Below are 71,391 nucleotides of genomic sequence, written 5' to 3'. Positions count from 1 at the left end.
CTCACCATACTGGTCATTTGCTAGCTATGATGTGGTGATCTTAATCTTGAACTCTTACACTGTACAGATGTTAGCAGCACCACATGCTTTAACTTAGTGCACAAGATTCCTTCATTAGAGGAGGGCTTTGTGTTTGTGTGTGTGTGAGAGAGAAAGCTATTGTGAAAAGGAGTCAAAAGTCCACCACTCACCAGGAAATTGAAAACATCAGGGCGTTTTCACACAGGAAGGGGAAAGGAGGCTTTGATTTCTTCAAGTGTTGACAGTGCAAGGACACCTTACCCAAAAAAACCTCCCTCCCAATGGCTCCTTGAGCAGCACCCAATGCAGCGAAGACTTCAAAAGAACTGCAGGTCATTCAGTTTAATGGCAGCACGATGGGAAATACTGATATGATGCAATTCCGTCATTGATCATTCGGTCTGTTGTTATTGTAATTGTGATCTGGAAAAGAAGGGCAACGGCTCGAGTGTAGTGAGATCCAAAATCTCAGTTTACTGTTTAAATTATAGACAAAAATGAGATGCAGTTGTCACGCTAAAACTATCAAACGGCTGTTATCTGAACTTTGGGGTTGTGGAAACCCACCCTACTGTAAATCCAAAATAAATCTTTTTGTGGCGTGGTAGGCAGTGGCTGATTTGAGGCAGGCTGCAAACGGGAGGCTGGAAATATCACACGGTGAGAAAAGCTCTCGACTGTGAGAATAGAGATGAAGCTAGGTTTTCATATCAGACTAATAAGAGTCATATGGCGAGAAAAAGCCACCAGCAGTCCACATTAGGGCTTGATGTGGAGAGGAGAGTGAGAGATGATGGCAGCGCAGTGTTTTTCTAGGGCTGTTGCGAAAACAGACACAAGGATTCAGTGCAAGTAGCAGCCACTTCATAATGTGTGGTTTTTATAACCAGTTTTGAGTGTGAATGCAGACACAGTGTATTAGAACTAAATACAACAATCAGCACAACGGGAACGTGTCGAAGTATTTGATGAAGAACTGGAGTTTTAAATCATGTGCTAATTATGATGCTTATAAGGAAGCTATTGTTATGTGTTTTATAAACTAGCAACCTTGTCTTTATAATGGTTTGTCATTACAAAGACCTTAAAGATGATCGGAGTCTCTCTCAGACTACCTTTCACTGGGACAGCTGGAATTGGAAGAGCCTATACCAAAAGGTCTCACAGGTTTCAAGCAAAACCCTTATTTCCTTGCAAATCTCTTCACCAATATTAGCTTTAAACTAGCAAGGCGTTTTTTATTTATCTCGAGACTGATGGTGTCCAAAAGTGTAAAAAAATAGCTACAGAGGGATTTAACTTCTTCTTGTGGCTGTTTCCTTCAACAGATCACCTGCTTCCTATTACGATTATCCAATGGGTATTCTGGGCATGTGCCCAGGAGCCCTTGTACAGTTGGTGGGCTATCCAATAAGAGTGGAAATAATAATTATAATATAAAAACTGAACAACTTTTTTACTTTCAACTTAGTTCCTTTTTTGTTTTGTTTTATTTTGTTGTTGTTGTTTTTCTTTCTTTCTTTTTAATTTTTGGTGCACTTTGAAAAATCACCTCAGCTGTTGATTTGTTGATAGCAGGGTTGAAAGCTTGGCCACCACATGTCAAAGTCTCCCTGAGTAAGACATTCAGCATCTAATTCCTCACTGCATGGCTTACCACAGCTCGTGTGTGAAAGAGTGGCTCTGAGAGACCTTTGGCCTGCTAGAAAACCTATGTCGTGTAGCCCGTGCACATTATCTAAATGTTTTATCTACCACACTTCTTGATTCTTACTAATGAAGTAACCAAACTTCCCCTCGTGGACTAACAAAGTCTCACGTTTAGCTTGTGATTAAGTTTCGCTTGTAGCAAACTCAGCAACACAAAGGGGGGGCAGCCAACTGCATGCAATGCATTATCAGCTTGTATTGCCCCAAGAATAACATTTGTTGCATCACTTCACATTTTTGCATGATGACTTCTGTTTTGAAAGGAATACAAAAGGCTCAGACACAAGCAAAGACTATTTTCTGTGTGGGATGGGAATAAAAGCTTCACTGGCACTGAGGGAAAGTGTATGTCTATCCATAAAACCTGAGCTGCCAGGGGCTTGTTTGACCCTTTAAGCTCCTATGTTGTGTTTAGTGATAGAAGAAGGCACACATGCATCCCCCACTTTCCAAAAATATAATGCAGCAAACCGAAATACACTTGGTCCCCTTGCATGCTAGCCAGACACAAGGTTGCTGGGAATATTTCTTTTGAGCAAATCAGAAGCTTTAGAGGTGCTGGGTTCAGTAGTTGACTTAACTTTGCTGAAGCCAGCTCTTGCTGCTGCTGCTACATATTCACTAGGCTTTGTGGAAGTCTTTGAGTATGATTGATCATAATTCATAATTCACCCAGCTGGCTTTTTGTAGCAGTGATGTAACTTCCCTTTTCACGCTCAATGATCACATTTGCAGTTGACCTTTTCTTGCCAAGGAATTGTTTCCAGAGAAATGACTTATTTTCTTCTTCAAACATATTAAAATTCAAACATGAGGGGTTTACATAATGTGCAGCCAGCAGGGCAATAAGGGAAACAGACAGACAGCTGATCCAGCAAATCAGGGATCTGCATGCTGATTCACACACCTGTTTCGTCCAGTAGTGAGCTGGACAAATGAGAAGCAGACAGAGGATCCGAGGGAGGCAGAGAATGACTGAACAGCAGGATTTTGACACGGAGTAAATCAAAGACTAGAAAGAGTGTGCACCGTGGAGCAGCAGAATAACAGGTTCCTTAAAGACATATGAATAAATCTTCTGTTTTTTTTAGTTGATTTACATACATGTTATCCAAAGGCAGAATAAATTTGGAGCAGATTCTCACATTCTTACTACACTGTGCACAGACACATAGCTTAAAGACACATTTACGTTAGCTTTTAGCTACACGTTGCAGTTTCTCTGAGAATTGCATTTTTTGACCTTTGGGGTGAATTTGTTGTGCTGTGTCCATTCATGTGAAGATCGGCAGCTGTCTTGAATGTTCTTTCTCATTAAGGTCATTGCTGGTGTCTTTCCTGCTTGGCACTGGATTAACACACACCTGAACGCTCCAAACCAGCAAACTTCCAAAAGATCTGCTTGTATAGAGGTGCAAGCACTTGCTGTTTATCAATGAATCGAGTACATTGTGTCTACGTGTACTCGTATGACTTTGCTGCTTCTTTCCTTCTTCCCAATTCCTGTGGATACAGTAAGAAATTTTCCACATTTTGGCTTAATTTTTGTTGATAAATAATGACACAGTATAATATCACATGTGTTGTTACTCATCTGAGGTTGCATTTACCCAATTTTAAGATCTAATTTTAAAGACCACATTATTTTTTATTATGTCCTGAGGATCTACTTTCTCTTTGCCATGAATGCATTTTTTAGATCCAGCAGACTCAGAGTAACACTGCCAATTGATGCTCAGTGATATCTGTGACAGTAAAACAGCAAAGCAAAGTGGCCTGAAAGATCCTAAAATGCTACCCTGAGCTTTTTCAGTTGTGTACTTACTGTACTGTGCAAGAGTGTAAAGGCTGGATCGGTGCCTGTATGCGATCAGCCAACAGCAGCTGTGTTTGTTTGGTGAATCACAAACAGGGTGTGTTGGGAATATAACTCTCTGTGCCTTAACTTTTGAACATCTTCATCCACGATGACGACTGTCAGTTCAATGACAATGAGTTTGCGTGGGATCTCACAATCTGTTTGATGGATCAAAGTTAACGTGGAGGCGATATATTTCTTTTTAATGGCAGGTGATATTTGCGTAAGATGTTCTCTTTGAACACGTGCCGATGGGCGGTGGTGGCCAGCAGTGCATTGGAACAGCGAAGCATGATGTAGTTGTATAAAAAGAGACCTACAATGTGTTTGGCTCTGTGTTTTCTCAGGCTAGTGCGGGAGTCAGAGGAAGAGAGCGAAAGCAAGATTTTTATGATTGCATTTTAAAGCAAAGGTCCTGGCAGGTGACCTCCCACTAAATTCACCAGTGTAGACAGGTTAAAACCTTTCTCCAAAGCTGAACTCTTAATTGAGGGTTTCATTCACTCATCAGAAACAAAAATGCCAAAGCACAATTGATTATTTTTTGTTTATACCTATGAAAACATTCAGGTTTTTAAGGAACGGGAGATATAAGTGCATGCAGCTGATTAAATGTTAAATGCTTCAGCTCAATGGGTTGTGAGGAGAATGAGAGCTGTGAAGCAGGTCTTATAGATATAAAGACACTATGGAACCAAAGACTGTATGTAAAAGATGGGAGTGGGATTTGGCAAGTGGGGGAACCCTAAGTTTTGCTGCAGCAGTGCAGTGAGGTTAAATGACTCACTTAGAAATAAGTCGGATAATATTGTCTATTGTGAGCTCCAGTAGATTTGTTTTCCTTGTGGACAAGCTGTGGTCGGCTGACCTGTGCTGCTGCTGGTTCAGAGCCTTACTGCTCTTTGTGGATTTGGACAGCTGCACACTACAATATATAAGCAGATGTTACATGAGCCATCATGACTTCAGTCCAAACCGGTAACCAGTATAAGGCTAGTGTAAAGGTGGAATTGGCACGTTTTACAAATTGAACTTCTTCTAGAAGCCTGTTTCACAGAAGCAGTATTGACACCTGATCTGGGCGTGTATTTGTAGAGTTATTTTGAAGCATTATAAAAAAAACAAAAACAACCTTTAATTTCAATAGAGGGCAAAAGATAAAAACTGCATTCGGTACAAGCACTTTTTCACATCATGGAGGTAGTTAGTATATATTCCTATTGTGTATATTAATATGAATATTTATATAGAGATGTATATATTACTTAATGGTGTCTCCCTCATGTTTCTGCTGCTACTCAGGACCTTTCCTAATGGTGACTGAGTTTGCACCAGTGGAAAAATTCTTATTTCATTTTATTGTCAGAGATTTTAAAACAAGATAATATCAAGTGTACTTCATGTGCAGATCCAAATAGTAAACAGAGATTAGGACATTGCATTTTACCATATTTACATTCCATATCATAGCTTAAGATATTATCTTGTCTTCCTCTCCTGTCCTCTCTTTCTTATATCTGAGACTGAAGTTATTAGAGACTGAAAAATACAAAAACTTTATCTGTGATTGCTTTGGTAGCAAGCAAATTAACATGATTGCCCATAGTATGCATAGAAGATGCAGACCTATATGCAGACGCTTGCTAATTACTAAACTTGGAAAAAGTGCGATGCAGACTGTAAATAGCCAACATTCGTCTTCAAAGTTGTGTCACGGTTTGTGGAGACAGACCGTGCGGAGGTGTGTGTGTGGTGGACCCAGGTGCGAACACAAGTGAGGAGACGGGAGGGAACTTAAACAAAAAGCGAGCCTTTTATTGTTGCTGATGAACATGAATAAAACAAACGAGAACGAGAGCAGCACAAGAGCAATAACTAAACAGAAACCTAAACTGGGAACAAACTATGAAAGCAAACTATGACAGTAACCGTGACTGTGGCGAGGAAAACAGACGACCTGACAATGACACACTGAAAACAGAGGACTTAAGTACACAGGAGGTGATTAGGGGAAGAGGAAACACACGAGGGCAAACAGCTGACATACATGAACCTAATGGCAGGACAGGGGAGAGTACAACTAAGAACATGAACACAGAACACAAGACCTTTTACAAAATAAAACAGGAAACTAGACATGACACAAGGGGAACCTGATAAACCATGAACTAAGCTGCAAACTAGGCCTGACCGAATAACTAGATAACTGAAAAGAAACTGGAATACAGATGAAATAACAAAATAACATGAAACTCAAAAACACTGGGGCGCATGACAAATGAATTCACTTGATATCATTTTGTGTTAAACTGCTTGTGTTGTATTAAACTGTCACTTAATTACACATTAACTAAAGATACCAGAACACCACGGTGGGTCACCCACTGTAACCCCCCGGGGATTCCACCTCCTCTTGAGCTTCATGGCCATCACTATCTTGTTGCTTTCTTGTACATGTCAGTGATTAAATCCAATGTGTTGCATACAACAGGTTGAAACAAGGACTGGACAATATGTCAAACTTTTCCAACAGTCCATTCTCTCTAAAAATGTGATGTAATACAATCCACGTACCTTACAAATCAGAGCAAAGGTAAACTTGAATGAGTTTGTCACAGAATCTTCAACATTCACCTCGGACATATTCAGGCATTACTGGTCCAGTTCTGATAATTTCAGTTTTCATGCAGGCAAAGTGAAGTAATTATGGGTGTGTGGCACTGTTTGGTGAAGGGGAAGAAAACAGGCACCTGCTGGTCTTCATTAAAACTGAGGTCATTGCCGCTGGCTTATAGGAAGGAAAGCAAGCAAGCTTGTCCTTTCTGGGCAGAAAATGCAAGGTGGGTGATTCGAAGCAGATAGAACTTTGCCTGTAGGCAGGGTGGGTGAAAAATATTTCCTTCAACAATCCTCACATTTGTCCTGATGGTTTTTCTGCTAAAAACACTAATAAATGGTGGTGTTATGAAGCAAGCACAGAAATCAGACGCAGTGCTTGACTGCTACCTTTGAAATGGCTTTAATGAGCTTTTAGATATTATTTTTCCACACTTTTTCAGCTTTAAAATCGAACTACTTAGATGTGGAAAAAATTATAAAAACATGCCAGATAATAAACCAAAGACTGTGTTTTTCTGATAACAGCTCCAAATTACGGGTGCAGAAGTTTCCATCGACAAACAAGCCACAAGAGCTAAGACCTAAAGCCATTTGCCGACTGTGTTATCAGTGTGTTTTATCGCTTTTATTGAATTTTATGGCGTGAACTGTCCAGGATCTCTGCAGTGATGAGCACTTTGGCTCTGGAGCTCTGCACTATTGGATTTGCCCACGAGTAAACGGGAACAGTGACCGTTTCATTATGACAGAGCTTTTTGCCCATTTCCAGTATTGCACTACCTTCTGATTTACTGGATTCAAACCCTAGCCTGCATATTAAACGAAATGCCTTAAACCTGTATGGCTGGAAAGGAGGCTACTTGAATAGAAGTTTATGACTGAGTTTTCACTCAATTTATGACCTCAGAAAACACCTACCTAATGACGATATGGACTTATTTGCTTAATTGAATTTTTCTTCAGTACAAACATTAATTTCATTTCATAAATCATGGTCCCATTTAGAATGAATAAAATGATAAGCAGGAGAGGATTTGTGGGTATGAGTGTGCACAATTTACCGTCAGATCTCACTCCCAGTGCAAAGACAGCAACAACCAGAATGTTTAGCTTGAGGCTTATCTGTTGAATTCAGACCTAACTAATAACTCTGTTTTTTGCAGTGCTGTTGTTTCTGGAAAGTATAATTACAGATGTCAGGAAAATAATATTATTTGCCACTTTAAAAAGTGCCTTATCAAGCTATATACCTTATCAACAAGCATGGAGTTGCAGAACATGTTACATTAAGTTATTTCAGCAGTTTATTTCCCTCTTTGGACCCCAAATTAAAACTACACATGGCAGAAAATGTGTCTTTTAAGAGAAAAGGTTGAGGGTCATATAGATGTAGACTGATTGTAACTTTTTTTCCCTCCAGACTGAGGACAAATGCTGCATTGGGTGATTAAATCCAGGCCCTACGCTTAGACGCTTCTGGGGCGGATTTTCCGAGAGCAAGGGACTTGGCGCCGGGGATCCTGTGCATTTTCCACCCTGATCTCTGCTTGGCAGAGGCCTAAATAATAAAGCTCTTTTTACTGAGCTGCCCGGGGTTCCCTGTATACAAACACAAGTCCCCTGCCCCTCCACCCCCCTTGTCTATGCTGTTTTAACATGACCTGCTGCCACAGGGGTTTACCTTACACCCCCACTAAGCCCCTGTCCTGCAGTTGTCTGAAAGCCAACCCCCACTCTATCCCTGATTTTCTAACTCTCTCTCTCATACACACACACACACACACACACACACACACACACACACACACACACACAGACACAGACATGCTGGGGTCAAGCCATTTTGGTCTTGAGGTAATTTTACTTGGACCATGGTTCTCAATCCTGGACTTGATCAGAGGAAGCAGCAAACAACCTCACCATCTAAACCAAATCACACGGTTGAAAAAAGGTATGGAAACCCTCCAAAAGTGAAAAAGTGAAGGTACATTGCACCCATATACCTCCCTGCAGGTCAGCATTTCACATATGGTTTTGCGCTTGACTGTTATTTTTAATTGCATCATGGAGTACAGTCGAGTCCAGTACTATCACGGAAACGTAGCGAGCGGTGATGAAACGTCCATTCATGCGGCCATGCGTGGATGTGTGTTTATTTAACTACTGTGCAGGTTAATCTTGAGCCTCAAAGCCTGGTGCTGTGCGTTAGTGCCAATGCTCACAAACCTTGCACGCTCTAATCAGCCTGCCAGCTTTGAAACCTGAAGCGCCAGAGCAACCTCTTCTCAGAGTTATGACCCAGGCCCCTTAGAGGAAACGTTAAAGGTAAATCAAAGAGCGTTTGCTGCAAGCCTTTGCATGAATACCCCGCTTGTCACAAAATGTGTGCTTTACAGTAGAAAATGTTCCACGTGTCTAACAAGACTGTTTGTCAATGTGTCAGTGACAGGATTTGGTGGGACCGTCACCTCTACATGCCCACAAACATAAAGCGTTTAATGGCGACCAAGTCTGCGAACGACTGTGTAGGCGGAGGGGTGAGCTCTAAAAGCCAAAACAGTAGCTGAGTTGTGGAGGAAAATTAAGTGATTTTTCCATTTTTATATCCACTGAGCCATTTCTCCCATGTACAATAAAATTAAAACAACACATAAGCCTTGGGGAATACTGGAAGAAATTAGTCCCCAACTGCAGTAGCTAATCAACACAGCCACAACACACTGTGTAAACGCCCATTTTTTTTCTTTTTTGCATGACAGAAATTTTTAAGGCAAGTGTTTTTTGTGCTTTAGCAGACCACACAAAACTCGCCATGATGTGATGTTATTGAAAAATTGCAGATAATTATAGAGTAGGGATGTTTAATAAGATTGTGTAAATGTTCTAGGTCTACTGGAAAAAATGACCGTGTTGATAAAGGCTGTATGCCTGAAATTTAAGTCGTCTTCATCTAAAATAATCATCTATACCAGTCTGAATACCTTCAGAGGCAACTTCTGAGCATAAACTACTTCACTAGATTTAGGTTCATTTATTGAAATGAATGGAAATATCGTACTTAAGGCAAAAACAGACTTTCGTATTTGATAGGACTGGCTTAATTCTTCTATGTGGCCTGAACTATCTTTGGCAGATTTCCTTGCCCTTTTTTTAAATAGACTTCAGGAATAGTTCTTCAGGCTTCTTGATGGGCATTTAAAGGTCTTCTTTGGATTTTGGCTGGGGTCTGGGTTCTGGGGAGGCCAATCCATGACTGATTGTGTTTCGCTTTGTCTTTTTCTGTTCAGGTGTGCTTTTACTGCATTGGCATCATTGTCACACTGAAAAATGAAGTTGTTGGCAATCAGACTCTTTCCACGTGGTACTGCGTGTTTAATCAAAATCCAGTGATGCTTTTGTGTGTTCCTAATTTTATCAGTTTTGACAAGATCTCTAAAATCACTGGCTGAAATGCAGCTCTAAACCACAACAGAGCCTCCACCGTGTTGCACTCATGGCTGGAGACCAGAAAGCCTATAGAACTATTGCTCAAGACCACTTTAAAAAATTGTAAGAAAGTCTGAGTCACTCAAGACGTTTTGGATATTACTGTGAGCAACACTCATTAGCATTCAAACAGACAAAATCTCACTCGTGTTTTTAAACAACTAGAGGAGGCCACACACATACACGCTCACATTGGGTAAAAAAAATGACTGAACAAAGACAAACAAGACTGTTTTTTATCTTCTCTGTGGAGTGAAGAAGAAGAAAACAGTGGTACCAAGCGCTGCTTTGCTGGCGCCAGGCCAGTGTTAAATATCAGGACTCAGTTTACAGTTTGACTTCACAGCAGCACCTCCCTTCTCTGCAGTCCATCTGCGAGCGAGTTACATTTCTCCAGAATGTGCAGGGATGAGGTGCTCGCTGAGCAGCCTCTCCAAAACACGCAGAGTGGCCATCTGTGAATGACAAAGTCTTTAGCACACTTGCTTGAATTTCACTTTCAGTACTGGTAATACTTTCATCTCCCAAGTTTCAAGATTCCTCAAGGTCTTTTTGTTGCCATTGTTTTGATATCCCTGTTGTCAGCTAGACCTTCTTGTGTTTTAGTGGCCTGTCTCTGTTTTTCTCATTTCTCTTTTTCTGACTTTTGTCTATCCTTCTTTTTTCCACCCGTGTGTCAGCGCTCGGCTCCACACCGCTCCCTCTTTACTACTGTGTGTCAAATGTGGCCAGCAACATCAATCTCCGCTGCTGTTTGAAAAGGTAAGACAAATAGGAGGCACTGTGTCATGCCGTGATCGCCGCGGCCTCCTCTCTCCACATCTCTCTGTCCGATCCATGCTTTGTGAGTCTGATGGTTATCTGCACTCTTACGCTAACCGGCCGTGTTACTGGCAAACTGATGGCTTATTTCAAGTTTCTAACCGGCTGTGATCAGGCCTACAATCTAGTCCCTAAACCTCATTTGAAATAAACAACTGCTTACAGAATGCTTGCCTCCAGCTACCTCTCCTGCACAAGCTAAATATAGTGTAGAATTTAAACTGTGTATTTTTGGTTTTGTGGGTGCAGGATGGATCATGGTGTGGATAGCTGATAATATCTGTGAGCTAGCACTCTCGGGGTAATGACGCACTTTACCATCATGCACTGCAAAACAAATCATCTTGCCACAGAGTGAGGTACACCATCACCCATCCTGTGGTAATGCTGGTAATACTGGCAGTTTTGTAGTTCCACAAGGCCATACTTCAGCATGTCTAGGAGCGGGCCATATGACGGTATGCACCATGAGGTGTGTTACAACAACGGCTCAAGGGGGGAAAAACAGGAAGGTACCATTTATCTTGAGTTGGCTCTGTTTTAAATGAGTATTGCTGTTGGATGATAGGATTTACTTCCTTGTTGAGACTTTGATAGCATGATCTAGCACTCGTGTGTGAGGCCAGCACTAACCTGGCCCATGCTCTGTGTGTGTGTGTGTTTATGTGTGTGTGTGTTTTAAGTATAGGCCTAGCTAAAGCGGTAAGCTTAGTTTAGCATGAGTTCTATTGAAAAGAGAAATGCCTGCTGGCATCTCTAAAAGCTATAAGATTACAAGATATCTGTTGTTAGAAAAAAAGGAATGTCGACTGTGATTGTGACTTCTAAATTTGGTCGCTCGTTGCCATGGTTGCCCCACGGCAAAGAAGGTCTTTGGGTTTGAAGCCAATGGCTGGCTGGGTCCTTTCTGTATGGAGTTATTGCAAATTCTCCGTATGCCTGCGTGGGTTCTCTCCGAGTACTTTGGCATCCCCTCACAGGCGTGTTTAGTTAATGTTTGATTCTAAATTGGCCATGAGTTTGAACGGTTGTCTTTCTCTCTGTGCCCTTTCATAGATGGTGACCTGTCCAAGGTGCACCCTGTTCAGACCTTGTGACAGCTGGAATAGGCTCCAGCACTCTAGCCTCCAGTGGTCCTGAACTGGATAAGAGGCTGGATGGGTGCTGCACAAAAGTGTTGGTCTGTTGGGTTGTTCTGAGCAATTTCCTACATTCTCATTCATCCAGGTCAAGGTATCTGAGACTCTCCACCGTTTGTTTTTAGAATTGAAATAGCCTCATGGATGAGAGGTGAAATGTCTTTACAAACTTAAAAAAGTCCAGTTGGCTTCTTTTTTCAGGCTTATTTTTAAATAACATTTAGAGAGATCCAGGAGAGCATTTACCACTATGCAATATACTGTTGTATAACAAAAATGCATTTACGCAAATACATATAAACTGCATCTACACTGCTTGGTAGATGGGTGCCAATGGTGATCAGGGTGGTTTTAATCTCCCACTACAGACTCTTCAGATATTTGTCTGTTGCACCTATTTACCAGTCAGAAAGGCCTGGAAATTCAGCCTTGTATAGATTCTTTCAGAAGTTTTCTGTGCCAGAGTGGAGATGTCTAACAACCGTCTCTATGATACTGAGCCCCAGGAACCTAAAAAATGTTCACCTGGTTTATTTCAGCTCCGCAATGTCACACCTGTTATTTATAACCCAGTATAAAATTACATATCTTAGCTCACCCAATACAGTGTTGCGGTTTTCCAACTGTGACAGGCCCTGTTTTATGAACTGGTAAGAAGAAAAAATGTTTCTACCTCCATGCAACTTCAATCCACTGAGACACACACTTGTTGGTATTTAGAGGAGAAAACTAAAGCAACTAAAGAAGTGACAAAAGACAAGCAGAAGCACTCGGTAAGAAACAAGTGACCCAACCTTCCTCCTGCATGTACAGTAAGTTCTTCCAAGCAGCTCTGAAATGTCATACTGGTACAAGGGGCCTTATTCAAACATCCATTTCTACACGTGGGTGGGCAGGAGTTTCCCTAGTGAGACAGAGGTCACACCCTGCCTGTCCTCATGCTTTTGTGACCTTTCTGCATGCGGTTCATGTATTCCACATTAATAAAACTCCTAGTTGTGTGTCTACTGTGTGGTACATGGCAAAAATTCTCTCTACAGCTTCTCTTCTTGACAAATTTGATAAAATCTTAAAAGCAGCCTTGCTGGGGAGTGAGTGACAGCAGAACTGATATACTACTGCTCAGTAGTATTTCCACATATTTATAAGCTGATGAACCTGTAGCACCATGAAAAACCCATGACTCAAAATCTAGAAACATGTCTGTGCCAAAGGATCAGTCACAGGCTAACTAGAGAACAATGAGATCATCCAAGAACGGCTCTCTCAGTACTGGCCTTAAGTCAGGATGATCTCATAACAAAACTGCTCAGAGGCCAGTTATCTCTTCATGCCAATGAGAAGTTCACCATTGTCATCTTGCTTTATGCATAAGATAAATATTGTCAGGTTAATCTGCACCAGACACTTTTAAAGTTAATTACATTGCAATCAGTAAGCCCCCAAAATGTAAATGAATTCTCTTTTTGCTCCCCCCCAGATGATCCTGTGCCTGTCTTTATGTAACACTGCTACCACCGTGTGGTCGAATGAGGTACACAAAGCCTTGCATGTATATTTGTAAAGTGGAATTTGGATAAACAATGGCAATCTGTGATCCAGTTGAATCCTATATTCATCAGAGCAAACAGATGGGTATGATGTGCTTCCCTGTTTCACTGAAGGACAGAAAAACATCATGCTTTTGCATTTGGAATTTAAATGCAAAAGGAATTTAAATCTGGGACTCCCCACCATTTGACCTTAGAACTGAAGAAGCTTCTCGGATGAGAGGTGAAACGTCTTCAAGTAACTTAAAGAAGTCCAGACGTTTTTCTTTGCAAGCTCCTTTGACTACGATGACCTGGATGACTGAGAACCTTCACAGACATTTTGCATTTGGAATCATTTGTACCTGCCACCTTTTATCATAGCAGCCTTTTACGTTTGAATTGCAATTTTCAAACAGTGTCTCGGTTTAGATCAGACCAGGAAGAATGCTGGGCTCTGCCATGTGCTGTTTGATTTATCCAAGATAAGTTAAAACCCACATATGACTTCATCTTCTCGTCAGCAACTTAGACTATAGTTCCTGGGGAACCATAGTCCCAGCGTGTGCGTGTAGATTTGTGTACTGTAAGACAGTAATGTGTTTATCTTTAAACACAACTCAGTACCGTGTTATCAGTTCACAGGATCCAGATAACAGAATGACACATTTCAATAGCAGATTCATTACTATCAGTTTTTACATGGCAGTTAGTTTCACATGAATGGCACCAGCTCCTCTATCAACTTAGGCTATCTCCGTGTCTTATTCCCGTTATTGTAATGCCAGACTGATGTCACAATGTGGAGATAAAGGCTACGACAAAAAGTCTTCTTGGGTCATTCTTGTCATTTAGACGAGTACTTTACTTCTGGCTCCGGCTGTATTTTGATGAGATCTTTGTGAAACTGCAGAACGAATTTGGGTCTAGTCAGATGCCTCCATTTAAAAATGATTTAAACACTAAAACTGTGTAACAGTAACAATACTGCATGTCTCTACTCTCAGGCCTGTGATGGGTGTGGTGCATTTGTGTTTGAGTTATGCTGTAACGGTGAGCACACTGTGTTTCTGCATGCAACAAGCATGAGGAAAAAACAAATGAATCAAAATGTTTATGCAATGCTTTTATTTCATGTTAAAGTAAAACAAGATTGTTACAAAAATACTACACAACCTTAATTCATCATATTTTTCCTGTTCTTCCCTCACAGTAGAAGCTATGGATTAGAGAACCTTTCTAAATCTTTCCCTGAATTCTAAATAAATAGTTCCCTAATTTCATAAAAAAAAATCTCTCCCTAAAATTTCTAGAAATCCTACACTGTATTTACATATTGCATACAGTGAAAAAAAGATTTTTCATCGTATACATAATCAGCAGTGCACTATACCAATAAAACTGTTGATGCACAAAAGTTTCTCAGATTTGTCTCGCAGATTCATTCATAACATTTATATTTAAATATTACAAAAATATTTCTGATTAGTGACATTATTTTCATTCATGTAATTATACAGATCAAAGAGCTTTTTTTAGCCATCAAGTTGATCTAAAGGCTTCCTTTGCACTATAACAGGGATGAGATCACGGTCATTTTTGAGGCTTGTTAGTGTGTTTGTGTCTAAAGCTTGGCTTCGATGATAACAGAAGATGCACTCAGGCTTCCATTGTGCCACTCGGAAGAATCCTGGAAATCAAAAGAGATGGGTCAGATCAGTAGGTTTTTTTTAATGCCTTCAACACAAAAAACACAGTTTGTCTCTGTAGACTTTAGTCTGTTTGGGCTAGCTTCCACCAAAAGAGTCTCTGGAGTCATGACAAACTTTAGCCTGACACATCTGTGTACATTCTCAGTCATCCAGGTCACGGTAGTGTCTTGAAGCTCAGCTAAACGTAATGATAGCTTATGCGCATATTCATACACACTATGTAAAGAAACACCCTAAGCCAGATAAATTAGCCTATATATAGCTGAATTTGTTAAATGTGAAAGAAAAGAGTTGTGCTATGTGTTAGAGCATATCTAAGCACTGCAAAAATGTCAGTGAATATAAATAAATATAAATGTTTCACCTTTCTGTCCTTTGTTGTGTTAATACACGTGCAAAGGTTTTATCACATTCCTTACTTGTAAAATGAACCTTAATTAACAGATAAGATAGGTTCAAGAGCCGTAAACCATCTGACTCTTCAAAACCTTTGTGACACTCGAGTCAAAGATGAAGCTGACTGAACACTATTATCATAAATGAGAGCAAATTTCACCGGAAACCAACAGTAAAAAACCAGCTGTGGAAATCAAGAAATACTCTCAAAGATCAAGAAAACTTAAAGATAAAATTATGTGTCTGCAGGGCAAAAAAGGGAAAGAAAATCCTCATGGCACTGCACAAACAGCAGCAGAAAGTGCGCCTCAATCCAGTGTACACTTTACATGCAACTGCAAAAATCAATGTCTGAAAGTTTTTCGCCACAATCACAACGTACTGGGAGGCAAAAACGATGCAACTGTTAAATCAGTAGAAAAGATTTCATACAAAAAAAAAAACCTTCACAGGTTTGATTTTCTCTTAAAGAAAGGCAGAAGATCAGTTATGAAGATGGAAGATACAGGGAGTGGAGAATTATTAGGCAAATGAGTATTTTGTCCACATCATCCTCTTCATGCATGTTGTCTTACTCCAAGCTGTATAGGCTCGAAAGCCTACTACCAATTAAGCATATTAGGTGATGTGCATCTCTGTAATGAGAAGGGGTGTGGTCTAATGACATCAACACCCTATATCAGGTGTGCATAATTATTAGGCAACGTCCTTTCCTTTGACAAAATGGGTCAAAAGAAGGACTTGACAGGCTCAGAAAAGTCAAAAATAGTGAGTGCAAAGCTTCTGAAGCGTGATCATCGAACAATCAAGCGTTTCATTCAAAATAGTCAACAAGGTCGCCAGAAGCGTGTGGAAAAACCAAGGCGCAAAATAACTGCCCATGAACTGAGAAAAGTCAAGCGTGCAGCTGCCAAGATGCCACTTGCCACCAGTTTGGCCATATTTCAGAGCTGCAACATCACTGGAGTGCCCAAAAGCACAAGGTGTGCAATACTCAGAGACATGGCCAAGGTAAGAAAGGCTGAAAGACGACCACCACTGAACAAGACACACAAGCTGAAACGTCAAGACTGGGCCAAGAAATATCTCAAGACTGGTTTTTCTAAGGTTTTATGGACTGATGAAATGAGAGTGAGTCTTGATGGGCCAGATGGATGGGCCCGTGGCTGGATTGGTAAAAGGCAGAGAGCTCCAGTCCGACTCAGACGCCAGCAAGGTGGAGGTGGAGTACTGGTTTGGGCTGGTATCATCAAAGATGAGCTTGTGGGGCCTTTTCGGGTTGAGGATGGAGTCAAGCTCAACTCCCAGTCCTACTGCCAGTTTCTGGAAGACACCTTCTTCAAGCAGTGGTACAGGAAGAAGTCTGCATCCTTCAAGAAAAACATGATTTTCATGCAGGACAATGCTCCATCACACGCATCCAAGTACTCCACAGCGTGGCTGGCAAGAAAGGGTATAAAAGAAGAAAAACTAATGACATGGCCACCTTGTTCACCTTGGTCCATCATCAAATGTGAGATTTACAAGGAGGGAAAACAGTACACCTCTCTGAACAGTGTCTGGGAGGCTGTGGTTGCTGCTGCACGCAATGTTGATGGTGAACAGATCAAAACACTGACAGAATCCATGGATGGCAGGCTTTTGAGTGTCCTTGCAAAGAAAGGTGGCTATATTGGTCGCTGATTTGTTTTTGTTTTGTTTTTGAATGTCAGAAATGTATATTTGTGAATGTGGAGATGTTATATTGGTTTCACTGGTAAAAATAAATAATTGAAATGGGTATATATTTGTTTTTTGTTAAGTTGCCTAATAATTATGCACAGTAATAGTCACCTGCACACACAGATATCCCCCTAAAATAGCTAAAACTAAAAACAAACTAAAAACTACTTCCAAAAACATTCAGCTTTGATATTAATGAGTTTTTTGGGTTCATTGAGAACATGGTTGTTGTTCAATAATAAAATTATTCCTCAAAAATACAACTTGCCTAATAATTCTGCACTCCCTGTAGTAGTTAACAACATTTTCTTATTGTTAAAGACTGTAATCAGCTTAATGTTGGTTATTGCTATAATGTCATTTTTTATTTCTTTTCACATACATTACATGTTCATCATTTTAAATAACTAAAGCAAAGATGGAGTGAAAAAAAGGATTAAGTAAAGATCCAACTAGCAAGGACTTTATTCCATTCATGTTGAGCGTCCATACTTTTAACTAGATGAAATCTCTGGTGGTATTAGTAGGATATAGGACAGCGCTGTAAGCAAGCAAAGGCAACAACAGGCAAGAACAGGAAAATTAGCAGTACCGCGCTGACTTCATCTGAAAAATCACAAACACTACGCTGTGATTCAAATCCAATCAAAGCCATGCCGCGGGCAGCAACTTCACACACTGGCCTCCTAAAACACAAGAACACTAAAGTGAATCACACAGCATGATGAGCTGTATGATCTCGTTCTTGATTTCCTACTGTGATAAGCCGCGCTGTTTTATTTCTATATGGAAGTGCCATTCGCATTTATGAGGAAAGTTTAAGCCAGTCAGCTGTTCAAAAATAGGATAGTTAGAAGTAGCTGTAATCCAATGTGAGGAAGTGTTTTGGAATCAACAGGTTCATGCAGGGGTTAATGATTACCCCCAGCTGACTTAATTGTCCTTAAGTGACTTTAGCTGATTTTAGTAGAACTGCTACTGAGAAAATCAGTAGCAGGGCTTCATGGGGAAGAATCAAAAATCACATGATTTTCATGATTGTGTAATTATGATTTCTTTTGCACGATCCTCAGAAACACATAGAGACAGTAAAACAGGTGTAACAGTGAAAAGGGTGTACAGCAGGTGCTCTTGATCAGTGGCAGTGTGTGGTGATTGCTTTGTGCTCCTACCTTTGTGCACCTTTATGATGAGCTAAGATTTGAGATTTTTTTTCATTTTTTATTTTTTTTGTGGAAGCAGAAAAGTTTTATTGATCAGGCTTGAGAAGAAGTCTGCTGCTCGGAGATTAGCGATGTGGCTCCGTAGTCTTGTCCTGACTTGTGCCTCTCCGCCTAAAACAAATGCTTTTGATCACTTCTCATTCAGTGTTTATAGAGGAGTGGGGCTCCAGTCTGGAGTGAAGTTCACCAGAATCTGATCACACATATATGTTTAGTGGTTGCTCGTGCTAATCAGCTTCAAATAGTGAGGCCGGAGTATGTACACAAAAAGCTCAGGCTTCACTGTGTTCTAAGTGCTCAGTTTTCACAAAGCTTGGCTCTGTGTTCATATTAATAATAACATAGTCATCTTAAACAGACACCTGCTATTTAAATGCTCCATTTGTGAGGGGCAGCCAATCAGAAGAAGTCTTAGTAGAGTCCAAGTATAAAAATCTTGAGCTAAAAATTTGTTTAATTTGACTCTTTTTAAGATGGCTTGAGAGACTGAAACACATTTATATATATGTGAGGAATTAAACTTTAAGCACTTATCAGCAACTTCACCACAGATCTTGGAGACTCACCCAGAAAGAGAAAGAAATGTATGGTGACAGAATGACTTAAGAACAGAAGAAAATCGCAACCATAAAGTCATAACGGCTGACAAGTTCCATAAAAGTTTACATAAGAATATTTAAATGTGCAGAGTGCCAACAGAGTCAGTGAATATTCAACAGCGTCTTTTAGCTAAACTGATGCAGACATGCAGGATCACAGAAGACAAAGGCAAAAAACAGTCCTCCTCTGTGGAGCCCGGGATGCACAGGTGACTTATCGCTCACGACAGACAAACACTTAACACATGGATCATTTTCACAGTAGACATTTTGACACACTATTAAAATATTTTATTTATGGCATCTGTTGCAGTACATGGTACTAGCCAAAGGATGAAGAATAAAATGCTTTTCCTACACTGACATGTCAAAATGTCTTCCGTGAAAAGGCCTATTTGACTTCATAGTACCACCGCTTTTGTTTCATATCCCCAACAAACAAACAAAGCGCTACACCCTTGGCTTGCTTCAAAACTTACGGCTGCTTTGGCCTGCAGGTTAGCATTTTGCCTCCTGAGATCAGACTTGATTAAAGCTGTAAAAAAAGAAAGACAGAGAGAGGGTAAGTCTGCATTAGCTGATGGATCCTCCACTGCAAACACAGAGACGAACACAAGCAAAACAGGATCGTATTACTTCACACAAGTTAAACAGTTTATTGAAACAAAGTAATAACAGTGACTATCCAGTAGGTGGCTCCTATGCACAGACACGTTCAAGTCTTAATAGTGGCATTCAAGTTAAGACACCTTGTTAACTATTTTCAAAGAGTGTGTGGCTACCAATGCAAATCTAAAAACAACTAAGCCTGCTGAGAAACTCCGGTCAAAAGCAATTATTAAAAAAAACAGCGTGATTGTAATTTAATAATTAACTTCAATTTTCATGGAAGGAGGAGACTATTTCACAAAAACAATCACAGCCTTGCCTTCTAATGGTGCCTTCATGTACGTTCATACAAAGGTTTATCACCAATCGGAGAGCAGGGCGGATTTTTTTTTGTTTGTTTGTTTTTTTACAAACATTTTGTTTTTCTTTTAAAACTTCATGACCACAACAAGAAGTTTACTCATATGAACAAAAATCAGTTAGTGAGTCAGTCTGTTGACCTTTAAGAAGTGTCATTAAAGGTTAAGGCATTTTTAAAAAGTTAAACATTGCTGCTAAACCCATCGATGGGTCATGAAAAATCTCCTAAGTGGTTTTGAAATCACCTTTATTACCTGAAAACACACCCCTGCCGAGTGCGTGTCTGTAGAGCTATGCACTGTCTTTACTAAATGGTTCCAGGGCTTAAGAAAATGTTCACCACTCCTCCCTCTGAACAGTTTAGTTGTATACAGCTTTGTTGTTCTCTAATTTCAAAGAAAATCTCTTCCTAGCGATGATGAAGAATGACGCAGAATGCCACCTCAAGCCGCAGACTCTGTTTTATCTGAGCTGCAGACAGCCTTCTTGTAAAGAGGTGACAAATTTGTCTGTTATGTGTAAAGTGCAATAAAAAATAGCATTATATTCTCAAGTATTCCTCCAAATTACACCATAACTAAGTCCTGCTTTCTAGGAACGTGACATTCTTACATAGGAGTATTAGTAAACTCGTAACAGGATAAAGTGACAGCAAAGACAATTCTTGTGCATTTCTGTATGTGTGACATTAAATCAGTACTCTATTATGACTCAAAACTGTGTATTTTTCACAGTCACAGAGGTCTTACCTGTCATTATTGTGCCTATCAGAAGAAAGACGCACAAGAAGATGTTTCCTGCCAGCGTGCCGTAATTGTCAATGATCTTGCCTTGGCAAATGGTGAATATAATTCCGAACACCTGTGTGTGGGTGCAGAAAATGGGGTAGTTAGGATTAAAGCTAGCGCTTGCACGCACCCGGGGAGGATAAAGAGCAAACCCCGTCCTTGAACTCGGTTTTTATTTTCATGCATCTTGGATCTTCTGCAGCTGGCGAATATGTTTATGCACCAGATGAAGGAAGCTCAACTACACACTGAGTTTTTGCAAATATATCACGCACAGTTGCCGTGATGTTGAGAGAATCTGTCTTGCCTGCTTATGAACAGGCATTACAAATGCATAAACAAAACTACGAAATAAATATATAAACAAGGAAGTCAAAATTGCCTCATAATGCCAAACCCCCCCACAAAAGCACGTTATTCCAAAGCAACGCCAGCCGTCAACAAAATCCCATTTTATTGTTTATATCCAAAATTCCCGTGAAAACCTGCATTTACAGTATAGTGAGTCAATTCCTCCAGAGCAACAGGCTGAATGACTCACTTTTTCCATGGAGGGAACACAGCTTACATCCATCATTTCATTGGTTCTTTTCTTCTTTTTTGCTATCACACTGAAAACATTGATCTGTACCTGTGCTGAGCAGTTGAGGAGGCCAGAAGACGTTCCCTCTGACTCTGGGTATGTCAGTTCGACTGCAAATTCAAAGCCCAGTGGCAGGTAGCCCGTCATGAAGAACCTGGACACAAGGATCCACAAAAGGGATAAAAAAGAATTTGTGAGTTTATTTAATTGCTGCTCGCTTTTTTGCTACAGTTTTATACGTGTAAATGCGTAAACAGGACACCTGCTCCGTTCAATAAAATGCCCCTTATCATGTTAGCTGACAAGTGCATGGACACTTTGTACCTACAACATTTGATTGTTCTTCCAGGAAATCAACACTCATGTTGCCTCAAGTTAATAACACTGGAGAATTTATACAGGAACAGCAGGTTTTTCAAAGCAGTCCAGTCACATCAGATTCTTTTTCTCATTCAACAGCAGGGTGTTGTTCTTCCACTAAAGTGACAGCAAGTGAAACTCAAATCAAAAGCCTCTGACATGGCTGCAATAGCAAAACACATCAGTCTGAGTCAGTAGACAGACACATTTCTTCTCTTCTGTCAATATGATACGGAGACTACAAAGCAGCAGACGCGCTGACCTTTAATGTCAAACACATTTCTTTAAAAAAATCCTGTTTAAAAAAAACAAGGCTAAAGTTATGTCTGCCATAGATCATGCAGATGTACTTCCAGAGGAAAGGAATTCCAATTTGGAAGATCACTGTGTGCTGCTGAGGGTGTAATCATTTCACAGCCACATAAAGGTTAAACTGGATGAACAAGATTGTTTTTTAATTCCAAGAAGAGAGAGGCAACCCAGAGGAAACCTAGTAGATGATTTCCCCCATAAACATTTAAATGGTTTGGTTTTCCCAGTTCATAGAGGTTATGTATTTTTATTTTTGTGATCTGAAATAATCCTGCACCATTATTACTATATGACATACTCTCGCTGTCTCTATTTTTTTGTTTTGCTTTGTTTTGCTCTGCAGCATGGGCTTCCAGGAAAACATCACTGCGAGGGGGTTTTCTTGATAAAACACATTTCAGTTAAGTTAAACTAATGCACATATATGCACATATTTATGTATTTACATAAGGACATTTTTCCTTTTCTCATGAGTTTAGGTGCAAATGCAGGCCTTTGTCTAAACTTTGTAGGGTCTACATGTTTGTAGAAGCTGAAACAACCAGGGCTGTAAATTATTATTGCAAATGTCAACAGAGGTACCGGGCCAAGGGAAATGACCAGAAGCAGAATTTAGGACATGACGGAAGATTTCTGCATGGTTTAACGGCTGAATCGAAAGTGTGCACACATACTTTTATACATACTTTTAAAATGTACAAATACAATAGCCCACTCACTTGCCTACTACGGATACATTCCATATTTTGTTATTTTTGGGTTTTTTGTTTTTTTTACAGATCCACAGTATCTATCAAAATTTTTATATTCATGAGGGGCGTTTGTTCTCTCTCGATTCACAGAAATAAAGGTGTTCTGAAGTAGAATCAAAGTAGTAAATGAGTAGAAATAAAGTCCTTTAATGACATTACTTGTGTAAAAAAACAACAACAAAAAACCAAAATGTTAGAAGAAACAATAAAAGAATACCCAAGTACTCCAGCAGTGATGAAAACCACCCAGAGGTGTCCCAGGCTGAGTGTAGCAGCATAAACGATCATCCCCACCAGAGACAAGAGGTAGACTGCAAGGGTCGTCTGCCTGGGGAAAAGAAGAGCATGAGTAATACATGTCACTGTGAGCACAGCAGTGATCATTATGACTGCACACACATATGTAACAGTACGTAGTGCGGCAGTTTTGCAAGTAAAAGAAACAAAACGTAAAGCTGCAGCAAGTATTTGCCAGAAATTTAGAGAATTTCGGGTCTCTGGGGGTGGGGGGGATGGGGGCTAGAGTGTATCCCAGGTGTCATCTGGCGAGAGGCACCAGCCTATTACATAAGAGACAGGCAACCAGTGTACAGTCACCAATTAACAAACATGCATGTCTTTGGACTGTGGAAGGAAACCTTTGCACGCAGAACATGCAAAGAAAAAAAGACACCACACAGAGCTGGAGGGTTCGAAACCAGCTCTCTCTCCTTCACTTTTTCCTCTGTGCTCCACCCACCAGACAAAACGAATGCTCCTACCTACCCTACACAGCTAACCACAAGTCATTTTTGGCTTTTAGCTTCATGTGGGCTGGCTAACTTGCTTTTCCAGGAGGGAAATCCCTCAGCTTATGTTTGTAGCACGAGGGTATACTTTTTCCCTGCATTTCATTTAATCTGTGTCTCCAAAATCTTTTATGTGTGGGCAAGACTGCTTCCTATCCTGTTTCATGTATGCCACATTTATTAATCAGAAATCTGACATAAATCAAACAAACAAAGAAAAACGGAGCAAAGTCTAACGGGCAAATGTCGAGGGATAACATTTTTAATGCCTGAGAAAAGAGGAGGTGCAAGGGTGTAGCTCAACCCTACCTCAGACAACCTGTATTAAGGCTGAACGGCTGTTATCATTTTTTTTTGTCCATTGACAGCAAAAGATTGCTGCCTGCATGGGCGTCAATGTCAATATTTTGCCACTAGGTGTGCTGTGGAGTAATCTTTTCAATAGCAGGTACCCTTTTCTGTTTGCCTTACTGTTTGTCACACAAAATAAGGCCTTTGTAAATGTATTGAGAGGAAGGAAGTGGATTCCACACCTCGTGTGAGCCCACATCTCACAGTTCAATACAATGGGTGACAAACACTGAAGGTAAACACCACCTCTGTTTGCTTCCCCTAAACACACAGTCTCAAAGAAAGCTTATTTTATACATCCAAAGCTTCATAACAAATAAATACTAAAGCATGAAAAATGCAGTCCTGTAGAACTGGTAATAATATTCAAATATAAACTGACATAAACTTATGAATGAACACCATTCATAAATATTACAATGTAATAGCATAATTACAATGTGGGGAATTATACAATAAAGCTAAACATTATTGCTTTCCCCCTCATTTGCAATACAAAGCTGTTGTAGCTACAACAGAAGGGAGTCGACTGGGTGGACACTGCTGTCACCACACAGCCTGAGAGCACATGGGGCCGGAGGAAGAGTGCAGAGGTCGCTGCCGTAGCAGGATGCTGCACCTGAATAAACAGATATAGAGACGCAACACAAGATATGCAGGACGCCAAGTTCAGAAGGGAGAAGACAATAAACAATCAGGTGCCGATTTAGCAAAGTGCGTTGAGCGGGCGACCACATTCCATACGACTGCGAGCGGCGAGCCCAGGTTCGAATCTGACCTGCAGCCCTTTGCCACATGTCCTCCCCCATCTCTCTCTCCCTCTGCTTTCCTGTCCTTTCTTCACCATGTCTGTCAAAAAAGGTGAAAAAGGCCCAAAAAAACAGCACTCATTTGGCTGCTTTCTGGTGGCACGGAAAAAGTGGTAAGTTTTTAGATTATCAGCCCATCGCTTTGTTTTTTTTTTTCAGTTTCGTTACAAATAACGTTTGATTTTTATCTCCTGCTCTGCACGTCCCTTTGTCTTCTTTTTCCCAAAACACAACACCCCCTGTGGAAGAACTGCTGCTAATGTACTTTCCCTTTTCGATGTTCGCCTTACTTGTACGTTTTCGTTCTGTCCAACCAAACGCCGCAGATGAGGGAGCCGACCATCCCTGCGATGACGATGGTGAGGCCAATCCTCCCGGCGTTCACTTCTTCTCCCTAAAAAAGCCGAGAACAATGAGCAGCGCCCAAAAACTGTATATCTACAAGCATTAACTAGAGATCCACACAAGGAGGTTGCACACACCTTTTTAGTACTACAAACAGAGAAGATCGCTCCCTTTTCCTGTTGTTTAACTTATAAAATGATTTAAGAGAAATGGCACCTATGCCTTAAATATAGCATTGGTTTGAGCTTGTAAGCGAACAAACTTCCAAACTTGGTTTAGCTGTGATAAATCTGTTATTACAGTGTTGTTTATTGAACTTAAGTTACATTAGTTTATAATATTAAACCTTATACTTGACTATTTAAGTCTAACTATTCATTTGTTGAAGAGTCACTAGAGTTACAGGCAATAGAAATGATTTGAGATGAGTGCAGAGGAAACGGACATACAGGGTAATGCACGATGATCATGCGGTTCAGCAGGGTCCCGACAGCATAAAAACAACCAACGTTCAGACCTGCAAAATAGGGAATAACATCAAATAAAATCTGAAATCAGAAAAAAACACAGGACAAAAATATCTTTCACCTTCCCACTTTTCAGGAATCATGAAACTAACATCATTAACTGAATGATGAAAAAGTTTAGTAGTTGTTTCTAATAAACCTGATCGGAGTAGTTTCTAAAACGAGGATAAATGTGTACTGAATGCGTCCCCACCTAAAAAATAAAACACTACAGCAGGCTTGGGGGAACTCCAGGCCTCAAGGGCCGGTGTCCTGCAGATTTTAGACGTGTCCTTGATCCAACACAGCTGATTTAAATGTCTAAATGACCTCATCAACATGATTCATTCTCCAGAGGCCTGGTAATGAACTAATCATCTGATTAGGTGTGTTGACCCGAGGTGATATCTAAAACCTGCAGGACACCGGCCCTTGAGGCCTGGAGTTCCCCACCCCTGCACTACAGCTACAGCTCAGTTAAAGTGACAGGGACAGGTGTGATAATCAGAGAGTCAGAAACATATTAGTAGAAAGATTAGACACATGACAAGAAAACCCCAACAAAGAATGCACCTTGGGATAATATTTGTACTTTTTTTTTTTTTTAATTTTTGTATTATTTTTGTTACTAGTATAAAATAATGAAACATATCCCTCCCAGTTTATCCAATCTCAAGATTACTGAGTTACTGGTTAAACTGTGTGCCAAAATGCAACTACATTCAATTTCCAGCAACATAAAACCTAGATTATATTTTTTTTCTTTATCTCTTCAAAAATACACTTTATCATTCCGTTTTTTGTTTGCTCAAGTAACCAAGAGCTCCCAAAAATAAATGAATTCCTATCTCAGACTCCTTCCACTTCATCAAATCTTTGATCTTCGGGATCTTAAGGTCACATTGACCGAACGCACGTGTTAAACATTGTCAGGTTATAAATGAACTTTGGAGCTCTTAGGGTAAATCCAATTTATCTTCTCGAGGAATACTGTCATAGCTGATGACTGAGGACTACGTAATCTGCGATAAGATAAACACCATTGCACTACGAAGGGAATTTTCAGGTGTGATTCTACCCGATATCTGTGGAGGAATCACCACAGATGACATCATTTTCACTTGGGATGGCTTGTTCAACCATGGTTATGGGAATTTATACTACCTTAGTAAAAATCCGCCTTCTAAAAACATTTAACATATTTTCATGAATTTCTAATGTTGAATTATGCAACGTACGATTTAATGTCTTTTAGCCCGTTCTAAAAGGTTAATGACAACATAATTTAACAAAAATTTGGAGAACAGTAATGACAAACCATAGGTGACGACGAGGAGCATGAAGGGCTTGTTGCGCAGCAGGTTTCGGATGGAGGCTATGTAGGAGTACTGCTCTGGTGGAATGCTGCGAGCTGTGGCCTGGGCCTGAGTCGGTGGAATTTTAGGACGCTCCTGGAAAACTGACATGTGGAAAGATCGACAACAGTGTGAAACACAGTAAACAGCAGCAGTCTGCACACTTACAATGAAAACTGGAAAGCAATAAGAAGCAACTCTACTGGTGGATACGTCCACCTGTAATATTCAAAGGATCAATCAATGCTAAGTGGTAGAAATAAGTTCAGGGTTATATTTCCTCCCTAGGGCCACAGGCTTCTTCCTGGAAGGAGCCAGTGACACATTCAGGCAAGACTGGACAGGCTCTAACGCCTCTATGTAACCCACTATACTCTCATTTGCTCCAGTGAAAATCAGCTACTGTCTGGTGTTGAAGACATCTTGGTGGAGCTACGTGCCCCCGGCCTTGTAGGGATAAACAGATGTGTGTTTTTGTATTTCTTGTAACTGAACCAGGGACACCTTTTTTCCTTCTGGCAAATCTCACATGAGGGTCTGTGTACAGTAAGCTGTTTTCACTAATCCTCCAAAAGTGTCCTACTCTTTTACACAGTTGATCTGCCAATGGTGGTGATGAGACTGAAATTATACCGTGATCTCAACTGCAGTATGCGTAGTCATCACTGCACATGGAAGAATGCAAATTTCTATTCAAATAACCTTTGGAGTTCTCAGACTGATCACAGGTAAAATTTCCTATATGGCTTGGATTTCATCGTCATGGTAATTCTCCTTTTTCAGTGAACAGTAAGTAGTCATATGTCAAAGCAGATGGTCTCCAAGTTTAACTTATACGATTGTTTTAAAGAAAGGCAGAAGCTAAGCATCTTCTCTCACCTCACAGTTTATGCAAATTTCTCAATCCTGGGACTCTGTCTGCCCTGCTGACTCACAGCCCTTTTGCAGGACTACAGATGGTCCTGCCAGCAGGACAACCCTCACACATGGCATCTTGCATGTATGCATGAGGGTGAGCTAGTATATATGTGTCATTAAACTACTGCAGCCACCTGGTGTCAAGTTTCACACTAGAGTAACCAGGAACAGCATAAGTCACATCCCTTGCTTGCTAAAATGTCAGCAGATCCAAAAATCAAGGCCCTACAATAAAACATTTTCCTTTTTTATAACTGTGCACAGTGTTGCCACTTCAGGCCTCCAAAAATATATATATAATGGGAAAAAAAAACCCTCCTCTGCCACCCTGGGATGAGTTATATGTGTTGAAATCACATAGCAACATTTGTGACTCAAAATTTGAGCCAGTACAGAAGTGCCAAATCACAAGCACTTCACAAGTTATAATGTTGTGAAATTGTGGGTAATGGGTAACTTGTAGCAGAAAAAAATGACCCCATTTGGGTGTAAAGTTGCCAAACTTTTGAAGCATTTTTATTAAATATTAACAGTTATTCAAAGTATGCAGTTTTTATGTTCTGGTGGCCACTGAAATTAGAATTATGGCACTTTCCACATTCAAGTAGATAAGTCTGGGTTTGAGGCAACATGTCTGCCAAGCTGTACTGCTTGTGTCTAGGCCTTTGAAACTAAAAGGCACTGCATGGAGCTTAGCTGAGTTTTTCCGGGAAGAATATTTGTTTTAAGTCTGTTTTTTGATAGCCAAAGGTAGGGGCTCAGGGGGTTGGGAAGCGTATCTGTAACCGGAAGGTCGCCGGTTCAATCCCTGGGCTCTCTGTCCTGGGCATTGTGTCCTTGGGCAAGACACTTTACCCTACCGCCTACTGGTGTTGGCCAGAGGGGCTGATGGCACGGTACGGCAGCCTCGCTTCTGTAAGTCTGCCGCAGGGCAGCTGTGGCTACAATCATAGCTTGCCTACACCAGTGTGTGAATGAATAGTGGCATTGTAAAGTGCTTTGGGTGCCTTGAAAAAGGGCTATATAAATCCAATCCATTATTATATCATAATAACTTTTAAAGTTAGCTTACTTCTGCCACAGAAAAAAGTTATTTCTAAGTACGTTTAAATTTCAAGGTACGCAAGTGGAACTTTTTGAGATATGTAACTTTGGGTTATTGAGTCAAATTTTCTAGATAGGTAGACAGTAAGTCAAAATTTTCATCAACACCTTATGAAGCAAGCTTGCAAGCTAGCTAGTGCTAGCTCAAAAATATGCATGTCCTCTTATCCAAATATGGCCATATTCATCTTCAGAACCAAAAACAAAACTACAATGTCACAGTAATAATGCCAAAATAAAAAAGCTGCAAATATAAAGTTTTTCACAATAGCTCGCTTTAAAAAAATTTAAATGCTAGCCCGCAAACAAGCTATTTTTTTTTTATATATAAGAGATTTATTGTGTGTTATCATACACATAATACTTGACAGTTGTCTTCATATTGAAAATGATTTAACCACTGGTCATGAGGAATGTGCCCACATTGCTTGAGGGCTGTGTGCTATATTGAATGTGATACAACCACTGGTCACAAAGAATAAATTGCATGTGGTTGGTGACTGGTTCCTTAAGGTTGCTGGTTCATGGTGGATGAAATCGATCACAAAGACAGTGCTGCAACAAATCCTCCTTGGCAGTGATTTGGGTTCCATTAGTTACAAGGAAGATGTCAACTTGTCTGACAAATTACACGCTAACTACTAGTTAAGCAGTAGCACTATTTTACAAAGTGCAACACAAACAAGAAATAGGAAATCTTTGCTTTATATGCAGAAGTTGTGCCTCTGGGCTTTATGTTTTAAAAGGAGTAACTTGTCCTTTGAAGGGAAGCAGTCTCTCTTTCCAGTTTGTGTTGCACCGTTTTCTTTCCTTGGAGAGTAGCTGGAGAGTGTTTACAGACAAGTTGATGTGTTTCGTGCAAACTACGGCCCACTGAAGCATTTTTCTAGTGACCAAAGCAATTGCAAGAAGGTTTTCTTCAGCCAGTCAGGAAATACATATTTCTCCCTAGCGATCAGAGTTTGTCAGGTGGTCACAGGCCAGTTCCTAGGCCTGTGTGACTACTGTCTAATTCACTTGACCCTACACTGTTGCACATGTCACGTAGTTTGCGGTCATGTGACTGGAAAACTTAATAAGCTACACTAATAATGGTTGGATATTTTGAGAATACACTTTGAGAAGATGAGATGATCAGTGTCACTTGTGTCTGTATGTAGCTGAAGCAAGAAAACAACCAAACACAAGTACCTGTAAGAAATGTTAAAATAAATAAATAAAACTGCAATTACTGACCTCAACTGAGCCAGTTCAAGCACATTAAACACAAAAATCCCTCTGAAACGTCAGATGACATTATTTGGGCAAATAATAATGTATAAATTAACAAAAGTGCTGGTAGGGGAATTTACTCAACTTGCAGCCATCTTGCAGCTACACATTCACCCAGTGATTAACCTAAACTATCTACCTCCAGCCTCGTATTTACCATAAACAGAGGCATTGTGAGTCCTCCTACCTTACTCTAGGAACCATAAATAACTGTTTAGTGGGTCACAGGCAAATTTGACACAGCGAGAGTCAATTATGTAGCGTACTTATGAACACAAACACCATGTGACTGACCGAACAGTCACATAAGCACTGAATAAGCTGAGGTTTGCATTTCATAGTGCTTCATTAACAACAGCAGACTATAGCCAAAGCACTAACACTGACTGTATAGTCAGTCTAAATGCTGTGCATGGTACTACTAGGAAATTCCTTCACAAGCATCCTTTTGTGTTTAGGAATGCAGAATGCTTATGAGGAACGCCAGCCTCCATCGTTGCCCCCCGCCCCTCCCTACCCCGCTGCAGGAAAACAGCATATTCATACATGCTCCTTATAGCAAGTCAGTGTTTTTAAAAGTAAAAGATATTTATTGCATTTTGATTAAACACTCGTACTGTTATTTTATCTTATCCATAAATGGCACAGCACATGATTCTGGGTTTCACAACAAATGCCACATTTGAAGGGGAATCATATATAAAGACACAGCAAAGCATTTTTCCCTCATCAATCACATGCTGTTTGTCATGTCACTTCCTTCTGCCACAAAGTGCTGAGTTCTCTTTTTCTTATGTCCATAGCTCAAATGACTTATGATGGATTTCAGTACACTTCTGACGACCTTACTTGTGCTACAATAATATCTTTTTTTATGAAAGTCCCCTTTTAACTAAGGTTTTGTGTTGTACGTGCATCCATGTCAGCACTTTTTTTGGTCCACTGAATGGTGCTTCTTGTCAAGAGTGTAAGTTTAGTGTAAATTAAAACCTTCATGAGGTCAGCCTACTCAATAAGAAATTCCCACGGGCATGAAGTAGGAAAAAACCTCATACAATACATGTCAAAATGCCCGAGCCTTTTATAGCAGACAGGAGCGAAAGCACCACCGAATGTCACTCTTTAACCATTCACAAAAAATCCTCGGTTACACGGTACAGTAACATCATTTTCATGCAATTTTATGTAAATTCGAAAACCTGACGGGAAAAAAACGCTTCTGTGCTTCATGATGTCTAGCCATGCGGAAAGTTTCATTTTATATGCAGAGGCGTTGAGGACACAGTTTTTACTACGGTGGAGGTTGTGTAGAGTTTCTTTCGTGCTGCACAAAGCAGCTAGAAATCGTGTTTGAAATAATAATGAACCACAGGCTTCAACTCTTTTCTTTGAAAATGCATTGTATCAAAAACCCTGACCCCCATCGGAAGATGAGTATTAAGGGTTTCAGTGCAACCAACATAATATACCCAATAATTTGGTTTTGCTGTGAAGACACCAAGAGATTACACATATAACCCAAGCTGTCTGTGTAGCTAGAAACCACCGGAACGAAATAAGAAAGTACCATCTTTGTGATTTTTGTTATTTTTTCGTGATTACCTTACCGAAGACAACAAGGATGAAGAGTAAAGTAGCCACTCCTGCCGTTATGTAGAACATGATTCGGATGTGGTGAGCCAGCTCATCCATGTCGTCCACATTAGGCACCAGGATAGGAGGCACAAGGAACCCGATTGCAATACCCAGCTGCAGGACGATGGAAGAATTTAACAGAATTAGAAGAAAACAAGTGCCACAAACAGTTTTCACTAAATTAAAACACTGAAAATCTTAGCTTTTTTAGCCCATTATTTCCATGTCTTCTACATGCCTTGTAACTTTACACAGTGCGTATTAAAAAGTTTTAATACTTGTTATTTGCCTTGAATGATTCTATTTAGAACAGGCTCCTCTATTCCAGGGAGGTTTTTTGCTGAGTTTGCAAAATGTCACATATGGTATACCCCGCTTTGCTGAACCTGATGACCTGAGTCTGCAACTGACCTCAGACCTCCTGCTCAGATGTTTTCTATTTGTGTCTGTAGAGGACTTCTTGGGTTTTCTTTTTGTGTGATTTAGGAAAATAAGATAAGGCCTCGCTGTTTCATTTTAGACCGAAGGCGAAAGAGTTTCAGTCGCCTTCTTGAGAAGCAAAAGTAGACTGAAGTAATTGTACACAGAGCTGGATGACATCACTTATGACATTGATATCAAAGCTCCAATAAATCCGAAGAAGACATTTGAGCCTAGAATTTTATTTAACTAGTTACATTATAACTTAGTTTAAAATCAGATTTAGAGCACACAACTTGAAGATTTGGACGACCTTTAAAAGTGAATTGGTGCAGCAATTAGCAGTCGTATGTGACCCTGACATCCAGTCTGCCCTGCATAATTTACAGGCAGCTGTCAGACAGCTCTGACCTCACTATACAGACCCTCCTGTGGCAAAAAAAAAAAAGAGATGCTGAATACTGACAGAGTTCACACAAACCTGGTTTCCCAGAACTCCTATGGAGCAAGCGGTGGAAACTTCTTTCTCTCCAAACCACACAGAGGCAAGGTATGAAGGAATACCGAGGATAAACACTGTGGCTACTGAGCACACAAACTGGCCAAAAAAGGTCACTGGGAAAGTATCTGGACTGGCACTACCGATTTTTATCCAAGCGCCAATGCAGTTAAAGGCTGACCCGACGAGGACAACATCCCGGATGCCCCTGTTGTCCAAGAACCAGAGGATGGGCAGAATAAGTGGAATGTAAGTGAGCAGATAAATCATGGCCAACCAATCAATAGCCAGAGCATCAATGTTGTAGAAACGCATGAATATGTTGCTAATAATGCCATACTGTAGCCACATGAAGGCATTGCTTGCTGAGACAAAACTGAAGAGAAACAGCATGAACCAACGACGGTGATACAGCTTGGTCTCAACTTTTGGGGCCAAATCCGACTGGTCACCCAAAGTCTCCATGTGTAAGCAGGACCCTGTGGAGACCGCTCTGCCAAAAGGCTCTGGACTCCATTGCAGTGATGAAAAGCCTGGAGCAAGATTCTTTGCAGCCTTGGAACACAGCCATTCTTCACCGCTGAGCTCCGAATTTGCACGGTCCCCTTTCAAAGTATTGTTTTGCGGCATTTCAACTGTCCTGAAACGGGCCCCCCGAAATGTTCGAGACCAGAGGTCTCAAGATTCAAGAGCTTGTGTCCTAACAGCTTACTGTCCTCTGTTCAAACTGCCTGCAGTAGAGAGATGCCAGAGAGCGAGAGCAGCTGGAATTAGTGTTGCCTTACTGGTGTCCCAGGTCCCTTCGCATGTGATGACACTGTGCTCCTTTACCCCATGTCCACATATTTATTACACCCAGTCCTGTCATGTGATGTTAATATAGGATGTTAATATCTTCCATTAACTAACTAATAACTGAGAAAAACATGTTCCTCTGTTGAACTTTAACCATTTTTCTTGTTAAAGTTCACCCATTTCAGTTTTTCGGTTAATATTTCAAAGTCTTAGTTATTGTTCACTCTGAAGTATCTGTTTTCTGTTGGGGAAAATACCAAGAATTCTCCAATCTTTCAGGTTTTTTTGCATGCAAACTGTTTAAAATGTGTAACCTTATGTAACAAACCATTTAGATGATTATGATATTATGATATTATGATGATTATGATGATTATGAATATGATTATACTACTGTGATAGGATGAAAAGCACTGATATCCAGGCAGTTTAGAATGAATCCAATTAAAAGTATTGGAGGGTTAGACAGTGGTCTAATCAGGTTTTTAAGCATCTGTTATGTTTGTGTTTTATAAAAGAGACAAAAAAAGTAAATTGAGTTTATTTGGGAGGTGTTTGCAGATTCCCAGATTGCGAACAACAGTTTGTTCTTAGTTATTCAGACTGTATCCAACTGTTTCCCAGTAAGAAATGATGACATTTCAGTGATATTTGCTTGGAGTTTATGTTAATGTGACTCAAGCGTTGCTTGTTCAGAAACTTTTAGTGTTAAGTCTGATACTTTGGTATTTCATGATACCAAAGGCACACTGCTGATCTTTGCACTCCTTTGTGCTGATTTGACAGCTCACGTGATTTTCAACTGCCCTGTTGCTCCTAATTTATAGCGGTACATCGGCAGCTCATGAACTCTTTTATGAGGGGGTATATTTTTTGTAAAAAAGCAAAACAACATTAAAACAAAATGGAAAAAATATATATAGTTGGTTAACTCTTGCTTACATGAAGTGCTCAATATTTATTATTTCATATGTACATTCACATTCAAAACAGTCTCCTCGTGAATGCTTCTACACCTCTGAATTTGTTTTCTACACTAATGGATTTTTAGCTCATCTTTAGTCCAATGCAGTGCTATCTATCTATGCATGCGTTCATGCCGCTGAGTACAGTACTTTCTGACCAGACTTTTGCCCTAGGTTTATCTATTACATGATGCACTGCTGTCTGAGGGTAATAGTAGATTCAACGGAGCTTGTAATTCATGTCTCCCCTAAGTCATGCCATTGGACACACATATATATATATATATATATATATATATATATATATATATATATATATATATATATTTGTTGTCTTTTGGGATGGGGATGGGGATTACTATTACTATTACTCTCCTGAAAGTGGAAGAGTCTGGGAAACTTTTTGTCGCTCATTAAAAAGTTACATATAAATTAGGACACATAGTTTTTGTTGTTGTAGCTCTTTGTTTTGTCTTGCATGTCAGTCCACGCTGTGTGCATTGTTGCTGTCCCACATCCCCAGCATCCAGTACTGTTGCTTGGTGATGCACTATGGTCACTTAAACGTGCGTAATTACGCAAACGTGCTTGGAGATATGGCAGGGTCCAAGTTATTAGCATTATTAGCCTAAACATAGGATCCATACATTCTCAAGTAGGTTAAACGTTAATTTAACCTACTTTCCAACTATAGGACGGCCTTTGCATCGAACACCCTACCTGATTCCCGAAGACTCCGATGGAGCATGCAGTGGACACTTCCTCTGAACCAAACCACACCGACGCGATTCTAGATGGCATCCCGAGGATGAAGACCTGCGCGAAAGAGCAGCAAAACTGTCCCAGGAATGTCACGTAGAACAGGTTGGGTCTGACGCTGGCCACTTTGATCCACGTCCCCGCGCAGTTGAGCGCCGTGGCGACGAGGGCGATGACCCGGAGCCCTTTTTTGTCCAGCAGCCAGGTTACCGGGAAGATGAAGGGAATGTATGTGAGCATGTAGATCATAGACATCCAGTCTATGGTGAAATCATCGACGCTGTAGAACTTGGTGAAAATGTTGCTGATAATGCTGTACTGTATCCATTGGTAAGAGTTGCTCAGCGAATATAAGCTGAACAAGAAGACGATCACCCATCGTCGGTGGTAAAGACGGGTAGCTTGCAGTCCTTCGCTGCCGTTCCCTTCACTTGAGACGTCGCTGGGCTTCGCAGCGTCGCCCCCCTCCAGCTTAACATGGTTGTCAGAGTCCGCCTTCCACACACTCTGATCCTCGTTTGGTTTAGTGTCTTCCAGCGCTTGTTTCTCACTCATGTTCCTCTAGGTCTCCTCAGTAATACTCATCGGGAATAAACTTGGCACTCAGCTGCTGTGGTTTTGTTAACCCACACTCAACAAAAGTGAAAGAACCTGAATTCGCTCTTTTTTCATTGAGGAACATTCAGCGCTTTAGGAAAGTCTAACCTACCGTAAAAGAAAGTCAGGCCTAACACGATATGTATTCAGCAGCAGAAGCTCCCTTTCCACTCTGTTTTACATAAATATATATGCTTAGAAAGAGAAAAAGTTTTTAAAAGAGGCGAGCTTCCAATGTTTTTGCGGCTGTCTCCAAAATCTATCGGTTCATTTCCTCCCGGCTGAGCACTGAAGATATTTTTGGTACCCGAACTTTCACCCAGATCCTGGGAAAGTTAACAAACTTTGAGCTGCAGATGATTTAATGCCAGTTTAATAGTTATCTGAAGTTTAGTTTCCCGATCGGTACCACGTGTCGGAGAGCCGGCTACTATAACCCTCCACCCGGACTTAAAAGACCGCGTTGGGATCTTGAAACGAACTCGGTAAGCTCATGCACAAGGGCGGAGTTTTAGATAAAACTCTTCTCTCTCTCCGTGGTATCTGAACACGCTGTAACATCGAGATTATAGACACTAACGCGCATAATTGCGCGTCATTTGTTCTCTGGTATCTTAGTAGTGTGTGAACTATAAAACATGCTGGTAATCATCACTTTTATTGCAGTTGTTTACTCTAAAAGCATTGCAGATAACATCATTTATTTTGGGCAGGCAGTTATGAAATAACTGGCTGAGAGGTGACACGAGAGGCTCAGCTGTGCTCCAGGACACACACTCACACACACACACTCACAAAGTTTTTAAAAAGTAAAGTTATACAGGGAAGGTTTCAAAATACTATGTTCTCCTTAATATAAGCTACTTTAATCGTGCATCTCATTCTGGTAAACAGTGCCATCTAGGGACCTCCAGGATGCTGTCACAAGCTCCTGTGACACCACAGCACCACTGGTGGTGTCACACACTCGGCTGTCTTAAAGAAAAAAGAGGTCACAGTGATCATCCTAAAAGGCATTACATTTAATAAATAGATCAGCTGGCTCTTCTCACATATCAGCTTTATCAACAGAAGTCAAGACCTTTTGAACGCCAGGTTCCAATTCTTCATCATCAACAATTGCTTCTTTTTTTTGGTACACAGTCTGAAAAACCTCTTTTCTTAGGATCTTGACTTTACATTCTCTTTGTCCACAATCAAATCTGTCAAAAGGTCCTGAGAATTAGCAATCAACAGTAACACACTAAAACAGTGAACAACACAAAAAACAAAACGAAAAAACAAAAACAAAACAAGGTGGGTGAGATGATAAAGGTGGCTCTCCTTCACACTAAAAGTATGCAATTTACAAAAATATCGCCTGAGTCACTTCAACATTTATATACTAGGTTGGTTCTTCACTCTGTGTAAACATGGACTGGCTGATAATTCTACTCAATGAGCCATTTAAGTTCACAGATAGATTACTGATAATAAATCAGAAAAGCAGAGAGACGAGCAGAAGCGAAATAAATAATTACAGTTTGGCTGCCGTGTGTGGCAGACACGTTGGTCTGTCATGTTACTCTGTGATCAGGTTTTTAACACTGATTGAAATATCTCCAGTCAGTCTCTCTCCATTGAGGTCAGTCGTCTGTTTCGCAGTACATCTTCAGTAGTCAGTTGGGAGGGGGAGGGGGTTAGCGCTGGTAGTGTGGTACAGCGATTTGCTGGCGGTGGTGCAGTGCCAGTCAAAAGTTTGGATACACCCCAAACTTTTGGCTGGTGCTGTAGCTGCTGTGATGAGGAGGATAGAGGAGGTCCGGGGTCTGAGGAGCCAGGCCGGTGCACAGAGGTTCGTGGCTGCTCAGCACAGACGACAGATACTTGGCCTCCTCTGTCAGCTGCTTCACCTCCTTCCTCAGGGCGGCATTTTCCTTCTCCAGGTTCTCACTCTCCTGGAAACATGAAGGGAGGGGATGTTAGAGCAGAGCTGCTTTATTTACTATAAAAGTGCGTGCTTTTTGTGTGAGGTTAAGTTGGACAGCATAAAGGTGATGGTCTTTACTACTTGTTCATGAAAAAGCCACAACCACATATCCTGCTTCCGCGCTGGTGTTTTTGCATGTTTTAGTGCACGGTATATTTTAACCCCAAACATTTCAAAAGGATAATGCAGGCCATTTTTAATAGTCCATGTATGAATGTGCTGGATGGTTTGTCTACCATTCGATGTAGAACAGAAGAGCGCAACAGCTTTGCAGAATCATTGTCCACAGTGGATGGCCTGACTTTAAATCTAAGCCACGATTAGATTGTCATTAAACTGACATACTTTCATACATGCTCAGTTTAGGGAAATTGAATAAGCTTATTGATTCCCTTAGGCCAAGGGTGTCAAACCCAAGGCCCAAGGGCCAGAATCAGCCCAGCAAAGACTGCAATCCGGCCCACTGGACAGCTTTGGAAAATGTTAAGGAGGGCATACATTTTTAAACTTTTAATCCTTTTTTTAATAGGTTTTACACCTTTTTCTGCTTACAAAGACCTCCCCACTGCGACTCAAATTACACCAAAGTAGTTAAATAATAAATAAATAAATGGTAGAAAAGTTCCTGTTTGTCACTGTTTATTGTAGAAATTACAGTTCTTAAAAAAATGTTTTTGAAAATCCAGTCACAAACACAAATATAAATATTGGATAGTCTGGGCAGTGAGCCCAGAACTATTTCTGTAACTTTACACATTTATCACATAGTGTGCTGTTAAAATTACACTTCTTTATCTATATTTAAGATATCTCAGGGATTAAATGTGTAGTTAAATGTCTTCCCACTAACAGAGAGGGTTAAGATCACAGTGATGCCTTACGCCATCATCAGGTCAGAGTTGGAATTTGTTTAATTCTTTTCTTTATGATCAACTTTTATGTTAAGAAATGATGCCTGGATTAAATATGGTGAGTAGTTGAATCATTAAACTATTTCAACCTTTCACAAAGACTGCGAGCACAGTGAAGCAACGAGTCCACAGTTCAAGTAGGAAAACAATTTTATATTATAAAAAATGCTAAAACTGTGGCATCCCTGCCTGTTTCAGTGATCATTTGTAAAAGTAAAAAGTAAAGTGTAAAAGTAAAAGCATGTTGTTGCCACTTGAGATAAAGTTGTCTCTGTTTCAGTACTGAAATGAATAGCTTTGGTTACTTAGGAGTTAGTAAAACATGAAATATCTACAACATCTACATTGCTTTGTTCTAAAAGTAGAAATATTGGTGGCAACACTGCAAAAAGGAGAAGGAAAATAGACAAAAATACACATTACCCTGTTACATTGCCCTGCAACTATTGATTGAAACTGTGTGCAACTTGCACCACAGTGTGAAAAGGTACATTTCTGACATTTTTGGGTGCCACATTTTCCAAAACAAGTGGAAAGAAGGTGTCTTTCTAACCGATGATCAGTTTTTAGCAAGTAGAGCAAAAGGTACGTCACTGCTTGATACTTTTTTCTCTCTTTCTTTTCATTCGTTCTTTTTTTTCACCTTTGTGTGGGAATTGTAGGAGAGAAATCTTCCACTTGGTTAATTAAAAGGTCATCTCACCATGGCCAAAAGATCACAAAGCTGAGCTGTGAGTCCTTACTGTCACAGAACCCTTGGGCAAACCCCTGTACTTGCGTCACTTAGCCAAATACGGCCCACTGCTATCAGTGTTTTACAAGAAGTGACTGCCTTTTTCTCCCCTCCTGCCCACGACATGTAGCACTCGAGCTCATTTACAAAGAAGAAAAAAATACTACTGAAGAAACAGGAAATAAGCCACAGTGTCAAAGAGAGGGAAAATTCACCTTCCTGTTTATCTAGCGAGACGATGAAAGTAAAACCACAGGCTATATTCTGTGTGACTGACGGGTTTAAAGAGATTGATAATGTGTACCGTACTTCACAGGAAGGATTCTCACATATTCAAATCAGCTACACTGGATCTACTACAGCCTACGGTGTGGCTTTTTTTGAAGGTCAAAAATCTCTTCTGCTCGTCTGATAAAGTTCACTGAAACAGCTGCTCTTGACACATTACTGTGAAAGAGCTCAGTGCCGCACGCATCTTCTTTTCTTGAACGAGGAAGTCACATGGCGAGTGGTTACGTGATCAGTGTTTTGAAATATAGGTTGATGTAAGAAATGACACCTTGTTGAGCTAGTGGAAGTGTTCAATGGGTCACTGGTTGCTTTTAACATAACAGAGCATCCAGCTGCGCATCCAGCAGAAATGTGCTGACTACCCACTCTAACGTTAAAAAGAAAAAGAACTATAAAAGATCAAACAAATAAAGCGGTGAACAAAAGGAGTCGAGCGTGAACGCACTCCTGTCGTCATACACTGTGCTGCAGTCTCTGATGCTCGTTTCTGCTGTGAAAAGGGAGTGATTGCCCACACGTGCTAATTTATTCCTTAAGCTTCTGAAAACACACCGAACAGTGTCCAAGTGTGCAGCCCAACAGAAGCCATGACACATCGCCACATGGTCAGGTAGCATTTTGTGAATATAGTACAAATCCACTCCCAGAGGCTTCAAAGAGCTGCACGGACACTTAGAAAGCGCTGCAGTCTGTTGCAGTACTCAAAATTTCTTTCCATTTGTGCTATGGAGTTACACTGGAGGTTGAACAGTTGGCAGGGCATTGCATAGCAAAAAACACCCCTGATGCTTTCATCATTATTCACAGAGATAGGCTGAATTAGCAGCTCTGACATACAAGGAGTGTTAAGTTTATCCAGTCAATCTGCAGTTATTGATTTGAAACCAGCATGGCAGACTTGTTTTCAGCATGTCCTGCTGAGACATCTGTTCGCGTTGTGTTGCTTTGAGGGTGTTAAGTGTGGTGGAAGGTGTCCTTACCAAGTGAAGGCTGTCAGCTTTTTGAGTTTGCCTCAACCTGCTCTTCTGGGCAGCGATTCGATTCTTCTCGCGGCGCATCACCTTCTTTGGGTCGTCTGAGCTCTGAAACAAAACAGCAGGCCCTCAGTTAGTGTGTTTGTGCAAATGACACAGAGGCCACCAGACGTCTCCTGAGCCTGAAAGAGTGAATCTGCGAGAAGCTCGGTGAATAGTTTGTGCTGGACGCTCTAGCCGGGGTGTGAAAATGATAGTTCAGGGAAGACTTGCCTAACATCACACCTAATGTGCAAGGGCAGGGTCGGGGAGTGGCTGAGTCATCGGTTAGCTATAACGCACACCCTGTTTCATGTCCTGAACACTCGATTTTCTTGGTATCATAATAACTAATCAATTTCAAAATGCTGAGTCGGTTGGACATCAAAGAGATAAGAAATGTAGTATCTAACCTCGTCTGAACGTCCGTTAGCACCTCTCTGAAAATCCCCCAGACAACCAGCGTTGCTCACAGAAATAACTGAATTTAGATGATCAAAGTTATTTCCATGCCTTGTAGCGTTAATACGTCGCTTGAGCGCTCTATTTCCAGAACAGGTTTGAGCAATAGTGAACACTAGAGACTGACACATGTGAAACCAGCCAGCACCGAGGGTAATGGACAGCTTCTCCCATGCACAGAAATGCACAGTACATACTGTATTTAACACGATGTCTGTTCCCAACAGCTCTCAGCTCTCATTCGCAGTTTGAGGACTTGCAAAAACAATGGAGTCCCACTACTTGGGCAAAGTGGTGCTGAGTTTTTTTCTTTTTTTTGCAATTCACAAAAGCCTACACTTGCAGCGAGTCATGCCTCCAGCCCATGTGTGCATGTGAGACACTCTGAGAAACTGTGAAAAGAGCCAGCAGAGACAGGATGGGTGTCTCTAGTGGTGGCCTTGGTTGCTGCCCACAAAAATATGCATGAAAGAATGCAGCCAATCAAAGGTGCGTGTTTAAAACATACCCACACGAGTACATCCAGAGATGTTAAACTAAAATCGCTCCGACAAAACCGGGCACATCCTCGTAAAAGTAAACGAACCATGCACACTTACCTGTCTGCTTCCAGGTGATGGGGACTTGTAACTTGTGTCATTGCTGTCAGAGCCCTGCGCCATAGCCGACTGTAGCGACTGAAGCTTTGTGTCTTTGTCCACTTCTGCTTTGTGTTTTTGAGTGTGTGTGATCTGGTGAAGTGTGTGTCTGTCTGTGTGTGTGTGAAAGAGAGAGAGACAGAACGAGAGAGTGAGAGCCTTTGTAGCCGTACGAGCGCTAAGAAGAACTTGGCTTACCACGAGCACTGAGTCGCTTTCTTCCCTCTTTTCTTTTCTTCTCTGTCCCTCCTCCCTCGCTCTCTCTTTCTCTCTCTCTCTCTTACTCTCTCTCTCTCTCTCTCTCTCTCTCTCTCTCTCTCTCTCTCTCTCTCTGATACTAGCTGTCTACCTAATTAGACGTACTGATGTAGTTTCTGGTAAGTTGCACTAGACTGGAAGTCACATGTCTGTTGGAAAGTTAAGGCGAGCAAGGCAATTGTGTAAAGTCCAAAAAAATAACACAACCAGAGCTTAACTCACTCCTTGAATACATTATCAGTGGATGCTCACAGCCTCACAAATGAATTACCCAGTTTGACAGAACTAAAAACTTGTTTGTTTGGAAGCAGCACAATTGTCAGGTTATCACAAAAATAACACATTAATCTTTACACAAGTGTGATTATGTCTGGGTAGTGGGGATGTGTGTGTTTGTGTGTGTGTGTGTGTGTGTGTTGGGGGGGGGGGGGGGCGCACATGTGTGTTAAGCTGGCATTATGGGCTTCCTCTTTTTTTCTTTCTTTTTTCTTCTTATTTCTTTTTGTTTAGCTGTCACAGATATGAAGTTTCGACTTAGTCCTCAAGAGACTGCATCCCAAAACTCCACATGGATGACTGGGCTGTGAGTATTTACACATGCTTCATGGTAATTTCCAGAACTGTGCAGCACTTGCTGGCTTGCGGCTCACCAGCTGCGAAATAGGTAAGGTGATGTCAAGTGTACTGGCAATGAGAAATGCCCAAGGGGCTCCCCAATGCCCCACTCAGAATTCTCTCACAGCCTTTTACTCTAAACGAAGATGTTTATGTGCAAAGAGTGGGGGATCTTTGAGAAAATGTACAATTTGAGGAGGGGGAACATACTGGAAGTAATGTTTTTTTACTCACACTATTACTGTAATAGAAAAGAAAAAAAAAATCACACACGCTTTTGTTTAAGTGTCCAACGCAATCCATTTAAAACTGAGCTTTTGGCTCATTTAAGGCATGCGGTGCCCTTTACTCGTTAGTCCTTTTCTTGTTTGCCCCCATCACGAGACAGCATTTGGTCGTGCAAGAACAAGATTTTCTTGTGAGAAGAAGGAAAAAAAAAAGGAGGAAAAAAAGAGAGAATCAGGACTAAAACAGCTTTGCTTGGCAGAACAGTCCTCCCACACAAAAACATGTTCCACCATCACAGGAATTTTGAAGAGCTTGGGCAAGGGCAGACATTTCTAATACTTGGCATTTAACGCTGTCCAAAAGAGTTGAGGCTGCAAAAGAGAGAGAGAGAAAGAGAGAAAGGAGGAAAGCTGCTTTGTCAAATTAGGCTTAAACCAGGGTGAACACATATTAGTTTAAAGATCGTTTTTCACAGCCCGAACCCTCAAAGACCCACTGTTGCTGGGAGTGTAGGGATGCTCAGAACCACCCCCAAATCCCGCCGTATCAATTTTTAAACATTGAGTGAATGATTTAAAAAATGTGTAAAAGCTTTTGAAATATCTTTATAACTGTTGTTTGTATGTCTTGCACTAATTCTGCTGCTCGGTGAGGCTCACAGAAGTAGCAGAAGGCTTGATGGCGCCTGTATTAAACTCAAGCTTTGCACTTGATCACATAACATCCAGTAAGAGTTCGTAAAAAAGAAAAAGAAAGAAAGAAAAGTGACAGCTCGTAAGGACAGTTTTGATGAATTTTAATTACTGCTCTAAACAATACTCCCTCCTCTTCATCGGGACTCCCTTACTTGGAAAAACCCCAGACAGGCCATTTATTTCAAATGCAAACTGCGATACCCTCATTTGTGGTCTACCTTCCTTGGAAATGACCGTGGGAGGTTTCTAATAATCACGAAATACATGTAAGGGATAATTAGGCAAACGACAAACGTGACAAATAACGGTTAAATATTTAATTTAGAATAAAGGCCGATTATGAGTCATTTCAGTGAATGTGTCAAGTCCAGTTTGAGAGAAATATTGCTCTTATTTTCTTGTTCTTTGGCCCACTCTTTCTGAGTTTTACTGTTATGCAGGCGTGAATTGTATCAGCCACTCGTTGTTTACTTACTTAGTAACTTTTTCGACATTTGAAAAGTAAAGGGCTAAAAACAAGTGAGTTTTGTACTGGATTTCTGTTATGTTACAAGGATTTGAGTTTCAAACATATTCCACCTGTTTGCCATGAAAAAATAAAAAAAACATGGCGATAATACTGCATATACTTGAGGCTGTTCTTTGTTTCGAAAAGACTGAACTATGTAATATTGTATTTTTTTGAAGGGGTGGAAGGGTAGGGCAGTTGTTTTAGGTCATTCGAGACATGAGTCAGTCTTATAAATCAAGAACTGCCTAAAAGTTGATGCCCAAATATTGTAATTTTCCATCTGTCATAACTACTGTGCAATACAAGTGAAATCATAAAATGAGGCGATCACTTCCTCCTGCTGGGAACTGACACGAAGGACTGTCAGTCGCTGTTGTTTTAAATGAAAGACGTGTGGACAACAATACTGTCAGTTAAGGTAGGTATTAAAAAAAGAAGAAGAAAAAAATAACAATTTGTTCTTCTATTTCCATCACTGTCACTCATCGTTATTTTTAATTAACTTAATTTGTTGAACAGTTCTTTAACTGGAATCGTCTCACATGGATTTGTTGCAGTACTGATATTTGCGGCTAACCTCCAGGTGGAGGTGGTGTAGGACAGGCAGAGCAGCTTGTTTGTGAGATAAAAGAAAGGCTGATGAAACTCATGAATGATGGAAAATGATGTGTAATGATGGTTTTTGTCGTGTGAGTGGTTTAAAAAGACCGGGTTTTGCTATCTTGCTCAGGCTGACGCTGCTTGTGTGATGTCATCGGCACCCCGCAGAGAAGAAAAAACAAAAGGGTAAAACAGTCGCAACATCCAAGTCATTAATTTGTTTGTGTGCTGATCTCATTGAGAGTCCATGTTTTATTCAAATACAACAAATACAGCTGAAAACGAAATATTTAAAATGAAGCTCAAAGGCCACACCGCGCCCGCATAGGAGATTTCAGAGGCTCGCTGGGCTTTTGATGTGTTAAAGGTTTAAAGTGTCCCTCTCCTAACAAACGAGCACAACTGGAAGTTGACATAAATGTCAAACAAGCTGTTTGTCCCTCATGGGAAGATTTCTGGTCAGGTAAAAGTCAGGGAACTTACTTGCGTGCGTGTATGTGTGTGTTATGCCAAGGTATGTGGGTTGTGCCCATGAAGATTATGCCAAATCTTCTCTGTCAGTGGTGTTTAAATGTTATTTATAAGTAACTGTTATTTAGTGGAGTTGAAATGTTGAATGTTCAATGAGTGGGTTAAACCCTAAAGGGTAAGTAAAGTGCAGTTCACCAGACAGTGAGGGTTTTTTGTTCTGAAAAAAAAAATGTTTGTGCGCTGACAGAAACAGAATAAAACACAATGAAGGCGTTTATAGAAAATGATTACTTAATTAATAATGACCCCAGAGCACTGATGAGACTCAGCACTAATGTTATCTGGTAGTTTATGAGGGAAGTCACCAAGCCCAGCTAAGAACAACTGTAAGGTGTCATCTAAGAACTTTTCAAGTGATCCTGAATCATCCATTACTTATGCTGCTGTAGGCTCATGCTACTGCAGGACTTAAAGTTTTGTCTTCTCTCTGATTTAGTCTGTCTCTCTATGCTTTCTTTGCTCTTTCCTCTCACCCTCCAGCTGGTCACAACAGATGGCTGTGGGTCCCTGACCCGGGTTCTGCTGGAGGTTTCTTCCTGTTCAAAGAAAGTTTTTCCTTCCCACTGTCGCCAAGTCCTTGCTAAAAGGTCATTTAAAAATTATTTGGCTTTTTCTCCACAATAAGGTGGGATCTACACCTTACAGTAGCAAGTGCTTTGATGCGACTGTTTGATTGTGATTTGGTAACTTTCTTAGGTTTTACACCTGATTTCAAGACTTTCTTTTGAACTTGTGATTAAAGGCTGCAAATCGCAGAATTGTGTACAAGTAATTTCATTTCTAGCGGACCCATTTTATGTTTCCTCAATTGAACAGATGTTCCAGACAAAAAGTTGTGAGAATAAATTTTCTACTTTGAGTTTGTCTCCACCTGTGGGCCAGCAGGAGTATTTAGGGTGGAGGCTGTAGTTGCCGCTGTGCTGCAGGTGGAGGTGGTATAGGACGAGCAGAGCAGCAGGTTTGTGAATGTTTTTGACGTAAATGAAAAAGACAAAGAAGTGCTGATGAGGCTGCTGTGTGAGGTAGAGACAGGTATAATGATGTGTATAAAGATTGGGTCTCGCTGTATTGCTCAGGCTGAACTGCAGCGTCTATTCACAGGCGCGATCCCACTACTGAGCGACACGGGGGCTTTGACCTGCTCCGTCTCCGACCTGGGCCGGTGCACCCCTCTTTAGACGACCTGGTGGTCCCGGGCTCCCCCAGGATCACCATATCGATGCCGAACTTAGTGTGGACACCCGATCGGCCTAGTCCGCTGCAGCTCAGAGCTCCTGACCTCAAACGATCCTCCAACCTCAGCCTCCCGGTCGCTTGGATTACAGGCACGCGCCACCGCACCCGGCGAGAAATACGCACGCTCACTGAGCTTTTAACTGTGAGTCATGTGACGTCATCACGAAGCCGCGACAGAGCCGGTGTTGTACCAAAACGTGATCGTCTGCCATAAAGTGATTTCCGGTGTCTCTCTGTCTCTTTCATCTCTCTCTCTCTATATATATATATAGAGAGAGATGTATATGTGGAATGTCTTTGTTTATATTGTCACTATACTGTATTCAATAGTATTTATAAAGGGATTGCACATAAAATGAAGAAATCCTTGTTCTGCAAGTTCCTTTATGACTGTGTTACGGAACCTACATTATACTCAATCCAGCGCTTTTTTGGTCACTTTAATGCAACTTCAGCTGCCCATTAATGTCAACGACACATTCTAGCTGATAAATAAAGGAAACAAAGCCACAAAAGCCAAAAACTGATTCCAGGTTATACCTTCTGCAAGGAATGTTGTCTTAGGCTCAATGTGACGCCATATTATTCCTTATTGATATGTTTGATGTATGTTTCACAGATTATAATTCAACAAGTCATTCACATGAGTGCCACATCTCTGATCGAGAATCATGATCAAAAACATTGATGTTTATACTTTTCAGAGTCACAAAAATTATGTCTCATTATTACTGGTTAGTCAGCTTGTTTTCCACAATCATAAATCAACCAGTACATCTATACAGACGTTTTGAATTTGAGACATTGCCAAATTTAGTTTAAACCTTAAGAAACACCCAAAGCACAATTACTAACAGGGTAATCTGTTAGTAATTGTATCTGCATATGAATGTGCACAACTAAGATTGCTCAGTGGCACCTGTAATGCAAGTTTTGGAAAGAACTCTAGAAACACACTTAACTTTAGAAATAAACCAATTGCACAGGATATCCTCCACCATCCTGCTATAACACAGGCCAAAAGACACAATCATAGGTCTATAGTCACCAGGTGAATGAGAGCAGGTTTGGGACTATTTCTATATTTAAATGATTGGTAATAAGTGGCTTTCACACTTTAGAAGGATGCAGGTGTTATTGCACACAGCTGCAGTGCTGAAGGCGTCTTTAGACTGCATGTATAGATTTTACAGTCTGGTTGGATCCGTGTGTATTTAATAAAAACAACTGCAGACTTTATAAAGTCACTCCAGCAGAATTTTGATAAGCAAAAAAAGGTCAAACATGTTCGCGTTTTATGCTTTTTCAGTGTATGTTACTTACCTTCAGTTAAACCGATCAAGGTCGGTGTCCCACCAAAGTACACGAATAGCATGAGCAAAATGATGATGTGAAACAGATTTTTATATAACTGTATTTATTATTTTGACAGCATGACCCACAAAAAAACTTGACTCCTCAACTTAAAAAACTATTTCCTTTAAAATCACTCCAAACAATACATTAAAATAAACTGAAACATTCGGTAAATGAAATATTGACAGCCCACAGACACAAGGACTTTCCACAGCTTCAAACGCTGACCGTCGGGCTTCTGCCGTAGTCTCTGTACTTTAGCTGCGAGGGGAGAAAGACCGTATTTATTAGGTGCATCATCAAATTAAACACATAATGCTGAATTAAATATTAAATGATGGTCTTTATCTGAGTTGCATTATCTGTTCACCTGCTCTGTGCTTTTGTCCACTTCAGGGCGTGCCTTGGAGGCACGGTTGTGGTCGGGTGGTAGAAGGTACACCCGGCTCGTTTACACATCGCAGCAAAGCGACACGGCTGTAGTTAAGAAGGAGAGAAAAGAAAAAAAAATCAGATTCGCTGTGAATCTGAAAGCGATCTGTCTGCGTTGTACAAAAACAGCTCTTGTGCAGCGTTTTTACCTTGGGATGATAAAATGGACAGTCCATCTTCTTGCACTCTGGGAAGAAGCGACAGATGCTGGTAGGCTGGGTCTGCTGCACTGCTGCAAACATAAGGGTCAAGGATAAGCTATCAGGATGATTATGATAGTTTAGAAACATGGAAGTGCTATGGATACGTAAAAACAGTGTCACATTAAATGTCTTTGAGGGAAAACAATAAGGACTTCTTTGTTGTAACACTGACATCATTAAAAACAATTTTTTGGGGAGGAAATCAACAATGATTCATTCGAATACTGACGTGGGCCACTGTTCAGTTTTTGTGAGACAGTTTTAAATTCACACGGGAATACAACTTCAGCAGATGCCAAGTCAGCTCAACACCAAGGACAACAGAAGTGAATGTACTGTCACCCAGTTCTCAGGGCCGTCCTCCCACAGGGAGGAGCATTTAAATTCTCTGCCCTCTTTCTAAGCCCAACACACGCTTTCACCTTTAGTCTAAAAGGGAACAGCAAGGTCCTGTGTTATCTTCTCTAATCAGATTTTTTTTTTTATAAAAGCACTGGGGGTTTCCACAGACGCAAGCACAAGATGCCTGATAGAGAGTCGGGTCAATGCACTTGACAAAGATCTACTCTGCGTGATTATTTTAAACCTTACCAACAGACTGACCTGATGAATAGATAATCTATATCACAGGTGTAGATTAGCCCGGCAAAGACTTCAGATCTGTATCATTTAGGTTAGGTCTACTTTATTCAGAATAATGCAACAAAACTGGCTGAAGATTCAAGTGTTTTACATGAGTAAAAGGTAATAGTAGGAACGCATTCTTCCTCTGCTAACTTTAAACAGATTAGCTTCACTTTCTATCTGCACACCACCAGTTTTTTGTTTTTGTTTTTCATCAAGTAACCGTATGTGAACTTGCTTGAGGTAATTTAGGGAAACTTTTAGTGGATCCACAATAGCTGAAAATGTTTAAACTACTAATCGCTCTCACAGAATTTAGCCAGAATCCCATCAGTGAACAGGAGGCTAGAAGAAAACCCAGCATAGGTCAAGCTGGCGAGAGAGTACCTGGTCTGGGTGGAGGAGGTGCAGCCGTGCTCCTGCGGCTCACATGAGTGAAGGGACAGTCTGGCTTTGTACACCTGGCGTCATATTTACAATTTGGATGCACAAACAGGCATTTATCCCCAAATTTGCAGTTTGGAAAAGTCCTTAAGGAAAAAAGCAAAACACATGTAATCAGGACTTATGACTGAAAGTGAAAAAAAATACCCTAAACAATCATTCTTATTGCATTTAACATAGCTACTTACTTGCACTGTGTTGTTGGGTGATGATACAGACACTCATCCCCACTTTTGCACACCGGCCAGAACTTGCATCGCTCCATGACCTTTTGTTTTTTCAAAGGGACCGCATTCTCCTCTGCCATGTCAATGTCCATCATCTCATCTGTCAACAGGTAAAAGCACAGGACTAAAGAGGCTAAAACTTGGCTTTAAAATGCAAAACAAAAATAAAATAGCTGATTATCATATCACTTTAATAACTCCGCTGAGAGCACACACACACACCTTCTGATGTGATGCCTCCCTGTAACCTCTGAAGGACGCTGACTTTGGGCTCTCTGTGGGCATGGCTCGCTGCGTCAGGTACGTTCGCAGGTGGTCTCACATCTTCCAGGTCAGTTTCACAGTCTGCAAGGTTACCAAGCGGGCTCGGTACCCCATCTAATGTCACTATGAACTTCGGGCTGGCAGAGTCGCCTCTCTCCTTGCTAGGGTAAGTCAGAAAAGCAGAACAGATGAAATGACAATCCAGTAATAGCACAAATGTCTCTTTATTTATACAAAGACACAGGCCTGTACTATGAAACAGGATATGGTCTTATCTTCGTGGTTAACTCTGGGTTTTCTGTACTACAAAGGTGGTTCACTTCTTTTCAAGGTACATCCTCGTAACATCGTCAACAGAAACAATGGCACCACCTACTGGCCAATCAATAGCATCACCATTAAATAACACTGTAATAAGTGATCCTTAAATAGTAAACTTATTTGCACTTCCTGCTCACCTTACATCGCACTTACATGAGCCTACATTTGAATTCTGTTTTCATTTATCATTCATTACTCTCAGACCATTAAACACCACCAAGACTGCAGGTGAAAGAAGAGAAAATAAAACTGCCCTTTAAACATTAATTCAATGAGATACTTGATTATAATCCACCAAATTCTCCTGTAACTTAATGATTTTTTTTGAATTTTTGCTGCTTTTCTTTCCTGCTTCACACATCTATACAGTATGGATAGTACCACACTTCTATAAGTGCTTTTCCTCTCGTGCACACACACACATGCTGCTGCTTTGTCTGCAATGTATGTTTCAGATCTTCATATTTTTGTAATGTTATAGATTTATCATCATTTATAAAATCAGTCGCTCTCCTGCCAGGACACAACGATTGATCAGATGTCAACAGCACCTGTTTTATGAGAACTCATTGCATTGACAACCAACTTTGTGCCACTACTCAGTCCATTCCACTCATAATGGAAAGACACCTTGTGTATGCCACCTCAGTAAAAATACAAACATACAAACCTGGTCTGGACGGTGCGTGGTACAGCAGACAGGACTTGCTGCTGATTCCCAACTGGAGATTCTCCCACTTGTGGTCGACTCATTATGAAAGAACGCGTATCAAATGTCTTCACTTCACCGCCTGCAGTGACCTCCACCCCTAGAGGCATGACAGATTGAAAAAAATATGTAAATAGAATTTTGGGAGCTATCAAGTGTTTTTGGGAAGACTCATTACTTCTCAATAGTTTTGAAACTTTCTAAAGTTGCATGGAATATCATTCGGAAATCGCTTGTCTAAAACTAAAACTCACCATATTCATTTGGTTCTCCTCTACCGCTGCTCTCCAACTGAAGCCGCGATGCTAACGATCTTGTTGGAGCTGGAATAAAATGTATTAAATAAATAAATAAATAAATAAAACAAACAAAACAGCACTTTGAGAACCTCACAAAGTTTTTTAAAATTGTTACTTGCCTGCCGAAGTCAACACACATCTAATTATACAACTATTTCATTACTATGCTGTTCAGTTATGATGATCCATAGTTCTGCTATACACTAATCATCCAAATAAAAACCATCCGGGCTTGTGACATACATAAAATATATATATAGACATAAATAATTATGGTCATCTGCTCCTTCAGCTACAAAACATCAGACATAGGTTGCAAACAGACATATACTTGTGAGCTAATGAGACTATGTGATCATCTGTGCGCATGAAACTCTATTATATATACCAGATGTTCTGGAGGGAGGTAGATCTGTGGCGGTGTAGGTCTGCACCCGGGGCGCCAGGCTGTGGAGGTGCTCCTGGACTAGCTGGATGGCTGCACTCATCTCCTCATTGCTGGCGAGACGAGTACGAGGCGCCACAGGAACAGTCTGTTTCTGTGGTACTGCGGGGAAAGGTCAACGTAAGAGAATGACACAAACAACAATGGAAAATCAGCTTAACTTACAGGATGTTTGTGGTTAAATGTACGACAGTGGGAACGCACTTGTTGGGTAGGTAGTCGTTTTGGTGATTGAGTCCTGTGCCTCAGAGATGGCTTTCAGTATCAGATTTCTGTTGGCTTGCTTGGCTGGTGGGAGAGTAGGTCTGAAACAATACAAACCTCAAAACTGTTAGAGCTCAGCAAAGCGCAAAATTGATCATCTGTGACTCACTTCTTAAGCTTTACTGCAAGAAAACACACATGTGGTTTGGGTACACACGACCTACAAAAGTCCCATAAATAAAAGCATCCACGAGGCAGATAAACATTACCTTACTTAACCGTTTTCTTTCCACAGTATAAACCCAACCCTGAGGTTAATATGACATCAAGTGTTCATACTGACTTCCGTTCTGGTTTGGAGGGGAGGGACACTCTACTGGAGAGGCCTCTGCCACTGTAGCTGCTTTCGTCCTCGTCCACATCGTCGCTGTCCTCGTCTGCATCTCGGTTCACTCTTACGACAGAACTCACTACCGGTGCCTTCCGCTTCCTTGAAAACTCTTCTTGCTGAACGGTGAAAGCAAGGCATTATTACTATATCCAACTACCTAACACACCGTCACCAGAAAGTGAGCAAAATAAGCACTCTGATAATACCTTGTTGGATCCAGTTCTAGAGGGTCTGCTGGTTCTGCTGCCCTGCTGTCTAGCATGAAAGGACGCTTCCGCAGAGCTTACTGATGTGAACTGGCCCTGACCGGGTCTATAGATATCAGCGCTGTGTCTGCTAGCTGCTCCGTGTGTACGACTGTGGTTGGTGCTGATTTCTAAAGGCTCGTCAGCGATGAGGTCGTCGTCCATCTCTGGTTTGATGTCAAGAACTGCCTCCGATGGGAGCGGCTCCACCAGGGGCCTAACACTGGAGGAGAGCTGTGAGGAACCCTTTTCCAAGGTCCCCCTCCTGATAACAAACAAACAAACAAAATACAAGAAAAATGTAACCACACTCAAACACACTTCTTGGTCTGCTCTGACCAAAGACTTTCTTTGTTGATGAGTACTTCTTTGTTCCAGTAAATAGTCATTTTTAACATCATAATACTTTCTGGGGGAAATCCGGACATGCTTTTGTGTTTTGTGTGAATTATCACTGACTTACATCATAAAAAAGTATAACAAAAACCTTAAACAGTACAAATAATACAAACATACAGAAGAACTGAGCCACCATTTATGAGACCTTCCAAAGAGGAAATGGATATTACCACAGTTAAACTTGGAAAAATAGTGGTTGGAGACCTCAGCATGAGCAAAATTATCCCAAACAATGAGCAATCAATTCACAATTTGCTTTAAGTTACTACATAGATTTTCCTGCTGAAGCATAATTTGGAAATTAGGGGGCAACCTGAGAAACTACTGCGTCAGGTACCTGCTCTCATGTGCAGAGCTGGATACACGGGCTTCTGTCCTATCTCCTCTTAATTCCTCCGCTCGGCCGTTTTCACCTACAGACGATCGGCTCTTCCCGCTCACAGTAGCGCCGTCTGACTGCAGCTGCTTGAGGGATGCGGGCTCTGAGAAAAACAGAAACATGAGCAATGCTAAACTCCTGAGCCTCACATGTTCATAAAAAAGACAAACTTCCCATTGCTGGTTAAAAAGTGCAGAGATGTATTCAACGCAGCCGGGCTTACCTGCTGCAACAGATCTTAATTTCTCCAGAACACCATGAAGCCTAAAAATGAAGAAACAAAAACAAAGTTAAGGCAAAAAGGTACAACTTTCTTTCATATTTTACATATTCAGAGCGCTCTGAATACTCCAGGAGAGTAGAAAAGCGCCATATAAGAACCAGTCCACAAATAAACAATATAATCGCACCAGCTTGTGAATTTCATCGTGTTGTTTCCGAGGAAGAGCGAGAGGTCGTCGGCCATCTGTTGGGAGGTTTTCTTGTTTGCCACCATCACCATAATATAATCTGGGAGTTCTTCATCTGTGAAGAAAAAGAAACACGCACATCGTGTATGGTAAGACTACACAACCAGGTAACTGCTGTCTCAGAGGTAATCACTGAATATCATTCACGTACCAATATATGCACCAAGCTCCTGAAGCTTTCCTTTGATAGCAGCCTGGAAGAGATTAAAAGTACAACCGGAAGATGTTATTTCAACAAATTCTAGGTAGCGTAGCTAGCTGCGCTGTTATCATTCAACAACCCAAGGATTAACTTAACGTAGCACTGAGTTTATGCTGTGGAAACTGTTCAAATCAAAAAGAAATTATTGAGTCTATGACGATGCCTGCCGGAGTGAGGTACCAATCCCTCGGCCTTGAAAATAAAACAATAAGTTAGGCTAGGCTGACACATTTAAGCTAGCGAGTCAGTGTTAGCTTGTAGCTCCTTTGTTACGCAAACATTAATCACGCAGACCACTCAGCTTCAACCCGCACTGTTACTCACCCTTATTTTCTTACTAATTTCTGTACCGATTTCCATTATTGTTGTTTGAGTCAAGCGAATTAGTTCTAAAAGAGGCAACTGTTTTTCCAGCTGCACCGCTAAACACCAGGGACAAATGTGACGTAGAATCACGTGACAAATCAAATCAAGGCAACCGAATAGGGACAAAAAGCATACATCTGTCTATCGTATGCGATGTCTTTTTGTCTTTGTTTAGCATTTAGAGTAATCACTTTAAGTTGATGCTGGAAAAAGTAAACTTGTTAGTAAAATGTTCCAATTAAAGGAAAGGGTTTGAAAGCGCTGGGTGACTGAAGCTGGGGTGAACCATGCCTCAATCACAACACCTCTCAGATGACCTGGATGGTCATCAGCAATGTTCCCTCTAATTTTTCATGTGTCTGAGCGAACACACAAACTCCCTGAGCGGTCCCTTGGACCACTGTGAGCAACAGCAGACGTGTGCACTGTGGTCACGCCAGCATCGAATCCATCCAAGTCACATGGTTTATTAAAATAATCAAATTTATGTTAGACTACTTTTAATTAACTGCTTTAGCCCACTTACAATGAAATTTAAAAAAAATCTTGTTCATGACCTGTGTAGTATGTTAACACTATTGGAAGTAAAAATAACTTGAACTCCAATTTTGAAAATACAACTTTCTTTTTTTTTCTTCTTTTTTTAAATAAAGCTCTGACTTGTATTATGAGTATGAGTCTGTGATCTGGGAGAGAGTCATGTAAATCTCTGTCTGCAAAATACAGTAAATAATAACCAATGTTGGGCAATTAATTATATAGTTACTTCTTCAAAAAAGTAACTGAGCTTTGCAAACAACAAAGTTTTTTGCAGCTGTTTACCTAAAAATGCAGCCAAGGCGGTTTTTAAAATAAACTTCAAACTATTTACAGAACAATCAGCTGTTCTGCGTCAAATTTGATGGCACACAAATTATTTGTGCCACTCCAAAAAATTATTTCTGTCCACTATGAGATAAAGGAGAACAACAGCCTGATACCTGCAGGCCTGACAACAGGAGATGTATCACTCCTGTAACACCTGTAACATTTAGCAGTCGCCTCATTGTTCTGACACACACAATAAAACTACTGACTACACTACACACTAACTACACAAGATTTGCGCTAAACGTTGCAAATCTCTGTCACTCCTAAAAATTCCCCCCTTTCTAAACAACTAAATGTCATGTTGCCATATCATTTTTTGGATTGGTCGACATGGTACATTTTTCGACCAATAGGAAAGGGTGGGGGTTTTGGTTTTTGCTCACAGTCAGAGAGTGCTTTCGAGTGTTTTCCTTATAAAACACAGTTTTTACCATTTCTTCCCGCAGTAAATATAAACAACGATAGTATTCAGGAAAAAACAAACAAACATTGCATATATTTTTATCATAACTCTGGTTTTACGTGGCCTATCAACACAATGTAAAAACTGGTATAAAGTCCACACATTTTCCGTCAATTGTTCCGTCTGTCCTGCTCACATCTCTAATGGTTGTACACGTTGTCATTAACGTGGCGTCACTCCACATCAGCCACACCGCTTTGCTAGCTAAAACACTGGTGTCGGCACATAAGGACGCTGTCATAGCCTGTCAACAACGTTGACTAGCTGCGTATATATGAATGTGAATCGCATTATTGGCTGGACTATGGGATAAGGTGGCATCGTTCTAATCCCATACGGGAGCAGCCAGTCACTTACTGACTAACACTGCAAAACAGAATTGTTAAAGTTTTAATTTCAATTCAGGTTAGATTCTTTTGTGCGCAACGCAGATTTTCTGTGCGCAGAGACCATGCCAGCATGCGCAATTGCGCACGCGTGCAGCTTAGAGGTAACATTGGTCATCAGTCCACTCTAAGACGAAAAAAGATCTTAGTACTCTTCCAGGGAGTGCGTGTTCTGCAAAGGTTAGTTTATTCAGTTTTTACACGTTATGGTACCCAGATACACAGACAGTATAAACAGTATGCACAAGGTCCTTACTCTATGTACACAGGAGTGACCAGATACAATGCTTACAGTACAGTGCAAAAGTAGAGGCAATATTTCGTCTTTATTTGTTGTTTGAAAATTGGGAAATAGGTGCAATGGTTCACTGAAATTGGCAAACTTGTAAGGAAATATAGTAAGGCAATCTAAAAACTTAGTTTAGTTTATATACTTCTAATGAGCTCAAAGGTCAATATTTCTTATGAACAGTGTGTGTGTTTTTCCATCCACGTATATATATGCAGTGTGTTTGGGATCACAGTCTTGCTGAAAAATGAAGCCTTTCTCAACCATACAACGATAAGTTGCAATGCCAACTTTACAGGTTGTATTGCATTGCTTGCTGCTTTGCTCATTCATAATTCCTATTTAAGTCTGACAAAATCCCAAACACCACTCGCTGAAATGCAGCCTGAAACCATGACAGAGCCTCCATCATGTTTTACATGTAGCTGCAGACACTCCCTGTTGTATTTCTCGCCCGACCTCCTCCGTACATACTAATGGTGATTTGAACCAAAAATGTCACATCTGGATTCATCAGACCTGTTGTCACTGATTTTCAGTCCAGTTCTTGTATAATTTGGCACACTTGAGCCTTTCCTCTCTGTTTCCTTATAAATGGCTTCTTGGCAGACAAATTTCCACCGAGAAGCTTCTGACAAGGTTTCAGTGAACAGTAGATAAATATAGATCAACTGAAGGGTTTGGGTTGCATCTCTTAGGTCATATGTCAGCTCTGTGCTGGATTTATTCCCATTTCTTTTGGATTTGCTGTAGATGTATTTTAGGAGTGCCACTTCTTCTTTTGTCCACTTGTCAAGTTTACTCAGAGCTTTTAAGGACACACACCATACGCCAAGCTTTAAGCTAACAGCTTTTAGTAAATCATGCACAAAAATACAGGTATAAAAATTAGATTTTATGCCTGTTAGACTTATTTAGGGCGTTTTTCGTAGATTCGACTAAAGAAATTGGAACAAATCATGTGTTTTTTAAATACGCTACTAGTAGCATAGTGCCTAATGGTACAATTTAAAATTGCTTCTTGCTAGTTTGTAGTTCTTTCCTTGAGTTGGTGCCTTTTTATGATCAAAATGTTCAAATGTCACTTTTATTGACAAAGAAACAACAACAAAAACACTCCTCTAAAAGTATTCATGTACAAGGACTGGACTGAAAATAAACTGAAGTCATCTTGCTAAGAAAAAGTTAGCAAGATCACCTTAAAAATAATAACTGTAAACTGAGGAGTGGGTCAAATCTTTGTCACATTACTTCAGTGGTTCCTAAGGTGGGGGGCACGCCCCAAGTTATTGCAGTGGGGGTACGGTATGAATAAAAAAAAAAGAATGCTTGGACACTGTGCGCATAATGGACAAGTTTTTGACGGGGCTCCCACACAAACGCAAAGCAGAAGATGAAGCATAGTGAAATATGCTTCCAAACCAACTTCCTCCCAAGCCAAAGAGTAGAAAAAGTGATGAATGAATGATGAATGATAACTCTCCTTTAGCTTCACTTGCACAACGGTGGTGCCAAGGTAGGTATCCCCATCAGAATTTCCCCTGAGTCGGGAGCACGCGCTGGGCTGTCCAAATCACGGACAAACAGTATCCCACAGCTACAGTAAAAAAGCAACAACAACTACACGTAAAATAATTACAGCATAAAGATGGTTTGTTTTTCTGTTATGTAAGAGAGGTAGGATTTCATGTTATTGCAACCTGTAATCTATTGCAGTTTACTTTTATTTGTTTAATTGTTTTCAAAAATGTTTAAGGTGTGAAATAAACTGCAATGGAGTTTGAAAAGAAAGTATGGGTGGGGGATTTTCTTGTTAAACAAAGGGGGGGCTAGCAAAAAAAAGTTTAGGAACCACTGCTTTATATAATCTTTACAATATAACAATCAGGCGTTACTTATTTGCTTTTATAATGTAATAAAATGTAATTATATTTGAATCTGTGGTTGGTCTGGCTAGATCAGATAAAGAAGCCATACATTTTGTTGTGTGCTGAAGTGAAGGCAAACACTTAAGACAAATAACCCTCCCCCAACAACAACAACAACAACAACAACAAAAAATCTGTATCCACAAGATGGTGCAAGAGACCATTATGAACAAACACCCCACTGAGAAGGGAAAATCAACCAGTTTGACACACTGAATACTGAGCTAAGCAAATACCTACAGTTGTGGTCAGAAGCTTATGAAGAGTCATCATGGGCATGAACGTCATGTAAACTTTGGTCTTTTAATGATTTCTTTGAAGTGTTCTTTTTCCAGGGTGGATGAGTTTAAAAAGCAAGAACTAGGTGCACAATTTTTAGAATTTTTTCTAATCCACACGTGTCAAAAATATACATACAGCCTCACATTTTTCCATGCACTTTTGGTAGCCATCAACAAGCTTCTCGCATAATTCTGGCTGGATATTTGACCACTCCTCTTGGAAGAACTGGTAGTGTAACCCTGCTTTATCCATTCCAAACTCAGTTTTGATGTGTGTTTGCGAACATTGTCCTGTTTCAGTACCACTGGCAGCCAAACAGACCCAGAGCGTGATGCAACCACCATGCTGTGTTTTTAGGTTTGAAAGCCTCCCGTTTACGCCTCCAACAATGCCTCAATCTTTGTCTGGTATGACCATAAAACTTTTCTCTAGAAGATATTCGCCTTGTCCATGTGGGCAGTTACAAATTTCAGTCAAGCTTGTCGACTTTCGAGCAGAGACTTCTTTCTCAGTTGGCAGTTTCTTATTTCATAATAATGTAAAACTGACTTCCCCATAGATAGTGACGCTGCTGTTCTCTTCATTAGCTCGTCACTAAGTTAATAGACCTTGGCCATGTCACGTTAACAGAACCTTCAACACCACTTATTAAAATATTTAAGTCAGTGTATTTATATAAATAAATTCAAACTTGTACACTTAATTCTTGGTTTTTAAAGTCATTAAAGATGCTGTACAATCATTCCACCCTGGAAAAAGGGCAGTTCAAAGAAATTATTAAAAAGCATTCTGATATTCGTGGCAAAGATGAATGAATGCAAACATTTGACCACAACTGTATAGGGTTACGATCCTTTTTTATCAGTCTTGTTTCCGTCTCCTGGCTGCACTTCATCTTGGACAATGTGTGGTGTTTTTCATGCAGCGGGTGCAGGTGAAGCAAAACAAAGAAAGAAAAGAAGAAAGATTACCAACCCCCGCATTGTTAAAAGCACCTCTTTGCATGTTCAGAAAGAGTAAAAATGTAATTTAGTTTCAAAATAAATATCGCAAATGCGCTGTTTACTGCATTTCTCATTGAATTTCTAATGTTCTTAGCTGTGTTTTCCCTCGGAGATTGCTTCCTGTTTTGCAGCCCCTCAATGCCAACCAACAATGACGGGAAGGATCTCGCTTGCAGTCTAGACGAGCGCCTAACACACTCTCAGCCGCGACTGTCTGTTTCTTTTCTGCGCGCTCTGTTTACGCAGTCTGGCTTAATCAAGCTGATGCACACATGTTTAATATTGTTGCTTTTGTCCTACGGTTTCTTCTATAAAAATATGCCTGTGGTGATTTGCATTTATATGCTAATCAAGCAAGTTGCTGTGATACTCACCAGTCACTTCACTAGTTTGTCGCACACATCACAACAGAGTGTAGATTCCATTCATCTTCAAGGGCAAACAGAGGTAGATGAGTTTGAGGGTGTGAGGGCAGCCTTTTCTATCCATTTTCAATGGGAATGAAAGGGAACCTTGAATGGGCTCAGGAGAAACCCTGGAGTACGTCTGCAACAAATTCAACTCAATGCGAAAAAAAAAAGAGGCGCTCTATTTCACTGTTGTTCCTTTCACTGTTGCTTAATTAGATCAAGGGAGAGGCAGGACCTCCGCAGTGACCCCTGTAACAACAGCCGCGCAATAACATCCATCAGCAGAGCCATAACAGTTCTTGTCTTGCACCACCACACATAACCTGTCTGCTGCGTGTTGTGTGTTTCACACTCTTGTGTTAATGTCCTTGTCTGTCTGTGCTGCATGCATAAAAAAGTAGTATACTTTTATATAATGTGGCTTGGCAAACGTTTTGAAAGATTATCAGTTGAAGCAATAACAATTGCACACATACCAAGAGCAGCAGAAAGACTGTGAGAAACAAACTGCAGTGAATTCCCTCATCTCTTATCTTGTTTGTCTTTTCACTACCTATAGCATGATTACTACATACAGGTTTTTATTTGTTTTTTTTTTTAGAAATGTATGTTAATCTTTTGTACTTCTGCTTAAATTAAGTTTGTGATATTATTAAAATTTCCAGGGTATAACCTATATACATCTGCATGAAACATTTGCTAACGAATCAGTTGTACCACACAAGATAAGAGTGTGAAAAGCATTTCTGAGAAAATTCTATGTTAATTCCAACTGCAGCTGCTTCGAGTCACTACGCAGTACGCCTGTGACCACAAATCTGCTATTCTGTGGCTGTCATTGGCCTCCCTCTCACACCTACACAGAGGTAATTGTACTTCCCTTTTCTCTGAAATGTTATCATAAACTAAGACAATTCAGATATGAATCAGCTGATAAACTTCCGCTAATTCTTAAACCGCAAGTGCGGTGATGACGATAGCACTGCTGCCAAGACCTCTTAGCTCTTCCTGACAGTAAAGTGCTGTCAGCAACTCTGAAAAGATGAGTCAAGAGCTTGAATTGACACTGAAAAAGGAGTAAAAGTAAAGCCAAAGGTGGAAGGTTACAGCAAAAAAGGGGAAGTAATTCATTGCACCTGCTCTGACAATGTCCAGAAACCCTACACTGCCTTTCCTCGAGACGAGATGACACATGTGTGAATGAGGCTGTGGCATCTGGGTGTCAGTGCACAACTGCACTGCGCGTGCACACACACACATGGGTAGATGAAGCGATATATTCTCAGACAGATACAGACAGAGTTAATGTCACATGAGTTCTAGTGAAATTAGTGGCTAGCTGCAAGGACAGAAAAACAAAAAAAACAAACTGCAGTTTAAGCTTTTTTTGCAACCACATGTGCAACGGTGCGGGCTCTCTTTCCTTAAACTCTATTGTGTGTTGGAGCAACTCGTCAAATCCAGAGAGCTTTTGCTACAAACAGCATAAGTGTCAGGGTCTGCGGAGGCAGACCGTGCGGAAACGTGTGTGGTGGACCCAGGTGCGAACACAGGCGAGGATGCAGGAGTGGATTTAAACAAAAGCGAGCCGTTTATTATGGCTGATGAAAAGGAACAAAACAGAGTGAAGGCAGCATAAGAGTAACCGTTCAAACGAAAACCTAAACTGGAAATAAACTAAGGAAAAGCTATGGCTTGGAATACGGAACACAGAGGTGGTAACACAGACGACGCGACACAGACTGTATGAAACACAGAGACTAAATACACATGAGGGATGATCAGGGGAAGTGGATGCACACGGGGAACACATGTGACACTGATAATCATAACAAGACACGGCAGGAGTGAACGTAACACTGATGGGAGATGGGCAAAGTAAAACAGGAAGTACACAGAGGTTCAAACAGGAGGGGAGAGAGCACGGGGAGAACGCAGACATAACGGGCTGGGGAAAACATAGAATAAAACACAAAGAGAGACGAGGGCTCATAAATACACAGAGGGGCACACAGGGGGTGAGAGTCACGAAGGGAAAACACATAAGGAACAACGTAACAGATCAACCCAGGAAGCATGGCCTAAATAAAGAACAAAATACAAAAATACATGAAAACTAAGAATACTGGGCCCACATGGCCCAGGACCATGACAATAAGAGTACGCACAGATGTTTTAACAGTTAATCCATTTTTTGATTCACAAAAATTCAATGGTGAAGCCTTCACTCAACCACTCTGGCAAGGAAACAAACCCATTAATATTTACAGCTGCTCTAATCACTGCTGCCAAAGCTGCAGGAGGTTCAGCTTAGGCAGTTGGCGGGTCACTGACGCCTGGATGAGTCAGGGTTACGCAGCTGGAAACATTTTCTAATATCCATCTTTATGTAGCCAAGTGAACTAATACTACGCATGGAAAGGGTTTAAAAAGAGGGAATTGTGTTTTTGACTGGTTGCCTGTCTACCGGAGGTCTGTTGTAGGGTTGTCATGGGGATGACTAGACCTCGTGTTTTGGGGGTATACTGTCCCTTTAAGAGCCGCCGTAAGCCAGAGCACGCATGCACTCAAGTTTGTGTCACACTGAGCGCTGTGAGCGGGAGCACTGGAGAGTTAGAGACTGCAAAAGATTCTGTGGCTAGCTACACACGAGGTAAATGTGCTAAAAAGTGTAGCATACTGCAAAATATTGTCACCAGTGTTGTAGTAGACTGTAATTAGCTAAGTTTCTTTAGCAATGACTCCATGTTTGTGACCATTTCTGTACAGTTCTTAACGCGCGACGGGTGCATGTTTAATGGTCACGTGCTGTGAAAGGGACTGAAGAGCGGGTTGGCGTGAGTAGTTACAGTGTCCTAACAGATTTCAAAGTTGTTAAGTTTATACTTTTACTCACTTTGCATAACTCTGTATGTTTCTGTTTGATTCAGAGGGGAGATCACTTGCTGTGTGATTCCTGCGTGTGTACTTGTCCTAGCACAGTAGCTGTGTGGAGAAACCGAAGTGAGTTCATGATGTTCTCCCATAGAAATGTATGTTTAAAAGAGAGTTTACAGTGCACTTTATTGCCAGTTGACCTGCGAAGTTGTGGGATGTAAACAATGTGTTTATTTGTTTTGTTTTCTCTTTTTTTGTTGTATTTGTTTCTTGACAGGTCACTACTGTTGTCTATACTATTTGGATTTAACATGTACATATGATAGTTACTGTTGTCTCAGACCCTGAAAGGCAGTTTAGGCTGAGCCAGTGGAATAGTTAAATTTTGCCGTTTCACTCAAAACTACAGAATTAAAACTGTGCTCCTCCGAGTACAGTCGGAGAATAAAAAAGCCCACAAAAGAGTATTTCCTGTGTCCTGTCTCATTCCCCATGACCGGGCCACATAGTTTGGTGTCAGAAGTGGGATTCTCAGGTTAGTTTTGAGTTTCAGTATAGAGAGACACAGTGAGTGGGGCTTTATAGACAACAGTAGTGGCTTAGAAGATCCCAGTCCTTCCCAGAGGGCGGCAATCGCAGTGTGGACGTCCTGAGGTGGTTCGGTGCAGTGGCAGTTGGTACAACAGGAGCCTGCTTCAGCCATTGGACGAGGAGGGCGCCTGACACAGATTTTGGACTGTTGAATCTCATCTACAAGTGACTGTGGGAATCTGCTGCAGTAAAGACTCAGAGACATTGCAGTATGTCGCAAGAGGACGAAGGGGAAGGTCCTTCAGGGGCCGGAGCTATCCCCACTGAAGACAGTCAAGCTGCCTCGTTGTTTGACAGTGCAGGTAACCCGTTGGTGGAGCTACAAACAAAGATTAACGAACTGAGTAGGAAACATGATGCTGTTATGTCTAGTATTGCTAACATGGGTAATGTTCCAACCAGATCTGTCGTGTACATTCCAAGAGAAAAGGTGATTGTACCTTTTAGTGGGGAACCAGCTAAAGATGCTTACACTGTTGATGAATTCATAGAAGAGGTGGAAAGAGCAATAAGAACTAGGGGTCTGCGTGGAGAGGATCAAACCGACTTTATCCTCTCACAGCTGAAAGGGTCTGCCCTAGAGGAAGTTAAGTTACGTATGGCAGGCCAGGTGAAGCAACCGAGTGATCTCTTTTCATATTTGAGGGAGGCATTTAGAGAGAAGCGCACCACACCACAGCTCTTGCATGCTTTCTATGCACGCCGCCAACTAGATGGGGAAGACCTGCGAGATTATTCACATGCACTCTCTCAGTTGCTCAATGCTGCAATACAGCAGTCCCCTAATGTAGTACCCAACACACAGCTGGCACTTCGGGATCAATTCATTGAAGGTGTGCATGCCCCAAATCTTCGGCGTGAACTACGTAGGCTCACTAGGGACAAGCCTGAGTGTAGTCTCTTTGATGTTAGAGAGGAGGCAATCATGTGGACTATGGAAGATCGTCCACGCAGCACTAATGTGGCCAGACATAGAAATATAGTGAGTGACAGGCCAGATGAAAGCTGTGAAAAGACAACCTCCACCAGTGATGTACAGACAGACTTTACCATGGCTCTGCAAGAGATGGTTAAAATAATCACACAACAGGGTAAAGCCATAGGGGAGTTAACTAATGCAGTGAGGGAGCTCACAACACAGACTGCCAGTTCTGAAGACAGTAGAGGTGTTAAAGCTAAGCCCAAGCCTAAGTACACTAGAGAGGGCCAGCCTATTTGTCTCCGATGTGAAGGGGTGGGACATATGGCCAGACACTGTAATGCACCCCAACAACCTACGAGCCAGTCTGCAACCATGTCCAGTTCCTCGCTAACGGGAAACGGGAACCCTCCATTGCTATGAGCCGGGCAATGCGAGGCAAGTCAGAAGGCTCAAAGGAAGCTCTAACCAAGGAACATTTTCTAGAACATGCTGTTGGTCAGTGCCCTGAAGTAGATATCCAGATAGGTGGTGTATCCCTTAGATGTCTGCTTGACACAGGAAGTAATGTAAGCACTTTGACAGAAAGCTTTTTCAGAAATCATCTCCAGGGAGAGGATGAAGATATGCACTGTACTGCCAAGTGGCTTAAAATCACAGCAGCCAACCAGTTGCCGCTGCCCTATTTAGGCTATGTAGAGTTAGATGTACAGGTCATGGGGCTCACTATACCTGAATGTGGTTTTCTTATAATCAAAGATGATAAAACAGAAAGAGACAATCCCAAATGGTTGGATTTGTCACCCCATGGCATTATAGGGATGAACATTGCAAAACGATGTAGACAGTTAGTACTCTCAGAGTTTGACACCACTCTAGGGGGAGAGCTGGAGTCCAGCTGGAGGAAGGCCTGCCACTGCGTACAAGCTGCTGAGCTTGTGGAAAAGGTGTCTACTGCCCGTGTTGCAAGCAAACACAAAGTGCGGGTGCCTGCCTCATCCCTGACCACTGTCTATGCAAGGGGCCATGGCAAGCAGTTTGGTAGCGCATTGGTTGAACCAGGGAATGTTCAGCTCCCAGGTGGCTTATTGGTGATCCCAACTCTAGTGTCAACTAACAGCCTGGTATTCCCAGTACAGGTGGTGAACATCTCACAAGAGGATGTCTGGCTTCCACCTAAGGCTAGACTAGGCATTATTAGTCCTGGCCGCTGCATTGAGGGTGACCCATGCGAGGTGAAATTTGAGCGCATATCTGCCAACCACGAGGAGGTGACTCTTAACCAAAAGGACTGTCAGGGGGCCAACAGCTGCGTACAGGACTTATTGGGAAGATTACACATAGGTGGCACACCAGGACAACAGGCCGAGGTCAGAACTCTTTTGAAAAGGTATGCGGATGTTTTTGCACTTCATGATGAGGATTTGGGGTACACTGATCGTGTGAAGCATGAAATTCCTGTTGTAGATGAAGCCCCTGTTTCTCAGCCATACAGGCGCATTCCACCAAATCAGTACAAAGAGGTCAGGGAGCACATTTCTGAACTGTTGAGAAAGGGGGTGATTCAGGAGAGTTCGAGTTCCTATGCTTCACCAGTTGTTCTGGTACGCAAGTCAGATGGGAGTCTTAGACTGTGTGTAGACTACCGCAGACTAAACGCGAAGACCAGGCGTGATGCGTTTCCACTCCCTCGCATTGAGGAGAGCCTGGATGCCTTGAGTGGTGCAGAGTTCTTCTCAACCATAGATCTTGCCAGTGGCTACCATCAGGTAGCGGTACATGAGAAAGACAGAGACAAAACAGCCTTTACCACACCATTTGGCCTGTATGAATACTTAAGGATGCCTTTTGGGTTATGTAATGCCCCCGCGACGTTTCAACGTCTTATGCAGGCCACAATGAGTGATTTGGTCTTTCAGATTGTATTGATCTACTTGGATGATCTGCTTGTGTTTTCATCAACATTCCAGGATCACATTGTGAGACTGGAGACTGTTTTGAAAAGGCTGAGGGATACGGGGCTGAAGGTTAAGGTTGAGAAGTGCCATTTCCTCCAGCCCAAGGTCAAGTTTCTCGGTCATGAAGTGTCGGCTCAGGGAATAAGCACAGATCCTGACAAGATAAGCGCTGTGGCAAAATGGCCCATCCCTAGTACTGTGAAAGAGCTAAGGTCCTTTTTAGGATTTTGCAGCTACTATAGGAGATTCATTGAGGGCTTTTCCCAAACTGCGGGGCCACTCCATGATGTGGTGAATGTCTGTGTTAAGGAGATAAGTCCTGTCAGGGCTAAACAGCTTTTTGCTTCAGCCTGGACACCGCAATGCTTACAAGCTTTTGAGTTGCTTAAGGGAAAGTTGACTAGTGCCCCTGTTCTAGGCTATGCTGACTTCAGTCTCCCTTTCACGCTGGAAACGGATGCTAGCAGTCTTGGATTAGGCGCTGTCCTGTCTCAGAAGCAGGGGGGAAGGAATAAAGTCATAGCTTATGCTAGTAGGAGGCTCAGAGGGGCTGAGAAGAATGATCAAAACTTTAGCAGCATGAAGCTCGAACTCCTAGCGTTAAAGTGGGCAGTCACCGAAAAATTTAGGAGTTATCTGCTGGGGTCCAAGTTCACAATCATAACGGATAACAATCCCTTGTGCCACCTGCCCACTGCTAATTTAGGAGCCATTCAACAGAGGTGGGTAGCTCAGCTGTCTGTGTTTGACTTCGATGTTAAGTATCGCCCTGGCCGCTGCAACACTGCCGCTGATGCCCTCTCTCGGCAACCAACAGTTGACACGGCAGAACCTGACAGTGAGGATGCAGAATATGATGGCTCTATAGCGATATGTAATGTGCTAAGGGCAGGTACAAGTCTAGGCTCAGATCTTGTCATGGCTGGAGTTGAGGCTTGTAGGATCAGACTGCTGCAGGCCTCCAAACCAGATGGGGAAGCAGTCAGTGAGGCTGTGCTGGGCAACACCCCAACGATGCCTGGTTATTCCAATGCAGAACTCTATCACTTCCAAGTGTCAGACCCAACAATTGGTGTCTTGAGAGAGTTTTGGAGCAGACAGAAGAGACCCACCTACAGAGAGAGAGGGGGTCTGTCTAAACCGGTACGTTCTCTACTGAAGCAGTGGCCTCGGATCAGAGAAAAGGATGGACTGCTATACCGTGTAATTGAAGATGCTCACCTTGGACAGTGCCATCAGCTGCTACTACCTGCCTGTCTTAAAGAAAAAGTGCTCAGGAGTGTGCATGATCACATGGGACACCAGGGAATCGAACGCACACTGGGATTGTTGAAACAAAGATGTTTCTGGGGAGGCATGTTTGAAGATGTTGAGCACTGGGTGAAGAAATGTCAGAGGTGTGTGTTAACAAAGATGCCTCAACCCAAAGTTCAGGCACCCCACGCTCCATTTTTGGCTACCCGCCCACTTGAAGTTGTTGCTGTTGATTATACCACCCTTGAGCGGGCTACAGATGGTCGTGAAAACGTTCTTGTAATGACTGACGTGTTCACCAAGTTCAGTCAGGCATTTGCCACACGAGATCAAAAAGCAGATACCACAGCTAAGGTTATCCTGAAAGAGTGGTTCCTGAAGTATGGGGTACCAGAGCGCCTGCACTCAGACCAGGGCAGGAATTTTGAAAGCGCAGTGATTGCTGAGCTATGCAAACTGTATGGAGTGAAGAAAACGCGTACAACACCCCACCACCCTCAGGGTAACCCACATTGTGAGAGGTTCAACAGGACTTTACACAACCTCTTGCGTACGCTTCCCCCTGAGAAGAAGCGGCGCTGGCCCGAGCATCTGTCAGAGCTGGTGTATGCTTACAATGTCACGCCGCACTCAACGACAGGGTATTCTCCCCATTACCTGCTGTTTGGGGTCCACCCACATCTACCCGTTGATGCATTGTTGGGCCGGGAGGAAGTGAAGGATGACAAACTGGACTGGTTAGCAGTGCACCAGGAGCGTCTCCAGGATGCACATGCCAGAGCCAGAGAATTTGCCGAACGGAAGGCTGCAGAGAGAGTGGTTCAGCAGCAAGGAAAGGTGTTCTGTCCACCTGTTGACATCGGACAGTTTGTGTATCTCCGTTACCGACCACCAGGAAGGAATAAAATTCAAGATGCCTGGGCAGCCCCTGTGTACAAAGTGGTTGATATCCAAGGGACAACATACACAGTAGTGCCACTGGAAGGAGGGCCGGTGAAAAGAGTCCACAGATCTAACTTGAGGCCATGCGTGGGGTCTATACCTGCACCCAACCCAAGGCTACGTGACCAGGAAGTCAGTTCTGCAGATGAGCACCAAGTGTCTGATACGGAGCTTGAGCATCCAGAGTTTGCCTTGATGGAGGAGGTCCAGTACCCAATGGAGCTGCCAGTGGCTCAGGGACCTGGGAACTTGGTTCCGACGGTCAACGAGCCTGGAAACCAATTGGAGAATGGAACTGAAAATATGGGTGAGGATCTGCTAGGGCAAGAGAGCAGCGACAACCCTGATGACCTCGAGGTGGAGCCAGCAGCTTACCTTCCACCTGGGCCAGGAAGCATTGGATTCTCCAGTGAAGAACCGGTGGCAAAACCTGTTCCAGCTCCTAGGAAAGGAAAGAAAGAGAAAGCGGAGGCCGGTCCACCCACACCTGCTACACGCAGGAGTAGGAGAGAAACTGCAGGGGTCCACACAAACCCATTTAATCTACCTAGGTCAGCATGCAATGCAGTATCCTTCAGTCCAGATGTACTCTCCCAGGTGTTAGCCGGTATGGTTCTCTACACCACCAAACTCAGGGGAATGGTGGATGAGCAGGGGGTCACCGAGGACGTTGACTCGTAGCAGGGGAGAATGTAGCCAAGTGAACTAATACTACGCATGGAAAGGGTTTAAAAAGAGGGAATTGTGTTTTTGACTGGTTGCCTGTCTACCGGAGGTCTGTTGTAGGGTTGTCATGGGGATGACTAGACCTCGTGTTTTGGGGGTATACTGTCCCTTTAAGAGCCGCCGTAAGCCAGAGCACGCATGCACTCAAGTTTGTGTCACACTGAGCGCTGTGAGCGGGAGCACTGGAGAGTTAGAGACTGCAAAAGATTCTGTGGCTAGCTACACACGAGGTAAATGTGCTAAAAAGTGTAGCATACTGCAAAATATTGTCACCAGTGTTGTAGTAGACTGTAATTAGCTAAGTTTCTTTAGCAATGACTCCATGTTTGTGACCATTTCTGTACAGTTCTTAACGCGCGACGGGTGCATGTTTAATGGTCACGTGCTGTGAAAGGGACTGAAGAGCGGGTTGGCGTGAGTAGTTACAGTGTCCTAACAGATTTCAAAGTTGTTAAGTTTATACTTTTACTCACTTTGCATAACTCTGTATGTTTCTGTTTGATTCAGAGGGGAGATCACTTGCTGTGTGATTCCTGCGTGTGTACTTGTCCTAGCACAGTAGCTGTGTGGAGAAACCGAAGTGAGTTCATGATGTTCTCCCATAGAAATGTATGTTTAAAAGAGAGTTTACAGTGCACTTTATTGCCAGTTGACCTGCGAAGTTGTGGGATGTAAACAATGTGTTTATTTGTTTTGTTTTCTCTTTTTTTGTTGTATTTGTTTCTTGACAGGTCACTACTGTTGTCTATACTATTTGGATTTAACATGTACATATGATAGTTACTGTTGTCTCAGACCCTGAAAGGCAGTTTAGGCTGAGCCAGTGGAATAGTTAAATTTTGCCGTTTCACTCAAAACTACAGAATTAAAACTGTGCTCCTCCGAGTACAGTCGGAGAATAAAAAAGCCCACAAAAGAGTATTTCCTGTGTCCTGTCTCATTCCCCATGACCGGGCCACATTTATGTTGTGTAAGAGAGCGGGTCAAAGACTTGACTTTGTGTTGAACTTGGAGAATGATGCACCCTAGAAAGTGTTCTCCTGACCAAACTTTAGTTTAAAGAACTTTGTGAACTCTGGGCTGCTGTAGCCGTGGCATGCACTCACATGCAAGTAGAAATACATGCATGTGAGCATGGGTTCAATCGGCTGACTAATAGTAAAAGCAAATAAGCTCATATTCTGCATGATGCATTTATATTCTTGCAAAGACTCTGATGCAAAGAGTGATATCACCCTTACGCTTGAGTGCAAACTGAAACAGCAGCAAGCAGCCAGTTAGCTTAGTTTTGATTAGAAAACTAGACACAGCTTGGCACACCAGTGCGTGTAAAGCCCCCCCCCCCCCATGTGTAATGCTTACAAAAATCTAAAATGACTGAATGGATGAAATGTGCTATTTTTTATAAGTTGGTTGTGTGAATTTTGAATCAGCCCTTTTACCTTTAGGCAAGAAAGCAAATATGTATTCCCTGAAATGCTGAGCTGATCTCATTATTTATGAAGCTACCAAGCATTACATTTAGATTCTAATTTGACTCATGTCCCCACAGGATTCATCTATGGTTTTGGTTTTCTGTTCTCTTCGTGTTGATGCTGCAGGCCTAGTAAACTGTAGAAGAAGAACTGTAAACCTCAACATCAACAGTTTTACCTGCAGAAGATGCAAGCACATGTTTAAAACTAGAAAATTGCCCCATCACAGTTCTATCCTTTTGCGCTTTATACATATATCTGTCCAGACTGATGTCATAGTAAAGTTGACCTTTGACCTTTTCAGTGTAAAGTTAAGAGCAAAATCAAGACTGAAGTGCATACTTTTGCCTTCAACTCAATAGGTTTAACAAACGTATTGCATTAAATATAAGCACTATAATTGAGAGGCCATAATTAGGCTGGAAACAAAAAATATCATGGAGAAAGAAAAACTTTAGGAGCGTCCCAATCTATAGTCTGCGCAGCAATATCAAAAAGTCTGAAAAACCACAGAAGACAGCTAAAGTGATGACAGAATTCCATGGTTAAGAAAAACAACTTAAATATCCAACCAAGACAGCCCGTTCTCACTCCCGAGGCGTAATATACTGACGATTTGTCAAGGCCC

The 71,391-nt window shown here is 41.4% G+C and overlaps 3 protein-coding genes across 6 annotated transcripts; all 3 read right to left on the bottom strand.

Annotated features, from left to right (window-relative positions):
- Positions 1-14,292: 14,292 nt before the first annotated feature.
- On the bottom strand, positions 14,293-36,198 carry flvcr2b (FLVCR choline and putative heme transporter 2b). 3 transcript variants are annotated; one of them, XM_082506926.1, is made up of 11 exons: positions 35,083-36,198; positions 31,656-31,797; positions 26,718-26,858; positions 25,343-25,410; positions 24,839-24,942; positions 22,818-22,928; positions 21,225-21,330; positions 20,555-20,666; positions 19,316-19,371; positions 18,187-18,348; positions 14,293-14,874 (listed from the first exon to the last, which is right to left on the bottom strand). In XM_082506926.1, the coding sequence occupies exons 1-10, from the start codon at positions 35,674-35,676 to the stop codon at positions 18,271-18,273; spliced, it is 1,512 nt and encodes a 503-aa protein (XP_082363052.1). In that variant the 5' UTR covers positions 35,677-36,198; the 3' UTR covers positions 14,293-14,874; positions 18,187-18,270. The 3 variants fall into 3 exon arrangements, with proteins under 3 accessions (XP_082363052.1, XP_082363050.1, XP_082363051.1); XM_082506924.1 differs by lacking the exon at positions 35,083-36,198 and adding an exon at positions 32,585-33,502; XM_082506925.1 differs by lacking the exons at positions 18,187-18,348; positions 35,083-36,198 and adding an exon at positions 32,585-33,504.
- Positions 36,199-36,562: 364 nt separating this feature from the next.
- On the bottom strand, positions 36,563-41,989 carry batf (basic leucine zipper transcription factor, ATF-like). Its single transcript, XM_082506927.1, has 3 exons — positions 41,697-41,989; positions 40,603-40,704; positions 36,563-37,655 (listed from the first exon to the last, which is right to left on the bottom strand). The coding sequence occupies exons 1-3, from the start codon at positions 41,757-41,759 to the stop codon at positions 37,449-37,451; spliced, it is 372 nt and encodes a 123-aa protein (XP_082363053.1). The 5' UTR covers positions 41,760-41,989; the 3' UTR covers positions 36,563-37,448.
- A 5,826-nt stretch (positions 41,990-47,815) lies between these two features.
- zc3h14 (zinc finger CCCH-type containing 14) lies at positions 47,816-54,499 on the bottom strand. Of its 2 annotated transcripts, none has more exons than XM_082505896.1 (17): positions 54,348-54,499; positions 53,973-54,015; positions 53,762-53,876; positions 53,575-53,615; positions 53,310-53,454; positions 52,535-52,838; positions 52,281-52,444; positions 51,938-52,038; positions 51,677-51,835; positions 51,244-51,312; positions 50,951-51,089; positions 49,918-50,120; positions 49,657-49,795; positions 49,412-49,554; positions 48,347-48,426; positions 48,136-48,242; positions 47,816-48,026 (listed from the first exon to the last, which is right to left on the bottom strand). In XM_082505896.1, the coding sequence occupies exons 1-17, from the start codon at positions 54,381-54,383 to the stop codon at positions 48,023-48,025; spliced, it is 1,992 nt and encodes a 663-aa protein (XP_082362022.1). In that variant the 5' UTR covers positions 54,384-54,499; the 3' UTR covers positions 47,816-48,022. The 2 variants fall into 2 exon arrangements, with proteins under 2 accessions (XP_082362022.1, XP_082362021.1); XM_082505895.1 differs by having other exon boundaries at positions 48,347-48,429; positions 54,348-54,498.
- Between the last annotated feature and the right edge of the window lie 16,892 nt (positions 54,500-71,391).

This window comes from Aulonocara stuartgranti, assembly GCF_965226115.1.
Source record: "Aulonocara stuartgranti genome assembly, chromosome: 15".
Taxonomy (NCBI): Eukaryota; Metazoa; Chordata; class Actinopteri; order Cichliformes; family Cichlidae; genus Aulonocara; species Aulonocara stuartgranti.
Note: the sequence above shows the minus strand (reverse complement) of the source record. Positions and strands in the feature narration are given on the sequence as shown.

What these genes read in the sequence shown, in the direction of transcription:
- flvcr2b (XM_082506924.1), bottom strand. Translation starts at nt 33,232, where the DNA reads ATGCCGCAAAACAATACTTTGAAAGGGGACCGTGCAAATTCGGAGCTC. An exon ending in CTTCATCCTTGTTGTCTTCG is followed by an intron (nt 26,859 to 31,655) that starts GTAAGGTAATCA and finishes TCCACATGTCAG; the next exon opens with TTTTCCAGGAGCGTCCTAAA. An exon ending in GATAGGCACAATAATGACAG is followed by an intron (nt 19,372 to 20,554) that starts GTAAGACCTCTG and finishes CTTTTTTTACAG; the next exon opens with CTTTAATCAAGTCTGATCTC.
- zc3h14 (XM_082505895.1), bottom strand. Translation starts at nt 54,383, where the DNA reads ATGGAAATCGGTACAGAAATTAGTAAGAAAATAAGG. An exon ending in GGGAGGCATCACATCAGAAG is followed by an intron (nt 49,796 to 49,917) that starts GTGTGTGTGTGT and finishes ACCTGTTGACAG; the next exon opens with ATGAGATGATGGACATTGAC. An exon ending in GTCCATTTTATCATCCCAAG is followed by an intron (nt 48,243 to 48,346) that starts GTAAAAACGCTG and finishes TCTTAACTACAG; the next exon opens with CCGTGTCGCTTTGCTGCGAT.
- batf (XM_082506927.1), bottom strand. Translation starts at nt 41,759, where the DNA reads ATGGCGCAGGGCTCTGACAGCAATGACACAAGTTACAAGTCCCCATCA. An exon ending in CATCACCTGGAAGCAGACAG is followed by an intron (nt 40,705 to 41,696) that starts GTAAGTGTGCAT and finishes GTTTTGTTTCAG; the next exon opens with AGCTCAGACGACCCAAAGAA. An exon ending in AAGCTGACAGCCTTCACTTG is followed by an intron (nt 37,656 to 40,602) that starts GTAAGGACACCT and finishes TCATGTTTCCAG; the next exon opens with GAGAGTGAGAACCTGGAGAA.